This window comes from Crinia signifera, chromosome 9, assembly GCF_055691185.1.
Source record: "Crinia signifera chromosome 9, ASM5569118v1, whole genome shotgun sequence".
NCBI lineage: Eukaryota > Metazoa > Chordata > Amphibia > Anura > Myobatrachidae > Crinia > Crinia signifera.
Window position 1 is genome coordinate 150,276,037 of NC_139225.1, and position 72,089 is coordinate 150,348,125.

Below are 72,089 nucleotides of genomic sequence, written 5' to 3' on the forward strand. Positions count from 1 at the left end.
AGTGTGACCAGCTGTGTGTGTCCGATGGACCCGGCCAGTGTGATCAGCTGTGTGTGTCCGATGGACCAGGCCAGTGTGATCAGCTGTGTGTGTAACTGATGGAATTGGCCAGTTCGATCAGCTGTGTGTGTCTGATGGACCCGGCCAGTGTGATCAGCTGTGTGTGTCCAATGGACCCGGCCAGTGTGATCAGCTGTGTGTGTCCGATGGACCCGGCCAGTGTGATCAGCTGTGTGTGTCCGATGGACCAGGCCAGTGTGATCAGCTGTGTGTCCGATGGACCCGCCCACTGTGATCAGCTCTGTGTGTGTCCAATGGACCTGGCTAGTGTGATCAGCTATGTGTGTCTGATGGACCCGGCCAGTGTGATCAGCTGTGTGTTTCCAATGGACCCGGCCAGTGTGATCAGCTGTGTGTGTCCAATGGACCCGGCCAGTGTGATCAGCTGTGTGTGTCCAATGGACCCGGCCAGTGTGATCAGCTGTGTGTGTCCAATGGACCCGGCCAGTGTGATCAGCTGTGTGTGTCCAATGGACCCAGCCAGTGTGTGTCCGATGGACCCTGCCAGTGTGATCAGCTGTGTGTGTCCAATGGACCCAGCCAGTGTGTTTCTGATGGACCCTGCCAGTGTGATCAGCTGTGTGTGTCCGATGGACCCGGCCAGTGTGATCAGCTGTGTGTGTCCGATGGACCTTGCCAGTGTGATCAGCTGTGTCTGTCCGATGGACCCGGCCAGTGTGATCAGCTGTGTGTGTCCGATGGACCCGGCCAGTGTGATCAGCTGTGTGTGTCCGATGGACCCGGCCAGTGTGATCAGCTGTGTGTGTCCGATGGACCCTGCCAGTGTGATCAGCTGTGTGTGTCCGATGGACCCCGCCAGTGTGATCAGCTGTGTGTGTCCAATGGACCCGGCCAGTGTGATCAGCTGTGTGTCTGATGGACCCCGCCAGTTTGATCAGCTGTGTGTGTCTGATGGACCCCGCCAGTGTGATCAGCTGTGTGTGTGTCCGATGAGTTGACACTGACTTTTATTTGCGAAGGCAGAACAAACCATTCCATGGTCGGTGACCATCAAATGACTTCTCATGCTAGCGGCTCATGGGAGGGGATGTCTTCTAGTACACATCCCCTCGCACGGTACTCAGGGTATTCGGCAGTATGAAGGGGCGGGACAGTAGGGCGGCATCTCCGCTGCTCTGTAAGCTGTGATGTTTGCCGCTATCTGAACAGACCCGAATCAGGCCTCTATTGGAGTCGCATTTACAATTATTATTAGTGCTGCTTTACGTATTGAGATCAACCCCACCAGAACTGCCAGCATAGTAAATCTAACCCATATTCAAGATATAGCCTAGTGACAATTGTTATATTTTGCTTATATGACATTACATCAGCGGCGTAACTATAGCACTGCAGCCCCCGCCACCGCGCGGGGGGGGGGGGCGCTGTGCATGTGGGGGCGCCGGGGGCTGCGGTGCTATAGTTAACCCCCCCCCAATCCCCCGCAGACTGTCACTTACCTATCGCGCTGGTCCCGGCGGCTCCGTTCTTCTGCTGAGGACCACCACAAAATGGCCGCCCCCATATAGCACACAGTTCTCTGAAACTGTCTGCTGTATGGGGGCGGCCATTTTGTGGTGGTCCTCAGCAGAAGAACGGAGCCGCCCGGACCAGCGCGATAGGTAAGGCTGTGGGGGATTGGGGGGGGGGGTGTTTGCATAGGCGGCGAGGCGGCGGGGCAGCAGGGCAGGGGGGTAGGGGTGCTTGGCGGGGCGGCAGCGAGGGGGGGCGCCCAAAACGTAGCTACGCCACTGCATTACATACTTCCTAATTTTGCATGCACCCCAGAAATCCATTTGCTTTTGTGGTTGTTGCCTGACACTACTCTACGCTTGGAGGGGGGAATGCTTTTTTCAATTGACATTTTTATTTATATAATAATTTTGAATGACAGGACACTGGAAGGAGGGGTTCACAGTAATTCATCTCCAGATCAATAAGTTAGCTGGATCTCAATCACACTATTCTGCTTCCCATCATCGGATCCTTTGTTTCTGAAATGCTTTTCTCAGAGCCTTCTCTACCTCTTTGTTCCTCAGACAGTAGATCATGGGATTCATGAGCGGAGTCACCACACAGTAGAATATCGATACCACCTTATCAAGTGTGAATCTGACGTGAGCATTTGGACGTATGTACATAAATATTATGCTTCCATTAAAGATCAGAACTACTGTGAGATGGGAGGCGCAAGTACTAAATGCTTTCCTCTGGCCTTCAATGGACGGAATCTTTAGGACAGATGAAATGATGAAGGCGTAAGAGATCAAGATGAGAAAAAAGCAGCTGAGCGTCAAGCTCCATGATATCACGGAGAAGGTGAATTCTCCTCTCGATGTGTCCTCACAGGAGAGCACCAAGAGTGGGGAATAGTCACAGAAGAAGTGGTCAATGTTATTGGGAAAGCAGAACTTGAGGGTAGAGATCCATAGAGTGGGGCAAGCAGCGGTTATGAAGCCTACTGTCCACGGAGCCAAGGACAGGCCTAGAATGGTCCATTTAGTCATCACTGTAGTGTATTGGAGGGGTCGGCAGATTGCTACATATCGGTCACAGCCCATAACAACCAAAAAACAATTCTCCGCCGCCCCAAAGGCAAAGAAAAAATAGAACTGGGCAACACAGCCAGAGTAGGAAATCTCCTTGTTCCTGGTCAGTAGGGCTTCCAGCATCTTGGGCATAGTCACCGTGGTGTAGAGAATCTCCACCAAGGAGAAGTTGGCTAACAGTAGGTACATTGGCTTGTGAAGGTGGCTGTCCATGAGGACTAGGCTGATGATGAGAAAATGAGCCCCCAGAGTGAGCAGGTACATGGTAAAGAAAATCAAGAATAGAAATATTTCCGTATGCCGTAGTGTCTCAAACCCCACAATGACGAATACGCTGGCTTCGGTTTGGTTGGCACTGCCAGCTGTTAGCATGGTTTCTGGAATACAGAAATGGCAGTTATTTTTAAGTCAGTTATTTTTAAGTCACATCTGCCTGCTCCAGTGTAGACTGGGATCTTATATTGTCTATTGTAGGCTTGCACAAACTATGGTTCTCCAGGCTCTGAATGTTATTCCTGAGAGATTGCTAACCAACGTATGATTTACTACCCACCTGCCAATATCCCTTGTAATAATGGTAACATACAACACACCACACTAATATCATAAAACTAACATCCGCGGATTTTAGGATTATTCAGAGTGTTCAATCACCAGTTACATGTATCCATATAATAATGAAGTAATGCAAAACGTCAGCCTATAAACTGGATCTACCGCACTTTATAGTAATGGTCAGCGTAATGTTATTAACATGTAACTGTTTCATTTGTACATACTGTATAATTATATAAGCTTCATGTGTTCACACAGACCACGAATTCCCAACCTTGGTCCTCAAAGCACACTTAGGGGGGGTATTCAATCCTAGGTTACGAACAGTGGCAAACGCAGAATTTTTTGAGGGGGGTTTCCAAATGTAATACAATATCTCCCATTGTGCAGTGCATTGGAGTAAGGATGGGAGTCTGGGGGAGCGGTAAGAGCCCTGAAAATTGGTCTTTTTATACTCTGGACACTGTATGGAATACAGTATTGATATTTAACAGTACAGATGGTCTATAGTATAGGTTGTTTCAAACATTTAAATAAGATAAGTGGTCAGGAAAAGGTAAAACATATAATAAATAAATACACAAATATAATAGAACCAGTGCTGCAATTTGTAAGCTCACAATCTCTCACTTCATGGTAAGGCTCCTGTCTCTTCCTCCTGGCAGCTGCTCTCTGGTCCAGTGCGATGTTTGAGGGCTCATATCCACACATAGGTTTACCAGCTTCTTCTACCACACTTACTGTATGGGCCTTATTCTGGTTCACTCGCAGAGGCAAATTCCTTCTCAAATGGACAAAACCATGTGCACTGCAGGTGGGGCAGATGTAACATGTGCAGATGGAATTAGATTTGGGTGGGGTTTTTACTTCACAGTGAGATCTATATTGCAGTGTAGAAATAAAGCAGTCAGTATTTTCCCTGCACAGAAACAAAATAACTCACCCAAATCTAATTCTCTCTGCACATGTTACATCTGCCCCCCCCCCCCCCCCCCTGCAGTGCACATGGTTTTGGCCATTTGAGAAGGAATTTGCCTCTGCGAGTGAACCAGAATAAGGCCCATACAGTAAGTGTGGTAGAAGAAGCTGGTACACTGGGCATGTGCAGCAGCTCTGCTCTGTCCCTTACACTGCATGATGTGGCAGAAGCTATACTGATCATTTTCTATACTATTGCTATGGTTGTCATAATTTAAGGCACTTGCAAAGAGGAGGGGGGTTTCCGGGCAACCAGAATCCCCCCTTGCGTTTGCCTATGACGACTGTCGATCCATCCCGACAGCTGTGACCATGCACCGCTTTCGTTTTGCTTGACCGCATATCGCCAGGCGGGATTCAATGTACTACTTGGTGATTGGCAAAAAGAGGGCATGTCCACGTAAACGGGCGTGGATTGTTGAGATTCGCCTGTGATCGGGACAATTCACGGCCAAAACCGACCCGTTCTGTCAATCTGCCTCTTCAATGCTGTCGGGCAAGACAGCTTTGAATAGGTGCCCGCCACTATTTTCCCCATCGTACAGCGGCAGGGATTGAATACCCCCCTTAAGGTGTGTACACAAGGTGGGATTCTCTTTCTCTTTAATCCCGTTTCGATCGGGACCGAATCACAAAGCAAGCAAAACACTTTCCATTCTGACTCTATAGTACAGATTTGTACTATATACAGGGCCGCCAAGAGAAATCCTGGGTCCCGGTACAACAACTTCCTGTGGTCCCCACGGACATAACTCCCCGCACACTCTGCGGACCCGTTGTTTCGCCACTACACCCATTATACCACATGCCATAATGCTCATTACATATTATGCCACACATCATAGTGGGAAGTACACATTATACCATACACCGTAATACCTATTACATATTTTACCACATGCCATAATGCCCATTACACGTTATTCCACACACCGTAATGCTCATTGCAAATTAGTGGATTTACCTGCTCTGCCAGGTGTTACATGCTCTGCCAGGGGTTAACATGCTCATTGCCATGGAGTTACATGCTCTGACATGGGTTACATGCTTTACCAGGGGTTAACATGCTCGTTGCCATGGAGTTACAGTACATGCTCTGCCAGGGGTTACATGCTGACTTCCAGAGTCGGATCTCAGCCCCAGCAGCATGCAGGGAGGCAGCAGACACAGAGCAACCAGCCACCCACCTTCCACCTTGGAACACAGTGACCTGGACATGGGTGGGGAACCAGGTCTGGGACTGCTGGAAAAAAGAACCAGTGGGCGCCTTCTGTACGCTAAAACAATTTATTACACGAATATCACAAAAACACACAATATACACACACAAAATTATAATAAAAGACAATAGTTTGCATGCATGCAATACTTTAATAAAAAGATAATAAAAAAGCCATTTCACTGCATTTGCATGAGGTGTAACCAATAGTTACCAGTTCCTGATTGGATGGATAAATTGCCAGGTGTGGACAGATGTTTCAGTCTCGCACAAATTAGCTGTGGGCAAGATTTTATAAATCCTTCCAAGTGGGATCAGGGCTTCCAGGACGGATACACACCGTATGTGTAGCAAAAACCTCCTTATTGATGCTTGGTATTGTCTCCTCCGATCATGAAGGCATGTGTGGATTGGCCTGCTGGATGTACCGAGCCAAATGCCTGGTGTTGTTAAAACCCTTTCTCCGGGTGCTGCGCCAGCCGTCGGCCCGACTTAGGGCTAGGATGTACGGTGCTCCACTGGGTTAGGACCAGCCCAGCACTTCCATGTGCTGGCGGGTGCAGCGCAGTCCTCTGATACACACAGTGGCTTCTGGATTCACTTCCCAGCCGGCTGTCCGTATGCGCAGTGGGGACCTGGTTGCCGCAGATAAATGTCAGTCAGACGGCGGGCTAATAGTGTTAGTAGGGTGCCCTGCAGGTCCTCAACTGCTAATCCTCCTCTGTGGACTCTGGGACTGCTGGGCTGGAGATATGGCACTGGCACCTGCTGCTGGTGGTGGCGGCTGGGGTGGGGAGCGGGGCGGGCTGGATTCTGCGGAGTGGGTGGTACTCCCACAGGAGGTGGCCTCTCTCTGACCCAGTTCCTTCCGGCACCCAGGAACTACCTACCCTAAGTATCCTCCTGTCGCCAAGCCACGGTAAACTCCCAAGTCACGCCCTGGAGTCAAAGAGTGGAACGACACTCAGGACCTCTGTGATGCTGCTGCCCCAGCGCCAGCCCACGTCCGCTCACATCCGCATTCTCAATGCCGCAGTCAGACCCAGCACACTCGCCACCAAATAAAGACCAGGGCCCCCCTGAGAGGCCCGGGTAAACTGTACCCCCCCCCCCCCCTCTTGGCACCCCTGACTATATAGTCTTACTTGCACAGTCTATTTGTTTTTGATCATTTGGCTATCGGGCATCATTATTCCATTGAGGTTTGTTAATACTGCAGTAACAATATGCCCCAGGATTGATGCTTCCTTCAGTTTTGCGATATTTTTGGGGATTTCAGACAAAAAAAAATGTTCTATGTCCAAAGCATCGAAAAATATTTGTAGCATTTTATAACATTGAGCTTTTCTCTTTATATTGTATTTCTATCCAAAACTTATGGACAATTCAGTAAGATATTCTGTATTATAAAATACACATTTTACTTACCTTTGGTCTCCTAGCCAGTGGGTATCCCCTGTAAAAAAAAAGGCTCACCAGGGCCAGGCCCTTGAAAATAGGGGTTTATCCTTCCTGACACTCCCTCGTCCAAACTGTGTTTCACAGTGCTTGCACTGTATTGTATTAATAATTGTATGTATATATTTGGGGCGAGATGAAGTAGGTTGTGATTTTTAGTCATGGTTTAAAATCGCATGTGAACAAATAGCACTGTTTTTAAAAAACTTGCAAATGTAATAGGGTGCGAGTTTTAGACAAAGTCGGAATTCGCATGTGATTTAGTGCGATTTTTCGTAAAGAAAATGGGTGTCAGAAAGTAAGAGATTTGGTAAGAAATCTCAATTTGTGGCAATCATTTACACTGCAAAATCAAACTGGTTGTGCGATTTTCGCAGCAAAAGTGTGATTTTTACCACAATTCGCAATCTATAAAATGTCCGATTTTTGGAAAACGTGCAAATTTTTTTTGCGAAGAAATCTACAAAAGTCTAAAATTCACACTCTATTACATCTCGCCTTTGATGTCCATTAAACAATTGACTTGTGTGTCTGAATTCACTGTCACTATTTGTGTAAACATACCTTTCTTTGTAAGAGGTTTCCTGGCCATTGAGAATATTTGTACACAGAAGGAATCCTACCAGGGCCGGCTCTACCACTAGGCAGCTTTAGGCAGCTGCCTAGGGCGCCGGGATCTGGGGGGCGCCACCAAGTCTGCAAATCAAAAAAACAAGGCTGTCTATGAGGATCCTTGCTGTACTTAAAGCAGGTGGTGGCTGTGGAACTTCTAAGACCTCACCTCTATACTTTCCCTTACTTCCTACATTGCTGCCCCCTCTTCCTTGTACCCTATTGTGGGTGGCAAAGGGGAGGGTGCAGAGAACCTCCAGAAAAAACCAAGGGACTTGGCCACCTTCCCAGGGCGTGGGAGAGGGGGTCACAGGGATTGGATGACCACATAATCTAAAAAAAAATTTTTTTGGGGGGGGGGGTTGAAGTTTTGCCTAGGGTGCTGAGAAGCCTTGCACCGGCCCTGAATCCTACAGAGTTGCATTCTTCTTTAGCAGGCATGCTGGAGCCACACACTGCGGGTGGTCTGTATAATCAGACCCTGGGAGATTTTAAAAAGTCACTGATGGTACAGTAGTAGCTTCAAACAAAACCGTTAAGCGGCGGGGACAGACGGGGAGATGCCTCTGAGCGTTCTAAGCTATGCTAGAGCACTCAGAACAGTCAGCATCGCTCAGCTGAGACATCCCTGTGTGCTGAGCAATCTGTCAGGGCCAGTATTTTCCGGTCAGAACACTGGCCCTGACTGATTAATAACCAGCGTGCTTAGCTATCTAGTGAGATCGCTTAGAAAATGCCAAAGGCCCCATAAGGCTGGGTACACACCAGAATGACCACGATCCTACGACGATCCTAAAATTATTTCCCTTGAACTTCCCAGGAAGTCCCAGACTCACCATTTGTTAAAACCGGTGCATTTGTGTCGAACGTTCGCGATCCAATTACCACCCGATAGACCGCCAGATCCGGAGCATCATGTGTTGCACAGTACACCATGCGGCTGTCACTGCTGCGCTTATTGCCTACATGATGCTGAAGAACATGGTGGTGGGTGGGAGCGTCCAGGAAATGACACTCAAATAGGCGGGTCACATGATGGTCACACGATGGATTGGAGATACAAACACACACACAATCTGCACGCAATCGGAACCCAATCGGAGGTCGGATTGACAAATCTTTGCTGCAGTAGGTAAAATCCCCATTCCAACATATGAGTGGCGGGGGGGGGGGGGGGCACATTGGATCAGTTGTGAAAATAGTTACAATTCTGCACTTTTCTCATAAAATCAGTCAAAAGACACATCGAAACCGGGGGATTGGAGGCCAAATTGTTCTTGTGTGTAGGGGTACTAACACTCACATTTGATCTGCAGATCTCTGTCCATGTGTTAAAATAACAATAGATACAATACATGTTTATAGATACAGTGATCACAGTTGCAAATGTTATCTTACTGTATGTATAGGTGGAATGGAGAGGTATATGAGGGGATCCTGAGGAATCTGATACCTGAACAAAGGCACAACAGCTTACAGCCTATAATAACTATCTCACAACAACTACTACACACATCGCCACACACACACACACACACACACACACACACACACACACACACACACACACAGGGATCGTCGCCTCAGTAATAACGAGTTTAGCCATAAGATTATTATCAGCAACATCTTTACAAAATGAAATCACACAATCTAACAGATGCCCAGGTGCAGTCTACGGGTTACAATTAATGACATATATTGTGATAAGTTTTCTTTTTTTTTTTTTTATGAATTTAAGCACAAATTAATTGACAGCTATACAGAGAGATGCCAGCTGGTGACCCTGTCTGCTCATTCATCGAGATCACTTATACAGTAAGAACATAGGTAAATACTGGTTCTGTGCAAACAGACATTTATGCATGAGTGAGTGTAATTAATTACCAGGATGTAATGGGAGACGATTTTGGTCAGATTTTGTGAAATGTTTTACAAAGATGGGCATCCAAGTTCATTATAAGTCCGATGCTTTCAATTCTAAATAAGACCGGCCGGTAAAACGTTGAATCCAGATATTTTGCCCATGATCGGCTACCGATGCAACGGTAGCCGAGATAGAAAGTCGGACACAAAACAGATCTACTGTATAAAGTTGGATAAAATTATAGCTTTTTTTGCCGGTGAGTTGTATGCGGTAATGTTTAATATCAAGTCCAAGTACATAATTACAGCATATTTGCCACAAATAATTACTTTTAAAATGATTTCTAACTTTAAAAATGCTGAATAAACTGTCAAAAAAGTTCACCGTCAAATGTATCTTAATCACAATGGAATGCATCAACAGCTTTTGCTGATTAAAATGATATGCAGCATACCTATATTCTGTATGTAATTGCAACTGCATCCGCAGTAAATTATTTTATGCTACAGTGTTCTCAGCCAAACAGTGTAATAAAACTTAGTATACAGGTAGAGTCGTAATTAACACAAAACATAGGCATGCTGCATATCATTGTATGAAACCGTATTTGCATAACAAAAAAAATGTTACACTGTCTGTCTTTACATCCTGCCCAATATTTTGTTCTAGATCCTTTTGACCTGTGGCTCCAATCTATAGAGATATTTGAACAGCTGACAGCATTAATGCATTTTTCTAAATGATAAATACAAACCTGGTGCATGACTGGGCACCTAGCTCCTCTCTGTTGTAATGAAAGCAGAGCAGATTTTTATTATGCTGCACAAATAAATTCTACTCTGGAGGATTAACCACTAGAGGGCAACATGTCTCCTTACAGAACATTTAGTGGTGGTGTTGTTATGATTCCGAGAATAACCTGGCCTAGTAGGGATAAAAAGTCATTTATATTGTAGGAAAACAGTTTATCCTCTGAGAATATTCCTAGAAATCTCAGTGACATCGATACATCTCTCACCCTTATATGTGACTCTACCATTAGGCAGCCTATGGGTTCAAGAAACTGGGGGCACCACTGAGTCTATCACAAAATTAAGGATGACTTTAAAAGACGCCACCTTCAGACGTTCATCCGAGGTCCTGAAAAGTTGGTATTGGGCGGGCACCCGCACACCCACCGGGTGTGGACATGCCTCCCCGGTGACAATGCCCCCTTGTGGAGGCCCCCTAATTTTGCCGGGTCATGGGTGTGTAGACAGAGTTCTGCGTTTTTCGGAGTCATGCATAAGAAGAAGGGTAGGTCTAGCCCGGGGCTAGTGCAAATGGCGGTTGCAGCTGTAGGCGGACATCTTGAGGCCATGCAGAGTCTACAGAAATTTGAATTAGTTCAAGGTAGAAAATTTGGTTTCTGTAGCCAGTAAATGCAAGATATATAATAAGGGCCCACATCTAACTTGTTTATTCATTAAAACAGAAGTTACAATACGAAACTCCGTTCAAGTAAGACACCAATGGACAGGCGATCTGGGGGAAAAACAAATTTGAACGTTTAGTGGTAGATGTACTAATCTTGTAGAGCAGCGGTTCTCAAACTGTGGGTCCTGACCCCAAAGTGGGTCCCGGCCTTCTCAACATGGGGTCGCGACTCCATGTTGCTGACCATCAGGCTGAGGACTTTTCTAATATCAGTCAGTGATTCAAGGAGTCTGAAAGATCTGTTGAATTGTCTGTTATTTTAGACTCCTCCCATCAGTTTGTGCCTCCACAATGCTGCCATGTGTGTGCTGTCTGCTGACTACACGTGTGATGTGATGGGTTATGGTATATCAGACTCCTCCCATCACTCTGTGCCTCCACAATGCTGCCATGTGTGTGCTGTCTGCTGACTACACATGTGATGTGATGGGTTATGGTATATTAGACTCCTCCCATCAGTTTGTGCCTCCACAATGCTGCCATGTGTGTGCTGTCTGCTGACTACACGTGTGATGTGATGGGTTATGGTATATCAGACTCCTCCCATCACTCTGTGCCTCCACAATGCTGCCATGTGTGTGCTGCCTGCTGACTACACATGTGATGACCTTCTGAAGTAACTTGCCGGGGTCCCGTAGCTATTTTGATTGTCTAATGGGGTCCCAGAGCAAAATACTTTGAGGACCCCTGTTGTAGAGAGATAAAGTACCAACCAATCAGCTCCTAAATGTAATTTTTCAAGCACAGCCTGTAACATGGCGGAATACATAGCTCCCAACATTTGATAAGTCCGATTCGGGGCGTGACCTCCACTCGAATGGGATGTAGTCTCCAGTGTGTGGGTGTGGCCTCACATCACATCCCCCATTTTCCTCAATCTATACAGTATTGGAATAGCAGTTCAGAAGCCCCCTGGATGTAATTAGGGATCACTCGCTGGTTTGCTGTGCAGTGCCGCGGTGATAAAAGGCTCCCCTAAGTGACGATGCTCGCTTTCCTTTTTCTGGCTATGTTAACAAGCAGAAGGGTCATTACTGGGTGGAAAACAATCCTCATCAGCTTCCCGAAAGGCCTCTACTCAGGCAAGGTGTCACTGTTTCTGCGCGGTTGCAAATTTGGGCATTTATAGCACTTACTTTTTTAAGGAGGAAGGTCAAACGGTTACAGTAACTACCCATCAATATATGGAGATGCTACAGAACGTCCTGGAACCAAAGCTCGCAGGACTTGGAAATCTGGAGTTGTGGTTTTAAGCGAATGGAGCCACGCAGTGAGGAGATCAATGGAAGTTGTGTGGTAACTGTTTCCAGGGCACTTGTTATGTGGCGACATTAGGTGGCCAGCACATTTCCCCGACCTCCCCTTGTGAGTTTTTTTCCTTGAGGTCTTCTGGAATCTGAGGTCTACAAACATCAATCAAGAACCATTTATGAACTGAAGGCTACTATACAGGGGGGTAACTAGACTTATCTGGACCCCATAGCAAATTTTTGAAAGGGCACCATGAGTGTGTGTGGTGGGGGGGGGGGGTCGGGACAAAATAGTAAGACAGGGAGGGAAATGACACAGTAGAAAGCAAGACCAGACAGGAAAGAGACTAGCTAAGCTTACGCAGAGGGTTTAGGTTATGCGGGAGGGAGTGTTAAGGTTACTCTAGGGGAGAGTATACTTACTGTCGAGATTGCATCCATTGGGATGCCGGTGTTGGTATTCTGCCTACCGGCATCCCAAATAGGATGGCTAGATGGGGGGGACTGGGTTGGGGATGGCTAGATGGGGGGGGGGGGCACTGGGCTGAGGATGGTTGGTTAGATGGGGGCACTGGGCTAGGGATGGGGGATGGCAGCACTAACCTTTGGATTGCTTGTCAGGGTCACGCACATTGGATCATCTCAGCTTTGGCTGCTGCTGCTTGAACATCACAATCTACTCTGGAGCCGGCACTGGAGAGGGACGGAGTGGGGAGCCGCCAATCCTGTTGCCACTGCTGGCTGGGTCTCATCGCGATCAGCGGTTTGGGAGGGAGGGGGAAGCTGCCAGGTCCTCCTGATCCTGTGCTGGGTATCATCACGGCCGGCGGCGTGGGAGGGAGGAACAGTCAGGTCCTGATTCCCCGCTGGGTATAATCATGGCTGGGGTGGGCCGCCATGTCCTGACCCCCTCTGGGTGTCATTGCGAGAGGTGCTGGGGGAGAAGGAAGACACCAAGTACTGTTCCCTTGGCTTGAACAACACGATTTGCTGGGGGACTCGAGAGGGTGTAATGAGTAATTTAAAACCTCAGAGATTAACTAGCAAGGTATAATGGGAATGAAGCCCATTATCTAGATGATATCAACCTTATTGACCTTGATATTGACCTTTGTCAAGTTGACAGTTTGAACCCATTGACCTTTTGTATCTAATGTCCTTGAGCACTGTCGACCTCTTCTACCTGTCAACCGATGTTGACCATGTTGACTGTACACTAATATACTGTATCGTCAACCTATCATCTGGATACTGTCTGTGTACACTGCAGTGACAAGTCTGTGACACCACCACTGGGTGTGGGTTTTTTGTGTGTGGAGGGGTGGGGGGGTGTGCGGCAGAACCTGGGAGACGATTTGCCTGGGGCATCACGGCCATTCTGGGAGAGTAGGCAGTATTGTGTAAGAAGAGGTGAGCAGGTAAGAAGGGCTGGGAGTCTCCTCGGTATTGTTGCTGGAGAAGAGGAAGGATCACCACATATTGCACCTCGGTCCCTAGCACAGACAAATTCTATATTCTTTGCAAATACAAACCTACATGAACCAATATAACATCTTATTCCAACATAATATAAAAAATGTTGCAATTACTTAGGCTGTCTCCATCATGCTACATGTAAAGTATTATTTTAACCTAGGTCAGATTGCCGGTTTGCGGGACCCGGAATTTTATAAAAGGCCATTTCACGCTGCAGAGTGACCCGGGTTATCTGTGCAGTGTGAAAGGGGTATTAGAGGCACTACTTACAGCCTTTACTGACAGCAGCACATCCCGGTCTCACTGACAGTAGCACATCCCTGCCTCACTGACAGTGGCAGATCTCTGCTCCACTAACAGCAGCACATACTACCTAGCTGACAGCAGCACATCACCAACTCGCTGACAGCAGCACATTCCAGCCTCACTGACAGCAGCACATCCTGCCTCACTGACAGCAGCACATCACCGCCTTACTGACAGTATCACATCACTGCCTCTCTGACAGCAGCACATCCACACCTCACTGACAGCAGCACATCCACACCTCACTGACAGCATCACATACCTGCCTCACTGACAGCAGCACATTACTGCCTCACTGACAGCAGCACATCCACACCTCAATGACAGCGGAACATCCCTGCCTCACTGACAGTAGCACATCCCTGCCTCACTGACAGCAGCACATCCACACCTCACTGACAGCAGCACATTACTGCCTCACTGACAGCAGCACATCCACACCTCAATGACAGCGGAACATCCCTGCCTCACTGACAGTAGCACATCCCTGCCTCACTGACAGCAGCACATCCCGCCTCACTGACATCAGCACATCACTGCCTTACTGACAGAAGCACATCCCCAACTCACTGACAGCAGCACATCCCCAACTCACTGACAGCAGCACATCCACACCTCACTGACAGCAGCACATTACTGCCACACTGACAGCAGCACATCCACACCTCACTGACAGCAGCACATCCCTGCCTCACTGACAGCAGCACATCCCCTCCTCACTGACAGCAGCACATCACTGCCTCACTGACAGCAGCACATCCACACCTCACTGACAGCAGAAAATCCCTGCCTCACTGACAGCAGCACTGACAGTAGAATGTACCTGCCTCACTGAAAGCAGCACATCCCTGCCTCACTGACAGCAGGATATCCACACCTCACTGACAGCAGCACATCCCCACCTCACTGAGAGTAGCACATTCCTGCCTCACTGACAGCATCACATCCACACCTCACTGACAGTAGCACATCCCTGCCTCACTGACAGTAGCACATCCCTGCCTCACTGACAGTAGCACATCCCTGCCTCACTGACAGCATCACATCCACACCTCACTGACAGTAGCACATCCTTGCCTCACTGACAGTAGCACATCCCTGCCTCACTGACAGTAGCACATCCCTGCATCGCCACGCCCCCCTTCCGATGGCCCAGCCCTGCCATTTTACAGGGGCTGGCCGACCTGTTGGTGCCCCTGCGTGCACAGAATGCTACGGTATGCTGCCCTACTTAGTAAATACGTATACATAATTAAAAATAAAATAAATGTCATATTTAGTGGCTTTATTATTCTATTAAATTGGCTATCATCAAATGAGGGCTTATCATTCATACAGGAAAATAATAAAATGGGGAGGCGGCCGTTACTGTTGTGCCCATTACTGGCAGCCGTTACTGTTGTGCTTAAGTGCACCTTCACCACTAAATTCGCCCTGGATGCAGTACAGTATAATGTGCAGCATCCTGTATATACGCAGTACTAGGATTATATACCCCCTGTCAGATGACATACTGTACACAAGGAGACTATATAAGCCTTGGGAAGCCAATCCTTGGCACTGACAGGTAACACAATACCTGGCGTGTGACACATCAGCTCCGAGCTGTCACACAGACACTAATGATTCCCACCAGGAACTGCCTGTGCGACGCCACCGCAGTCCCCAGGTAATTCCTCAGCATTATCAGTGCGACTTCACAGCACTAATCATTAGCAAATTAACAAGTCCCACGGGGGGGGGGTAATTAATGAGGTGTTTACAGACACTTTCATGTTTAAGTAATATTTTCCCTAAATAGAGAAAATGTCGCTAATTGTGACAACACTGAATACTCTGCTCTCTGCCGGGCTCAGTCCCAATCCTCTAATCACATAGCTACATACCGGTGTATCCGTTCCTCAGCCGGCAATCATGCAGAACATCCTTTATTTCTTATATAAGTTTCTATTGTTTATAGAAATGTCATATACATCTAGATATACTGCAATATTGTAATATTACAGTATGTGATATATATATATATATATATATATCTATATATATATATATATATATATATATATAGCGGTCTGGGTCTCCCCTCCAGGAAATGAAGTAGAGACAGCACGTCACTGCAGCAAAAAATTCTTTATTCCAGCCTCAACGGCTCGTTTCGGGGCATCAGCCCCTTTCTCAAGAAGCGGAATGTAACAGGAAGCAGATGGATAACACACTCCTACACAGATGCCCTTTTTAAAGCTCACCAATTCGCGCCATCTCCGCCTCCCAGCGTCTCTGTACACTCAGCTGTTGTGAGTCACGTCCAGAGCATGACGTGACGCGACTCCCACTCGCGTCTCCGTCTCTCCGGCAACCAGACGCACACCCCCAGCCGTCATTGACAAGCGCTACGTGAGTAGCGCTTGTCAATGACGGCTGGGGGTGTGCGTCTGGTTGCCGGAGAGACGGAGACGCGAGTGGGAGTCGCGTCACGTCATGCTCTGGATGTGACTCACAACAGCTGAGTGTACAGAGACGCTGGGAGGCGGAGATGGCGCGAATTGGTGAGCTTTAAAAAGGGCATCTGTGTAGGAGTGTGTTATCCATCTGCTTCCTGTTACATTCCGCTTCTTGAGAAAGGGGCTGATGCCCCGAAACGAGCCGTTGAGGCTGGAATAAAGAATTTTTTGCTGCAGTGACGTGCTGTCTCTACTTCATTTCCTGGAGGGGAGACCCAGACCGCTATACATTCTAGCAAAGGCACGCAGCTTCACTACAGATCTCGAGGAGAGTGCTGGTCCGAATACGTGTATATATATATATATATATATATATATGGTTCTAGATTAGATCTAATATACAGTTAAATTGTGAGCTCCATGCACAAGTTCTCCCATTTTGGGCATGATTTAAGATCAATCGTTCCCCAGCGTATTCCCTCCGGGGACCGATTGTGCAGCTCTGCGCATGTGCAGGGATGTTGTACGAACTATTACAGTCACCAAGGCGTGCAGGGGGTGGCATCAGAGGAACGTCTGGTGTTTTATGTTCATCCCCATGAAAATGCCGGGCCTTCCCCTGGGAATGTAGGGGGCAATGCCTGGTTGATGTCACAGGGCATCAGCGCCCACCCTCTCTTTGGCAGACACCTAAGGAAATAAATGTCAGTTCAGACCCCCTTTATTCCAAAGGTGAAAGAAAGTGAGGTACTTGTTTCCTAGCAGGGCACCCACTGAGCGATTTGCTTAGTGGGCTATTCTGCGTAGTGAAATCGCATCGCACATCGCATGGCTTTTTGTGCCTTGCGATGTGTGCGATGCGATCTCAGTAGTTCATTTAGTTAATTTATTCACTGCACCCTGAGTGAAATCGCATCACAGATGAGATGAGATCAGATGAGATGAGATCTCAGTAGTTCATATGGTAAAACACCTAAAACAGCAGCACTCTCCACGTCACCCCGAAGCGTGGCGGGCGCAGCGAGCCTCACGAGGGGCGGGGGAACGCATACTCCGACCTTTTCATACCCCCACTATCCACGTCGGAGTTGAGTCGATTTTACATAGTGTGGCGAGGGCAGCAAGCCACCGAGCCCGAAGCGTGGCGAGCGCAGCGAGCCCCACGAAGGTATGCAAATTACTTTACATGTATTCTGCCTGCGCTGCGCTCGCCACACTATATAAAATCAACTACACGCCGATGTGGATAGTGGGGGTATGAAAAGGTCGGAGGATGCGTTCCGCCGCCCCTTGCGGGACTCGCCACGCTACAGGGTGACGTGGAGAGTGCTGCTGTTTTAGGTGTTTTACTATATGAACTACTGAGATCTCATCTCATCTCACATCTTACGCCCCAAAAAATGGCCATGCGATGCGATTTCACTCAGGGTGCAGTGAATAAATTAACTAAATTAACTATTGAGCGTACGTAAGAAATCTGGGCGCCCTGCTAGGAAACAAGTACCGAAAGCGGTCATCCAATGATTTCTCTCCCCTATGGCTGCATGCGAGGGATGTGTTCAGGTACATCCCCTTGCATGTTACCGAGGGGATTTGGCGGCACGGGGCGGGGTGTGTGTGTGTGTGGGGGGGGGGGGGGGGCGTTGGGCCGACCAGCAGGCGACATCTATGGGCTTGCTAAGCAGCGAACGACCACTGGTCAGCGAGTTTTACTGAATCACCCCCTTTATCTCTGACCTCTCTGTAACCATTTGCGTTGTAGAGTACAACAGTAAGTTCCAGAGTCGTAACTGTAAACATACGTGGCCTAGCGAACCGATCTGAATCAGGCCCATAGTGCTGCAGGGTAGGGGGAGCTGTGGGCTGAACTTGTCAATTATCTTTTTTAATTACTTTCACTTGTGGATTCCCTCCTCCGTAAGACTTCATCAAAAAGTTATCAGCTTTCTAGCTGAGCAGATCTATGTAGTGTGTGGCTAAACGTGATTGGATGTGTCACTTCACACGACATAGATCTGCTCAATAGCAATTGATGAAGACGGGGGGATCTGACGTCCTGTGATGTCAGCCGCCGACCCCCAGCAGGCACCGGCACACCCGCGTACACATGGGAAAACCCAGAATTTTCATGGGGATGTACATAAGACGCAGGGAGTTCCCATGGATGAGCCCCATTCCCGCTGCCGTCCGCCCCTGGCCCGCCCTCATGCGTGCATACGGCTCAGTGACTATGCAAGTCGCCTAAGCCATTCACAAAGGGTGGCTGCACAGACCATGCACACGTGCAGTCCGCAAAACATCGGGATGGGGCCGAACTCGCTATTTTATTATTATTATAATTTTATTTATAAGGCGCCACAAGTGTTTCGCAGCGCCGTACAAAGGAACAATACAGGGAGACAAAGCTTGGCATAACATTGAATAAATAACAAAAATACAGTACAAATAAAGAGAGCCACAGATCAATACACATTACAGCTTAAATGTAAACTAGAGGCTTGAGGCCAATGATGGAGACGAGTATGCAGACGAAGATGGTCACTGAGTGTTGGAGTATAGGAGAGCTGTGAGTGACATGTGAAGAGAAGTGGGCTTTGACAACAGGAGGGAAGAGGGCCCTGCTCGGAGGAGCTTACAATCTATATATATTGCGAGTCAACCAGAATCACCCCCATTGTGCTGCACCAATACTTTAGGAGGTGCATAAGTAATTGCAAAGTTTTCAACAAATGAGTAATTTATTAATAGAAAGTACGGTTTTGGGGTGGTCATACGCACAGGACACACAGTTGTATTCTCATGAACAGATGGCCCCCCGTCAGGATATATAGTCAACAGTTGAAATAAACTGCCTGGGGGTGTAATTTATTATTAGATCACTCAATTAAAAACATAATTGACATTTTCTGAAGTGCACTTCATCATTTAAATTTAAACAAACATATAACATACAGAGGCTGCCACTATTTTACTTGATACTATGAGGCTACAAATGTCTCAATCACTTAGGCCCTTATTCTGATCGGGTCGGTAACGGCCGCATGCGGCCGTTCCGCCGATGTTTTCGCTCTGCGCATGTGCAGAGGGCACTCTGCGCATGTGCAGGCGAATTCGCCGCACACTTTTTTTGACCGCCGCAAAGGGGGCGGATAGGGGCGTGAGGGGCTACTTAGCCTCATTTCCCTATGCATACGCCCCGCGTTTCATGGGCGTTCCCATGCAAACGCGGGGCGTATGCATGGTAATGAGGCCGTGACGCGCGTGTAGGGGGCGGGCAGCTGACATCGCCGGATGTCAGCTGCCCGCCCCAATACAAGATTTCACACGGACAAGTGTCCGTGTGGTCTTGTGTTGCGGGACCTGGTGGAGCGTGCGGCCCTGCATTCGATGGTCTGCGACCATCGAATGCAGGGGCTGCTCCCAAGGTGGAGGAGGCGTATCCCCGTCCACTTTCATACGGATCGCCACATATCCGCGTACGGACGGAGGTGGCGATCCATATGCAAGGCGGGGATTCGTCTGTGCGGTCGGAGCCGCATATGCGGCTCCGGCCGCACCGATCAGAATAAGGGCCTAAGGCTTCAGATCTTATATAGTTCTTGTGTATTTGAGGCAAAGATTCTCATATTTACCAGTCCCACATTTAGGATAATGGCCCTTATTCTAAATTGAGTCGGATGGCTGCGTGTGTGGACGGCCAGCCGATGTTTTGCGTGTGCGCATGTGCAGACGCCCTGCGTGTCCGAACACGGCGTGAATTCCGTGCGGAAAACAATCGTACGGGACCATCCGAGCAGGGGGTGGAGAGGGGCGTGAAAGGCTGTTTGGGCTAATTACCATATGTGTACACCCCGCATTTCATGGGCGTTCCCATGAAAATGCTGGACGGGCGTATGGAATTGCGGTCCTGAGGCACGTGTGGGGGGTGGACAGCTGACATAGCCGGATGCCATCTGCCTGCCTATAGCCCTGCCTTCACACGGTCCATCACTTGATGGTTGGTGACCATCGAAGGATGGGGGAGGTTCCCACAGGCCAGCGAGTGGGTGTTCACATGAAACATCCACTCACGCTCCATCAGGGCTGCCAAGAGAAATCATGGGCCCGGGTACAACAAATTTCCGGGGCCCCCATGGAGGGCGCTCCCAGCAGACTCTGCCGGCGCGGACTCCCCCAAGCCACCGCAGAGTCTGCGGACCCTTCACTATGCCAATGCTTCCAAGGTGGGTGCTTACTGAGTGGCAGCTAATATATATATATATATATATATATATATATATATATATACTGCCTGATTAAATTTATATGACTTTGCTACAAGACTGGTGAGTGTCTCCTATACAGTATATATATATATATATATATATATATATATATATTAGTGCAGCGTTGGGGTAGGTGGCACTCAGAAATAAATACCAACCGACGTTTCAAAGGAACATTCTTGCCAGCACCTTGATAAAAAAGCCCACAGGCTTTGAAGCGTCGGTAACTCACACCGCCTGCAGTCTTGTATTTATTTCTGAGTGCCACCGCCCCCAACGCTGCATAGTATATCACTGCTAACCCTGCACCCTCTCCCCATGCACACCATCCTATCACCGCTAACCCTGCACCTGCGCCCCATGCACACTATACTATCACTGCTAACCTTGCACCTGCTCCCCACACACACACTATACTGCCGCTAACCCTGCACCTGCTCCCCACACACACACTATACTGCCGCTAACCCTGCACCTGCTCCCCACACACACACTATACTGCCGCTAACCCTGCACCTGCTCCCCCACACTGTAGGGATACGGTCATCTGTCAGACCAGACTTAGGTCGACAGTCATTAGATCGACCACGGAAGGTCGACTGTCCCCAAGGTCGACAGGGTTAAAGGTCGACATGGCTCAAGGTCGACATGACTTAAGGTCGACATGGGCCAAGGTCGACAGTCATTAGGTCGACGAGTTTTTCACTGTTTTTTGAGCCGACATGTGCCGACAGGCGGTATTTCATGCCCTACCATCCACTAGGGCGTGCTGGGAGAATAAAATAGTGTGCCGAGCGTAGCGATGCGTGCGAGGGGCTGCGGTTCGACTCCAACTGTGTCCATGTCGACTGTGTCGACATTCGGGTAAAAAAGAACAGTGAAAAACTCATGTTGACCTAATGACTGTCGACCTTGGACCATGTCGACCTTGGACCATGTCGACCTTGAGCCATGTCGACCTTTAACCCCCCCCCCCCCCAGCAGAGTTAGACACACAATCATCAATATAGGTACATACGTTTTTTGTGTATGCAAGAGTAGCAGGCAGGCACTCCCCTCCTCTCTCTCTACCTTTCTGTCTCTCTGCTCCAGTCCATGGGTCTCTCTTCATGACCAGGATGCAGCTTCTCTTCTTCTTTCTTCATTTGCAGCAGACTCCGTTAAGCCCCGCCCCCTATTTCACTCTTGTGCTGGAAAGGAAACCTGGCTCCCCATTGGTCAATGGCGGCCATCTTTTTGGAGCCTGGCATGTAGGCAGTCATTTTCTGTTAGCCCCGCCTGCCACATCTTAGCTGAGCTGCGCAGAGGAGTCAAGAGTCGGAGAGCAGGAGAATTCTCCTACACTGAAGCTGCCGCTGTACACACTGTAAGTGACAGCTGACCCCGCCGCTCTCCTATTCCTCCAGTATACATTCAGCGCCCGCCACGCTCTCCCATCTGCGCGCCTGCCACTACACACAGGCAAAATCATAAAAAAAAAATATGTGTGTTCCCAGCCCGGGACCAGGGCCCCCCTGCCAAGCCCGGGCCCAGGTAAAATGTACCTGCTCCCCTCCCCTCTCGGCGGCCCTGCGCTCGGCGTCCTACCACATTCGGACGGCGTGAGCGATCCATATGATAGGCGGGGCTAAGAACACTCGGTGCCCGTCCGAAATACGCAACCGTCCGATTCAATCAGAATAATGGCCAATGTTTCTCCAGTGGCCGTATTCATACCAGTATTTCCCTGGATAATTTTTCAGGTAGAGATTTTATGTCCTCCTTTTTACTAGAGATGCGCTCCGGATGATATAGATGATGGTCCTTTGGCCGCAAAGTTTAGGAGCAGGTGAGCCGTTAAGCAATTATGGTCTCAGTGGTATTTCTCAGCAACTGGCGGTGACTGGACTGCGGGGCTCACAATACGCGTTTCTCCGCCTGTATATAGGAATCAGTGGCTTCCTCAGGTGAACCGCAACCGGTGTCTGCCTCTTACTTTTATATCCATACCATTTGCGGGGTTATTTCCACCGCACTTCCGGGTTCTGCGTTTCAAGCCTCGTTTTAATTTCCCTTTAATTTACTCTCCAAGCCTCGTTTTCATTTATCATAATGCCGCGGCCATTTTTAGAATGTAAAGCCAAGCCTCTTTCTGAGCTCCTGAATATATACAGGATAGCTATAATCCAAGCCTCCGTGTCATAGACATTTTTTTAGAAAATAAATAAAACCAAGCCTCTTTTTGAGATCCTGAAAACATACAGTATATTTATAATCCAAGCCTCTATTCCAGTTCCGGTCAACATTTTGGAGGAATCTGCCTTTATATTATAGAGCCATAGATGGATCCATATCTAGCTAGTGCCAGTCCACACACATACAATTTGTAATTATAATTAAACCAATATTAACCATAAATATAAAATGATAAAATAACCATGTATATAACATAAGACATTGTATATGTGCAGATGTGGGCAAACAGATAACGGGGGGTATTCAAACCGGGATCCCGGCAGTCAATCCCTCCCGACTGGCCCGTTTGTGGTCTGATCAACAGCTGAACAACAGGCGGGATTCAATGTCCCGCCTGCCAATCGGCGCAAAGGGGGCGTGGCTGTGAAAACAGCTGTGGATTGTTGATCTGCAGCCGGGTTCGCGACAATCCACGGCCGTTATCAGCAGAACGGGCGCAACAGCTTCTAAAGTCTGTCCCGTTCTGCCGTGATCCCGCTTCAGTGCTGTCACTAAAGACAGCATTGAATAAGGAGCCACCACTATTTCCCCTGTCGGGAATAGCGGTGGCACATCGAATACCCCCCAAAATATCTATTCCCATATTTTCTTTCATATATATATTTTGCACTTTTAATTACGACTTTACCACTCTATCCAGTAAATAAGGAATACTCCCATCTAAATACTATATTCTAGTGAAGAGATCATGACCAATTTTCCTAAATAACCCCACCCACATTTACTAATTAACCCCTTCAGTGGCGAGTTTTTTATGGGGAGCACTTCCTTAAAAAAAAACCACCACTGCCTCCCTGTTTCCGGGCAGCGCCGCTGAACTGTCAATCAGCGGCTGCCCGGACCTGCATACATGCACCTCGTCCCTGGCAGAAGGCTTTATTGAAGTCCCTGTCCCCGGCAGCCGGCACCGGGGACTTCAATACAAAACCCAGGGGGGAGGAGGAGGGAGGAGGGGGGGGAGGCGCCACAGAGGGGAGGGAGCTGGGCAGCGCTGAAGCTGCCTGAGTTCAGTGATTGAACTCAGCAGCGCTGCCCGGCTGTAAACAGTGGCAATCCCAAGAATTTTCCAGGCTTGCCAGACTGGGCACTGAGGCAAATTCTCAGGATTGCCACTGAAGGGGTTAAGTAATGGACCCCCCCTTTCCCTTTACAGATACTGGGTGATATTCTATGCTATGCGGTAAAATCGAGAAAGTCGGCTCCTGATTGGCCGCTAGGCGGCCAATAGAATCATTCAGGGGAAAGACGCGGAAGATGAAACATCTCTGCGCCTCTCCAGTCCGTGAGCGGGTACCAGCTGGGAGCAGCGCGTCTGCCGGAGAGGATGCCGAGGTCGTCGCCGTGGACCAGGTGAGTAGGATTTCCTTCCTTAGGAACCCCTTTTGGACTACTTCGAATCCTGGACCCCGGAGACATCAGCCCTGGAGCCCAGGACCCCGGACCAGCCCCGGAACCAGGACCAAGGCCCCGGAACCGGACTCTTCTGTCCAGGAGCACCGGACCCCGGACCCAGGATCCAGGGACAGACCTACGGGCTCAAGGTAGGTAAGTATCAGTGTGTGTGTGTTATGTGTGTATTAAACTTTTATTTTTCAGGGTGTCAGTGTGTTTTATTTAACTATTTTTTGTACTGTAGAACTACAAGTGCCAGCGGGCCCTTTAATGCCCCGCATGCTGGGACTTGTGGTTCTCCAAGTCCCAGCATGCGGGGTAGGCTTGCTGGGACTCATAGTTCTACAGTAGAAAACAATAGTTTTTAATCTTTTTTTTACACTTTGTATCAGCCCGATGCCCACCGCCCAGGGGCATCGGGGACAGCCCGGACTTTCAGCATGGGCTGGTAAGTCCTGGAGGGGGACCCCTTCATTGGGGGAGTCCCCACTTCCCCAAGACCCCTGCCCATGCTGACCAGCCAGGGGGATAATGCTTTGGCCGCGGGACCTTATATATTAAGTGTCCCCCGGCTGTGGCATTTCCCTGCTGGCTGGTTGGGTCTGGTGCTGGTTCTTAAAATACGGGGGACCCCTAGTCATTTTGTCCCCCATATTTCGGGAACCAGCGCCGGACCTTGAGCCTGGTGCTGGTTTCATTAAATCAAGGGGACCCCTATTTGTCGGGGACCCTGATTTTATGTCACCAGCACCGGCTCAATGAGCCCAGGGCTGGTTATGCTCTGGCGGGGAACCCCGCGCTGTTTTTTTTTTATTTTAACTGTTTAAACTTTTTTTTACACCAGAACCCTGCACAGATCGCAATGATCTGTGCAGGGTTCTGGCTAATTCGCCCATCAGAACCTGGTCTGATTTTTGGGCGAATTATAGACACAGTTTATACAAATCGCATACCATTAAATATGCGATTTGTATACTTTTTAATGTGAAAACATCTGGATGCGATGTGCTACGAAAAGCAGCCATCGCATTTCCAGTGTGTCCAACTTGTTGGCCAAAATCACACTTTTTTCACATTTTCGCAGCTCACTAAATATGCGAAAATGGAAAAACATGCGATTTCGGCCGTTTTTGCGAAAAAAATCGCAAAAAAAAAAAACCTCGCAAATCATAGAATGTCACACCATATGTTATTAATTACTATAGTGTCGTTGAGGCCCATCCGAGCACGTGTCCTAAGGCAAAATATCCAATAAGCCTCCCTTCTACATAAACGGATGTACCTATCTCCCGGTTGACAAAATCAGTAGAAATAAGACTATTATTTCTACAGATTTTTAGAATATTCTGTTTATGTATACCATATCATAAATCTAACACAGGGTTGCCGACTTTCTTATTCTCCTCTCCGGGAGAAGCCCGGAGAGGAGAGATTCAGTAGCCGCTCAGGGGGCGGGGCTAAAGCGTGACATCACTATGCTGTTAAACCAGCGAATTCAGGGATCTCCGTGGAGGGGGCGGGGCTAAAATGACGTGATTGTGTCATTTTAGCTCCGCCCCCTCCTCTGAGACCCGAGGATTGCGGCATTTTAATGCCGCGATCCGGGGGACAGTGGGGGTCCCCCCTGAATCCGGGAGGGTTGCCCACCCTTCCGGGGGCCGGGAGGGGGCCCCGATTTTCGGGAGACTCCCAGAAATTCCGGGAGGGTCGGCAACCCTGATCTAACATGTATATTCCTAATAATTCCACATACTGCAGGCCACACCCACATGTTAATAGATAAATAATGTATTTAGTCTTACAATTGATGAATCCCTTTATGAGAAAACTTCCCCCTGACGCATAGGATACAATCTTTGCAGTCTTCATTTCTGCCTATTTACATGATGTGCAATGCCCACCCCTACATACATGGAAGCCCTCTGGTTTTTCCGGTAACCAAGTCGGTTTCACCGTAATCTTCCCTTTTTCTTTAAAGAACCTTGGGGCCAATTTTTAATATAAATTCCCAAATTTTCTAAACGCTCCTGTTTTACAATATCTGCTTCTTTATTGAGAATCTCATCAGACTTTGAAAGGTACATGTTCTTTTTCACAATTTGGCTTTCACATTATCTTGAGTTACAAAGACACCTTTTTTCCCTCTTCCTTTAATTTTATTTTGTGCTTGCTCTCCTTTGCTGCACAGTTAAACCCCTTTCACACTGCACTTTTAAAACGGTATATTGCCGTTTTTTTTCCATTTTAAAACGTTTAAGGCTGCAATGTGAAAGTGCCAGAGTTGATTTACCGGTTAAAGTTAACCGGTATTTCAACACGGTTAAAAAGCAGAGTCCTACATGGTTTAAAGCCGTTTTTTTGGCAGTTTGAACAGCTCTATTTCAATGGCTTGAAACATGTCCCTTGGGGGTTAAACGGGTTGAATGTTTGAATGGTATTAAATGATTTTTAAAACGGTTTTCACCTGCAATGTGAAAGGTCTCAAGGCTCAGACCCGTTTTAAAGTCCCATTTAAGAATACCGTGTCATTACCCATTTCTGCAATGTGAAAGCAGTATAATTCTTCTCTATTCATTCTCTTCACTATTGACAGGGATTCGAGTGGAATCTTCATGGGGTAGCCCTGTTCTAAAAAAGCTTGATATAAGGTTATACTTTGTTTCTGAAATGCGGCTTCTGATGAAAAAAGAAATTTTATACGCATAAGCTGGCTCTTGGGAATATTATTTTTCCATTTGTTGTAATGGTTACTTTGATAGTTAAAATATCTGTTCTGGTCGACACTTTTTATGTAGGTTTCGGATTGAATCACACCTTCTTCTACTGCAAGACCAGTATCCAGAAAATTAACACCCCCCCTTGTGAAAAATACTTATGAACTATTGTATTCAGCCCTGCAGTCCGGTCACCGCCAGTTGCTGAGAAACACTGCTGAGACCATTATTGTTTGGCAGCTCACCTGCTCTGAAGCTTTGTGGCCAAAGGACCATCATCTATATCATTCGGCCCCCCCATTCTGCCCACCGCAGCACCACAGAAGCTGCCGATGCAGAGTAGGGATGGCAAAAAAGCACCCACTATGTGTCATTGATGTATCTGATCCGATAGATCATATGTGCTGCACATATGATCTGTGGGCTCCGATCTGATGTGCATGGGAACGTGCATCGGATCAGATATCAAACACATGACGCCCTTCCTGGGCCAGAAGGGCGTCATGGTAGTCGCCGGGGAGGAGTTGGCCCATGGCCCTGTCATCCTGGGCATGAATATCCTACGCTGCATGGACAAGGCCATCGCCCAGGAAAAGGGCCCTTGCTACTGGAAGCACCTCCACGTTCAGAAGCCGGTCCAACAAGCCCTCCAGAGAGTGGTACAGCTGTGTGAAGAGCCTGGGATCACCGGGAACACGGGCCCGATTGGCCAGGTCAAGACGCAGCACAAACAGAAATTGAAAATTCCCGCCCGGCAGGAGGTGATCCTGGACTTGCCGGTGAGGTCGCAGCGCCGGTTGGAAGGAAAGGAAGTACTCATGGAGCCGTGTTGGTTTAGGCAGGCCGTGGCCGGCCTCGTAGTGGCCCGTGCCCTAGCCATGGTCAGGGGTGGGACAGTGCCGGTCCGGATCTGTCATCTCGGGAGCTGCCCGGCTCCGATCCCCGCCAGGACCACCATGGCCCAAATTCACCCGATCCCCGCGACCCGCATCATACCCCAACAGGGTGTCACGCACCACTCCGATGATGAGATGCCCTGGACGCTTTTCGTGGCAGTTGACGAATACGAGGCCCCCACCGACAGCTGGAACGGCCGTGTCATTCTGGACCAAGCGGACGTGACTCTGGACCAAATTCATCCGACAGATGCCAAGTGTCTGGAGCGGCTGTTGTGGAAGAGACAGAAGGCATTCTCCCGCAGTGAGGAGGACTTTGGCTACACCAGTGGACATGAGATCAACACGGGGCCCACTCCTCATGTCCGTGAATGCTACCGACCCATCCCACCCCGGTTATACCAGGAGGTGAAGACCATGATTTGGCAGATGTTAGAAAACCGCCTGTCCATCCTTCAACCAATACACCAGGGAAACCCTTTCACTAAGCCTAGTGCTGAAGAACACTCTTGTCCCTCTATGGGGGGTGGCAGTACTGATCAACAGCTGATCCCTGCGCTGGCTGGAGCTGTGTCCTCCTCCCCCTCCTTCCGCCGCTGCTCCGGCGCTGGGAACAGAGAATCCATCCTAGCACCTGGGCACATCTCAACAGCCCCATAATTCAAAAATGTGTGGGAACCACGGCCGTACACGTTATTGATACTACAAAACATCGCTCTGCAAATGGATTTTAATTCACTAACCTGTTCTGCTGAAGTAAAGCATCTAAAATTGAAAAGCGATGGTGTAGCCAATAGCAACCAATCAGATTCCATCATTTCCTGTGATGCTTATGTGATTGGGCAACACCTTCACTGTCCAATTTTAGACTTTCCAAGCTTGTGGCATCGGCCGTCTGGCCAGAGTTTCGCTTGTTTGCAAATCCTGTCATCTTACTACACAGGCCCCAGCATTTCTGCACTACAGCGCAGCCATGCGCACATTGGGCCTAATTCAGCAGGCCCCGTACGTGGACAAATTTTGCAAACAACGCACATGCGCAAGGATTCAAACTGCTGTCACATTATGGACCCTTCGACCACATTCTGAGCGACGAAGGGGAGTGGGGATGTGCCATTGGGTGGGCGGCAACGCGGCATTGGGTGGAGGTAACGCGGACAATTTTGCCGTTTTGAAGATGGTTCATGGCATCTGCCTGACATCACACGCAGCTGCTGCGAGACGGAAAATGGCGGCCCTGCGTCTGCTTTTACAGCTAGACTGTTCAGGCAGGGGGCTAACATAGGGCCTTATTCAGATCTGAGCTCAGTACAAATTTGTTTGGAAAATGGGCAAAACCATGTGCACTGCAGGTGGGGCAGATGTAACGTGCAGAGAGAGTTAGATTTGTGTGAGTTATTTTGTTTCTGTGCAGGGTAAATACTGGCTGCATTACACTGCAATTTAGATTTCAGTTTCAACACACCCCACCCAAATTTAACTCTCTCTGCACATGTTACATCTGCCCCACCTGCAGTGCACATGGTTTTGCCCACTTTGGGAACAAATTTGTACTGCAATCAGCTCAGATCTTAATAAGGGCCATAGTTCGCATTCGCATTCCTGCAGTTTCGCTTTTTTAGCAAAAACACGACCGATACTGAATCAGACCCAAAGTATCACTTTGCATGTGTAACACTACACTGTGACACTGATCTGCTGCTACTGTGTTGTGTTGGAAAGAGGCGGTGACATCACAACAGACAGTGTACACAGCAACAGTATCCAGAGAGACAGACACAGAGACAGGGAGAGGCTGCAGACTGGATGGGGAGACATACAGGGGTGATGAGAGATATCACACATAGGAGGAAATAACCCCTTCTAGGTAAGAAGTGCTGCTTGGCATATATATGTGTGTGTGTGTGTGTGTGTGTGTGTGTGTGTGTGTGTGTGTGTGTGTGTGTGTGTGTGTGTTGTGTGTGTGAATGCATATATATCTATATCTATATATCTAGATATATATATATTGGAATGGGTCATATTGAGAAGTATGTACTGTGTATATACTGTGGCATACATACTGTATATATGGGGGTACTAGGGGTTCAGTAAGTTAAAGCGTCAACACCTCCTGCACAAGTTCAACATTGACAAAAGGTTGACACATGAAAAGGTCGACATAAGTTTTTCATGATTTTTTTCCCCCCATTTTCTGGGGGACTTTTTGACACTTTACCATCCACGTGGACTCCAATCGGTACCGGTAATGTATGCAAGCACAGCAAAGGTGCTGGCCCCAAGCATGGTGGGCGAAGCCAGCCATGTGGGGGTACATACTACACTAATTCGGGGTCCAGGTGCTTAGGTGTCGACATTGACACCAAATAAAGTTTTGTCACTGTCGACGGTCTGCATGTCGACAATTTAGTGTTGCCCCATTGACTGCCTATATAGACACTGTAGATCTTTTTATCTGGATCCCAATATATAGGATGCTGTCGGCAGGTCGACAGTCAATAGGTTGACAGATAATAGGTCGACCACTATTGGTCGACAGGGTCGGAAGGTCGACACAAGCAGTGCATTCCCTCCCCCAACCTTCCCTCACCACCAACTGAGACTCAACTGTTAGGTCATTTAGGGCCAGATGCACTAAGCTTGAAAAGTGATAAAACGGAGAATGATAAACCACCAGCCAATCAGCTCCTACCTGTCATGTCACAGGCTGTGTTTAAAAAATGACAGGCAGGAGCTGATTGGTTGGTGGCTTATCACTGTCCACATTATCACTTTTCAGGGATTAGTACATCTAGCCCTTAAAAAGGAAATATAGCCGCCTACGTTATATTAATTAGCATGTCCTGCTCTTCAATGGACATGGGGCGGAATACAGCATAGATCGCTAATCACCAATCATTGCAAATCGAGCAACTGCGCAGGCGTAACATTCGCATTGCACAGGTGTGAGTAGAATCAGCATCTGAAAATGCGTATGAATCATACACGCAATGTAGACGCAGTTTGATTGACAGGAAGCCGCCGTTTCTGGGATGAAACCTGATGTGTTCTGAGTTTGTCAGAAAAACCGCAGATGCGCCCAGGTGTTTTTGGGGAGGGTCTGTGACGTCAGTGGCAGCCGCAGACTTACTCACATGTGTTCAGACGCAAAAACTCTCCGATGTTCCGGGATTTGCGCATGGAACTGCGAGTGGATAGTGATCTGTGATACATTTGCTCGGGGTATGTTCTCTTTCTGTCCGGGCGGCGGCTTACTGCTCGCAGTCATCTGCAATTTGTCAGATTAGCGATCCAAGCTGAATTAGCTCCAAAGTGTGCTGATCATACCCAAGACCTCTACATGACATTGGGCCTGATTCAAACCTGTTGGCTAGACTGCATAGGTCCGCAGCCTAGCGAACAGCTAAAAGCCTCCCGCCTGCCGCCCGGCCGAACGCCAGACCCCCGGTGCCCGAATCCTGTCACCAACATGAGGGGATGTTTACACAAACATATCCTCTCGTATATACGGCCGCGGTGGCCTCCTCTAGCATCCTCAAAAACTGTCCTTCGTATGGGGGCAGCCATTTTCCGATTTTTCACTTTTTTTTTATAAGCAGCAGGAGCCAAGAGAGCCGGGACCTGCAAGACAGCCAGGATCCGCAAGGCAGGAGGTACCGTCCGCACGGGGGTGGGGGTGTTCTTAACCACATAGGGGGGAGTGGGTGTTAACTTATTAGTTACGCCACTGTCCCTGCGGCGTATGTGAAGTGAGCGGCGTAGTCCCTGCTGCAGATGGGAACTAGTAACTAGTTCCCATCTGCTGCAGGGACCCCGCCGCTCACTTCACATACACCGCAGGGACCCCCTGCACACCAGCGCTACCCACCCTGCACTGCCAGACCGCGCTGCCTGCCATCCGTGACCTGCCACCGCAGCAGTGGGGTGTGGGGGCCCCCAGATGTGTGGGGGCCCCGGGGCGACCGCCCCTATCGCCCCGTGGCTAATCCGTCACTGTTGCTTTGTAAGTTACCTCCGGAATACGAATTTGCATACGGCTATAACAGCCGTATACATTCGTATGCATTCATATTAAGAATACGAATACGATTTTTCGTATTCGAATTCTTAGTAAATTTCCCCCATTGTATTTCATGCTGAATTCCAATAATATAACACACGTCACACATTAAAGTATAAGAATGGGAGCGCTGAAATATGTGAATAAAATGATGCTTGTGCTTTGCCTGTTAAAAAGAAGGTTGTTGAAACAAAAAGTACATTTAATAATGTTTACACTCTTTTCAGTAATTGTTGTTAGTGGGGGAGCGAAGTTATGGTAGCAGTGCTGAGGAACACGCTAGGACAGCTGACTACACTTTCCCTACAATACTTTGGGTGCGGGTCTATGTGGCGCTGTTAGTTGTTTGGCGTCTCTGACTCTCAGCCATTCCGTGTCTCGTGCTCCGGCTGGCTTTGACCGGAAGTTTGGGCAGCGTCTGTCGAGCTTAGGGTATCGGCGCTCCCGGCTGTAGTCATCCAACGCGTTTCAAGATTCAATCTTTGTCAAGGATGCTACCCCAGACACATCACACATTAGCTGGGCTATACCATTTCTATTGTAGCATAAGCAGTAATAGCTTGAATTGGAGGGAACTTCCTCTGCTACCTGTATGCAAATATAATTATAATTATAATGAAACCATTGTCTCTCTGCATTCTCCAGGCCTCTCTGTCGCCCCCATGGCGGTCCCTCCCGTGGGCTCTGCCACCTGGCGAGATGCATCTTATAAGACTGTCCGATTGGCACATGATCTTAGGCTGTCCCCCAGATCGGCTTTGACCCTCACTGGAACCAGCGGCCAAGGAGGGATGAGGACACAGGATGAGAACGTCCAAATGAAGAGTGTTCGAAAGCAGCAGCCAACGCCTCCCCCTTATAACCGAGACTTAATTATCAACACTTGCAACAATTATGCCCACGGATACATGAGGGAAACACGGAGCACTATGTACACACTGAGACAGGCCTTGTGGGAGATAGATCGACATATCCTCAGACTGCAGAAAGACAGGGATGCATTGGAGCAATCTCACGCCAATACCAGAAGAGACATTCTGTTAAATAATGAGACCGCCCAATTACGTACAACAAGACCGATTAGTGAGAGGGTAAGAGACAGAGTTTAATTTATATGATGTAATTTGCTAGAAAAGGATGCAATAACTGGGAAAATTAGTATACATAATACGTTTTAAGGCAAGTTTTTAGTAGGGTCAGAACAATGTGATCGATTTCCTCTTAATTTCCTGCTTCTCAGAGGATTCATTGATAAAACACCCTGTAGTCAATCAGCAGCACAGAGTATATCAGAGGATTATGGGCCTTATTTTGGTTAATTCTTTCTGACAAAATCCTTCTTAGATGGACAAAACCATGTGCACTGCAGGGGGGGCAGATGTAACATGTGCAGAGAGAATTAGATTTGGGTGAGTAATTTTGTTTCTGTGCAGGGAAAATACTGACTGCTTTATTTTTACACTGCAATATAGATCTCACTTTGAAGTAAAACCCCACCCAAATCTAATTCTCTCTGCACATGTTACATCTGCCCCACCTGCAGTGCACATGGTTTTGCCCATCTAAGAAGGATTTTGTCAGAAAGAATGAACCAAAATAAGGCCCTATGTGTCAGTGAGGACAGGGCTGCAGGTGACAGGGGCAGTGACATGATGTGAGGAGGGGAATGGAGGCACCAGGCAGCCACAGACTGAGAGTTATAAAGTGGGAGGAGCAGGGTCCCCATCAGCACAGAGTATATCAGGAGATGAGTGATGTGTCAGTGAGGACAGGGCTGCATGTGACAGGGGCAGTGACATGATGTGAGGAGGGGAATGGAGGTAGCAGGAAGCCACAGACTGAGAGTTATATAGTGGGAGGAGCAGGGTCCCCAGCAGCACAGAGTATATCAGGAGATAAGTGATGTGTCAGTGAGGACAGGGCTGCATGTGACAGGGGCAGTGACATGATGTGAGGAGGGGAATGGAGGCACCAGGCAGACACAGACTGAGAGTTATATAGTGGGCGGAGCAGGGTCCCCAGTAACAGAGAGTATATCAGGAGATGAGTGATGTGTCAGTGAGGACAGGGCTGCATGTGACAGAGGCAGTGATATGATTTGAGGAGGGGAATGGAGGCAGCAGGAAGCCACAGACTGAGATTTATATAGTGGGAGGAGCAGGGTCCCCAGCAGCACAGAGTTTATCAGGAGATGAGTGATGTGTCAGTGAGGACAGGGCTGCATGTGACAGAGGCAGTGATATGATTTGAGGAGGGGAATGGAGGCAGTAGGAAGCCACAGCCTGAGAGTTATATAGTGGGGGGAGCAGGGTCCCCAGCAGCACAGAGAAGATCAGGAGATGAGTGATGTGTCAGTGAGGAAAGGGCTACATGTGACAGTGGCAGTGCTTTGAGGAGGGGAATGGAGGCAGCAAGAAGCCACAAGACATTGGTATAGATTAAGAGAACACTTGTCAAGGAATACAAAAATCTCCTTATACCAACCATTCTCTCACTTTGTTCCCAGCACCTGGATAAAGTGGATTTTCTCCTGCAAGATGAGAAGAAAAGTCTCATGGACATAAAGAGAAATTCTGAGCGGCGGCTGCAGGAGATATCGCGGCAGCTACAAGTCAGTATATATAGTCAGCAGAGCCGGCCCTAGCCTAAATGACGCCCTAGGCAAGATTTTGAATGTTGCCCCCTAGCACCGCCACTAGTTCCGTCTCTGACCCTGCTCCCCTTTCCCAAGATCATCAACCCTCATCATAGCAGTCATCATTTTGGTGCTCCTACCCGCAATATTTTAAATAGAAACAGCGCACCCATTCGGTGCGGAGCCCAAAAAGGGGTGTGTTCTTGCTGGGAAGGGGCATGGCCATACAATAGTACCCCCAATTCAAATTATGCCACACAGTAGTGCAACTTTATTCACATTATATCATGCGATGGTGTCCCTTATTTACGTTACATCACACAGTAGTACCACTTTACCTTATGTACATTACTCCTCATATTATTCACATTATACCATTAGAAAAAAATCCTGAGAAAATATTGTATTTTAAGCACCTCCATGGCCACACTGCAACCCAGCATAAAGCAGGGTGTGCTGGGCAGAGGAGAAGAGCTGCAGCTGCTGCTGTCACTTAAGGGGACGGGGCCTGGGGCCCCCATTTGGGCCCTTCCATCAGACTTTGGTCTGGGTAATTTGTACCCCCTACCCCTTTTTCTCGGCACCCCTGATAATACCACACAGTAATGCCCCTTACACATGACACACCTTATTAATGTCCTTATAACCATAATGCCCCTTACACATTATGCCAACCTTTATTAATGCCATTCATACACATAATGACACACATAATGCCCCTTACACATATGTCACACATTATTAATGCCCTTATACACATGACACACATTATGCCCCTTACACATATGCCGAACACTATTGCACAACCAACCCACCCACAGACAGGACTCGCACAGCCGCTAACAGCCTCACTCACACACACAAAATAGGCATGCTGCATATCATTTTAATCAGCAGAAGCTGCTGATGCCCCTAGGTATTCCAAATGCCCTAGGCAATTGCCTAGTTGGCCTATGCCTAAGGCCGGCTCTGACAGTCAGCGTACAGCTCTCATATGCGTAACGCAGCTTGTGGTGTGTGCCGACCACTCCAGGGTAGCAGAAGCAGTGGCTTCTGCTGCTCATGGAGTTGTCCTTGGCCACTCTCTGTCTGCAGAACTGACCATTGATTGCGCTACTGTACGGCCCATTGCAGTCTCTGGCCTTTTCCTAGTCTTCTGTGGTCCTGCAGGAACTTTACTCGCACCGCCAGAAGCTATCGGAGTTTTGCAAAGAAAAGGGACGGGTGTTAGACTTTATCGGTGAGGACGGCCGCCCCCATCAAATAGAAGTGGACACCACTGGGAGCAGCAAACCTCTAAGTTCAGAAAATGCAGGTACCCAGAAACCCAAACACAGGAAGATATATTAATCCTTGGAGAGAGGTAAAGTGGAGAGATATAAACTACCAACCAATCAGCTTATGTAACATGGCTATGGATGAGTGCACACAGTACAGATAAGGATGTGTTGCCATCTATCTCTATCTCTCCTGTCAGGGGTTCCCACAAGGGGGAATAATGAGAGCCTCCAGCATGGACAGCAAATCACTGTCCTTGCAAAGAAACTCCTTAGTGGCACCCCTGACAGAAAGTGAAGAATATGGAAGAATAGGGCCCTTATTCTGGTTCACTCGCATAGGCAAATTCCTTCTCAAATGGACAAAACCATGTGCACTGCAGGTGGGGCAGATGTAACATGTGCAGAGAGAGTTAGATTTGGGTGAGTTATTTTGTTTCTGTGCAGGGTAAATACTGACTGCTTTATTTTTACACTGCAATATAGATCTCTCTGTGAAGTAAAACCCCACCCAAATCTAATTCTCTCTGCTCAAGTTACATCTGCCCCACCTGCAGTGCACATGGTTTTGTCCATTTGAGAAGGAATTTGCCTTTGCGAGTGGACCAGAATAAGGGCCTAGGAGTACTATGCAGGGCAGCAGGAGATTTATGGTAAAAACGGGAGCCTCCTGCAGGATGTAGGATGGTAGGCAACTATGACTTTACCTCTCTCCAAGCTTTAACACATCTCTCCCTAGTTTTTTTATTTTTTGAAGTAATACTGTTTCTCTTTATTTCACGTCTAGACTGTCGGTCAGCTATCGCTGGCGCTCGTGCAACATGTGCGAGGCTGAAATCCGCGCAGCCTTCGCAGAAGTCAACAGACCGCAGAGAACTAAGAGAAATTGTGACGAAAGGGCTTCGCAGTAAAGCAGAGGAGAGCAGCCACATCCGGGTACTTCCATACAGACCAGGATAAAATGAGACTTCTATGTTTTCTGTGAAACTACAGGTTTTCAGACACTTTGGGCGAGATTTACTAAGGGAAGTTGCTATGCTGTAGTTACATTACAGCATGGTGCTGCGACTGTGTGACCTCATGCTGCAATAAACGTTATTAATGCGAGTCCGATCACAGTTATTAATAATTAGGCCCCCATGTGGTTTACGGTTGAATTATAGAAGCAGAAATCTGTTATTGAAAGAAATCTGTCTCCCTAAATATAATGTTTGGTCGACATGGACAAAAGGTTGACATAATAATGACCGACACAGAATGGTCGACGTGTTTTTACAAATTCTTTCATTTTTGTTTTACTTTTTCATGCTTCTCAGTCCCACTGCGCATGCATCTCAGTCGTGCTGCATATGCATCTCAGTCCCACTGCGCATGCATCTCAGTCCCACCGCGCATGCATCTCAGTCCCACCGTGCTTGCTTCTCAGTCCCACTGCGCATGCATCTCAGTCCCGCTGCATATGCATCTCAGTCCCACTGCGCATGCATCTCAGTCCCACTGCGCATGCTTCTCAGTCCCACTGCGCATGCATCTCAGTCCCACTGCGCATGCATCTCAGTCCCGCTGCATATGCATCTCAGTCCCACTGCGCATGCATCTCAGTCCCACTGCGCATGCTTCTCAGTCCCACTGCGCATGCATCTCAGTCCCACTGCCCATGCATCTCAGTCCCGCTGCGCATGCATCTTAGTCCCGCTGCGCAGGCATCTCAGTCCCACTGCGTATGAATTTCTATCCCACGGCGGTCATCTCACCATGTGACGACGTGCTGTGGGTTACTGGTTTTTCTTCCAGTGAATTTGTTTTTGTAGGAACGTCCCTTTTTCTGTATTTTAGGAGGATGTGACACTGGCTATGGGCTGGGTGAGGAACGCCATTCAAAGAGAGCAGAGAATTCGCAATGAGATAGAAAGCAGTTACCAACAGCAACTGGTGAGTACGAGTCATACACGGAGCTGTCACTGGTATATTATGTGTGTATTAGAAGCAGAGGCCATTACTTCACTGTCTGAGAGGCTTATACGAATGCCACACTCTTTGAACCAGTTACATATAAGTGGTGCCCGTCCATTAGATCTGTGCCAGGAGAGTTCTCCTGTGGGTGCCACTGAAAAGACGTCTGCAAACACTGTAGGATTTCAAATATAATACAGAATACAATAATACAATCAGTGGCGCTGATAAGGGCAGCAACAACCTACCCAGGAGTTATCTTTCCTGGGATAAGAGCAACACAGTAATACAACAAGTAAATAGGGTACTTGTGAGTTATCCGGGCGCCCGATTTTTTGATTGTATGCCTTAAGTTAAGGCATACAATCAGATGCGATGCGATGCGATATCGCATCGCATCGCATCGCATGCGACCATCGGATGCGATGACCCGATTTTTCCATAGGAATCAATGTTAAAATGATTCCTACGGAAAAAGGGGTCCTTTTCATACCCCTACTATCCAAGTGGGCATGGAGTTGGATATAAACCTGTGGCGAGCGTAGCGAGCCACCGAGCCCGAAGCGTGGCGAGCGAAGCGAGCCCCGCGAGGGGACGGTATTCCGTGTCCCCTCGCGGGGCTCGCTACGCTCGCCACGCTTCGGGCTCGGTGGCTCGCTACGCTCGCCACAGGTTTATATCCAACTCCATGCCCACTTGGATAGTAGGGGTATGAAAAGGACCCCTTTTTCCCATTGAATTCCATGTTAAAATGGACTCAGTCCATTTTAACATTGATTCCTATGGAAAAATCGGGTCATCGCATCGCATCGCATCCGATGGTCGCATGCGATTCGATGCGATGTCCCGATCCGACCCGATTTTGAAATCGGGCGCCCGGATAACTCACAAGTACCGTAAAGAGGTATAGCGCCCAACAGTCAGGATAAAAAAGAAAGAACAATTTCTAATTCTTACGGTTTCAAAAAAGTTTTCCGAAATCTCTGTTTTCATGAAGTGATCTCTACAGCGAACATACAAATAAAAAACACAATAAAACAAACAATGTGTAGTCCTGTTTTGTAATCTGATGAAAGTTCATGGGGATCCCGGAGGGAAAACCAATTAATTTAATCCCTTTGTTATATTGGATTCAGTATTGAATCCCGGCGGTCGGGATCCCGGCGTTCAGAATCCCGACGCCGGAATCCCGACCGCCGAAATCCCGACAAGGGGGGGACGTGGATCGCCCCCCCCCTTGCGGGCTCGCTGCGCTCGCCACGCAGCGGGCCCGGTGCCTCGCTACGCTCGGCACACTAATTTATTCTCCCTCCAGGGGTGTCGTGGACACCCCCGAAGGGAGAAAGTGTCGGGATTTCGGAGGTCGGGATTCCGGCGTCGGGATTCTGAACGCCGGGATCCCGACCGCCGGGATCTTAACTGCATCCCGTTATATTGTCCTTCTCTCCCCTTATGTGATCAGTCTGGTAGGTAGGTTTTTAGGGGGTTCACCACATGTCACCTAAGTGTTCGTACATGTATGCTTATGCGGGGTACACACCAGGACGACCCGCTCACGATGCACATCGTGAGCGGGTCGTCAGTGTCTCGTCCGACCCGCTCACGGTGACGCGGGGGGGCACGACCCGCTCACGATGTGCACCGTGAGCGGGTCCGATCCGATGGCGACCCGCACCTGGCTGTATGGTCGTCATTGAGATCCTACCTGCAGCAGGTAGGATCTCAATAACGACCGACCGACCCGCGGGACCGCGCATCGGATCGGTATCGGTCCACACCAGGACAGAAAAGGGCCCAATCAGCACACAATCTACATCCAATTGATCGGAATTGGATCTAGATTGAGGGGATCGGGCCCTAGTCGTCCTGGTGTGTACCCAGCATAACATGTGAATACTGACGATCAAACACATCAAGGTTTCTTTAGATAAAATATGCTTACTTGTATGCTTACATCAGAAAGCGTGTGACTCTCCATTTCAGGTTTATCCCAATGCACTATTCATTGTAGCCTGCAATGACCATTGCCGAGTATTGCCAGATTCACGACAGATATTTAAAGCATCGCTTGCCAGATCATAAGTCACGAAAGCATGCCTCCCCTAGAGGTATACCTATAAAAGCGCCATCTTGTGGTGATAAAATATACTGCAATATTTATAGAACTGATGCAATAATTAACTTTTTTCCCCTGGCCGTAGACGTTAAGGGCCTTAGAAGTTAGTGGATACCGCGTCTCTGGTTACAAGATACTATACATAGTTTAATAGAAGATTGCTTTGTTCCATCAGTACATAGCGAATGTCAACAGACAATTTATTTACTTCTGTACATGTCGACAAACTAAATGTCGGAATTCAGCACGCGTCAACATTCTGGTGTTGATGTCCTGAATGACAACATCCCTAATGTATCACACCCGCCCCAGTACAGGAGGAGAGGTACTGTACATTAGGGTTAGTATGCTGACATTGTCGCCTTTTTATATTACGGTTCACAGGGCCCAGTGTCCAACCGGGATCTGTGTACTCGTGAACGGCTAGACCGCCCATTACTGAGGATCCTCCAGAGACATCCAGTAACACAGGTCCCAGAGTGCGGAGTCATCTTACAGGTACCGTAACAGCGACACTGCCTTCCGGAGGCTCCCACTGCCACCAATACTACCTACATAGTGACGTATAGTAACGGGAGTGCTTGCAGTAGAACTAGACCCCAAATACATGTCCATTGTACCGTGCAGATGGTGGTGTAAATGGGTTCGCCGGGTCAGCTCCTATTTAAATAAATGGGGGAAGCCCAGCCTGCAGACCGCAGCGTCCGCAGGTTGGACGGGGGAGGGGGGGCCACACACAGTCTCCGCTGCTGTCTGCTATACCCTGTAGACAGCAGTGGTGGCAGTGGAGGAGGTGAATGGATGCCTGTGTGCAGCATACAGTCACCTCCCGGACAACGGCTGGGGGGGGGTGCACAGGGGCTGGGGGCAGCCCAGCAGCTTACCTTGGTGCTGGGCTGCCCCCAGCACGGTGATCAGCGGTCCCGGTGGGGATGACCACGGTACCGGCACTTGGAGGTGATGTCATCTCCAACCGCCGCCTCTGTCTACACTGCGGGTAGGCACTGCATTGTAAACGGTGTAAATCCCGCATCCGAACTGGCTTGGATCCAGGTCGGATCCGGAATTTTTGGTGTAAAAGGGGTATTAGTTAACCCAAGCTGCTGCCTAAGGCCCAATGGGCAATGAACAGTCTGGGTTGCCCTAACTGGTTTTAAAAGTAAACAGTGAGGACAACTACATTGCAGCTGAATCCCAGCAATGTCCCCCAATGTTCTCCGGTGAAGAAATGAGCGGCGGCTTCAGTCATTTAAGTACCATGATAAAAGTGCATTTATCAGAGAGCTGTCACTAGTACAGGACAGTGCTGAACGCTGCAGCCTTTTGTCACCTGCCATCAGTAACAATTTGCACTGTTCCCCCAGGACTCAGTCTCCTTGCAGCGGTCTCTCAGTAGAGCTACGGAAAGATCCGGTGACCTGCATAACACACTGCACAAATTACAGGACGACCAGCGGAACAAACTCTGGGGAGAGCGTCTGGATCGAGCCGCAGTGAGACTGCGGATGAGGAGCGCCCGGTGCCGGAGCGAGAGGCTGTGTCTCTGAGAGGACAGAGAGTTGGGACAATGGGGCAGATGTATTAAGCACGGTAAAGCATACCTCCCAACATGTGAGGGACGGGAGCAGTACATTGAGCGCCCGAAATGTTGGGGATGTTGCCTAGTGGTAAGAGGGCGTGGCCTATACTTGTGAAGCTCTGTGAGGCCATGCCCCATTTTGGCCGCTGTGGGGCGTGCCCCCAGCCCCACTGTCTCTGTAAATAGAGGCTGTGCACAGCGTCTATTCACCGGAGAGTGGTGCCGGGCATGGGGGACTTCCAACTGCCCCCCCCCCCCCCCACCACCACCACCACCATGGGACAGTGCCAGCCTCGGACGGGACGCTCCCAGCCTCGGACGGGACGCTCCCAAAAACTGGAACGGTCTTGCAAAAATCAGGACAGTTGGGAGGTATGGGTAAAGTGATAAAGGGAAGGTGATAATGCCCCAGACAATCAACGGTGTTTGAAAAATGGCAGTTAGTAGTTGATTGGCTGGTGCATTATCACCTTCTACTTTATGACCGCTTTACCAGGCTTAATACATCTTCCCCATCGTTCTTTCAACACCCCATTCACCCATGTTCATTATTGTTATCGCAAAGGTGCGAGACGAATATGGGTGTACAGTATATATTGTCTTACAGCACTTTTTAAGTGTAGAGTGAGGGATCTGGTTTGGGAACGAAAATCTGGTGAAAAAACTACTACAAAGTCTACTATGGCCTGTCATATACTGGGTCTTACCATACTGTCCCTTTAAACCAGGAAAACTCATGAATTACACAGGTTCTGGGGCTGGCTGACTTCACACCTGCGTGTCACCTCGTTTTGTTCTGCCACAGAACCTGTGTAATCCATATGTGTCTCGGTTTAAAGGGACAGTATGGCAAAGCCTACATTTACCCATGTCCTATAGATTGTAAGCTCTGAGCCAGGCCCTCTTACCTTTCTGTTTGGTAATGCTTAGTATTCTATTACTGTGTTTGGTCCAGAGTTTGATGGTGCTATATAAATATATATTAACAACAAAAACTGCAGGTTTAACCTATCTTTGAATAAATGACAGAAAATAAATGTGCGTTACATTTATTCTGCATCACACATATTCTTCTAAATCCATGTCTGTTTATATATGTCAGTATGAAGCATACTTTCCTACATTGGTGTCCTCCTCTCTGAGAGAAGCCGGTATAGGAAACACTGATCTGCAGTCCGACGGGTGGAGCAGACGCTGATGTCATTAATCTCCGCCCCCATTGCAGCTAAATGCTGTGATTCGCAGAAATGGCTATAGAATATTATTTTAAAAACATACATTAATTTTATATACAGAGTTTTGGGTGAATTTTTTAATTTAAATACCTGCCCCACAAACAGAGGAATATCTAGGTGACATGGTGCCTGGAGCAAGGGTATATTCCCCCCCAGTAATTTTTCCTTCTTATTGTAATGCCCCTTACACATGCCACACACTGTTATGCCCATTACACATTATGCGCAAACTGTAACGCTTATTTCACTTTATACCACATAATGTTATACCTACTACATATGCCACAAGCCATAATGCCTGTTAAATATTATACTCCAAACAGTAATGCCCATTACATATTATACCACACACCGTAATGACCATTTCATATTATTCCACACACGGTTATGCCACTGACACCATTTTATGTCCCACATATAAAAATGTCCCTTACACACATTATGCCCCCTAAAGTGCCACCTACACACATAGGGCCCTATTCTAGTTCACGCTTTCTGACAAAATCCTTCTTACATGGACAAAACCATGTGCACTGCAGGTGGGGCAGATGTTACTTGTGAAGAGAGAATTAGATTTGGGAGGGGTTTTACTTCAAAGTGAGATCTATATTGCAGTGTAAAAATAAAGCAGCCAGTATCTAATTCTCTGCACATTTTACATCTGCCCCCCTTCAGTTCACATGGTTTTGTCCATATAAGAAGGATTTTGTCAGAAAGAGTGAACTAGAATAAGGCCCATATTGCCGCTTGAAATGCTGCTTACCTACATGCTCATTGCCAGGAGATACATGCTCATTGCTAGTGGTTACTTGCTCCCTGTCTGGGGTTTCTTGCTCATTGCAATAGGGGGGGGGGGGGTAACATGGTTGTTGCCAGGGGGGAATTACAGGTTCCCTGCCCGGGATATCAAGCTTGATGCCAAAGGGATTTCCATGGTTGTTGCCAAGAGCAATTACATGCTTTATGCCAGCAGGGATTAGATGCTCATTGTCAGTGGGGGTTAGACTCACATTGTCAGCTGGGGTTAGATGCTTGTTGCCAGTGGGGGGATACATTCTTGTTGTCCAGGAGAGGACTACATGCTCATTGCCCAGGGGAAGGATTACATGCTCGTTGCCCAGGGGAAGGATTACATGCTTGTTACCCTGAGGAAGTTGTAGAGTGTGCCAGCTCTCCCGGAACCCACACTCCTCACCAGTCTGAACAACTACCTTCGATCATCAGTCAGAGTATTTACTGCAATCAGCCATCTGGAGTTCCGAAATGAAGAGACGTGGTGTCTGGATATGCTCAACTCAACAGAACTTTCTGATCTGAAGAGCGGCGTTGGTCCAGCTTTATTTATACCCAAAAAGCAGACTATAAAAAGATATGATTGATTGCAGATAGCAATAAAAAGACAATGATCCAAACAGTCCATTCATACAAGAACTCAATAAGTCAGTTATTCTCCTAAATAAAAAGAATATTCTTATTGTATTTCTTATCAAAGGACAGTCTGACAAGGCCAACATCGGCTGGTCAAGAGGTCTAGTCTGGTTCCTTCTATCCTTTAGGCATAACGTGGTGTTTTGCCAAGGAATGCCCGTTTCTTGGTGTTCTGCCTAGGAATGTCCATTTCTTCATGTTCCGCCGTGGAATGTTTAAGATGACTTCCTGGTGTCTTTGTCCTCATCCTCAGACCCTCTGAATATGCTTCTTGTACTCAAACTGTATTTGAGCTTATAACCATTTTAAGGATATAGTAACACTAATATATGGGTTAAAAGTTAGAATTAATATATGATTCTTACCTATACCCTATCAGCTGCGCTCCCTGACAGATGCTAGAGGTACAGGAGAACCTCTAAGGCGGCGGCCATTTTTTAAGCTGAGCAGGGTCTCTGTCTGTATGCGGACATACACTCTGCGCCCCTTCGGCCGTGCTCCATTCCGCCAGTGTGTCCTAGCTCCTTTCTCACTTTGGGCAGAGGAGGAGGGAGGAGAGGGGGCTGGAGGCTCGCCCTCTCTCCTCCTCCTCCTCGGCTCCACCGGAGCCACCCTCTTTACACCCCTGCCAATAAAAATGCCCATATTCAATCAGTGTATTCAGATTACCACAAAACATATTTAGGTAATTGTGGATTATAAAAAAAAAGTCCCAATAATGCCCTGGAATAGGGAAAACGAAATAATTAATAAGGAGTGCTCTCTGTATACTACTTGGTTTCTCTGTGACTTAAATGAGTGATACATGACTATGGGATCCAGTGGCATAACTAAACATTTTGCATCCCCCCAGCCAAAAAGATTTCTGGTGCCCCATACATTAACTATAATTTTTAATTACCTATATGGTCATTGCTAGGGGTTTCATGCTCGTTGCCAGAGGTTTCTGGCTGCCGGCGGAGGGGGGCGCGGAAGCCAGGCAGCTTTGCGGGAGGGTTGCCCTTCTTTCCGGGGGGCCGGGAGAGGACCCGATTTCCGGGACCCTCCCGGCCATTCCGGGAGGGTAGTCAACCCTGGGTAACATGCTTGTTGGCAGAGGGTTCCATTCTCACAGCTGCCCTGGAATCTAGCCCTTCCAGGTAGCACCGTACTCGCTGCACTCCTCTGACAGATGCAAGCATTTGTCTCCTCCAAAGCGGTGGCCATTTTTGGAGGAAAATTTTTAAAAATTCTATATGGTCGGCCAGACCGCATTGAATCGGCAGAGGCCCTGCATCCCTGCAGCACTAGAGCTATGGGGCCCTAGTTATGTCACTGATGGGAACTGTCTTAGACTCTTTAGTGTAGGTGTAAATGTTCAAAGATTTTTATTACAATGCACAGTCTGGAAGCTGTCCCATACAGGAGTACCGGGGTTACGGGCAGTGGGGCCCACCAGAGATTTTCCCTGTTGCGTAGCTACATTCCTGGCTAAAAAAATGCAGTTGGAAGGTGTGCCATCTCCCCTTCTACACTGGGAGGGGTGGGGGGGATTGGTCAGATGTGTTGGCACGATCTAAAAGGTGGGGGCGGAGCTGACTGAAATTCTGTTTGGCGTCGTGACCAGAACAATCGCATCATCGTGGCCACGCCCCCACCGTGCAATTCTGGTATTACAAGCATTGCACAGTGGTGGGCGTGGCTACAATGCCGCAATCCGCATCATTTGGTCCCACGGAGTCTTACAGGAGACTGGCAGCAATGTGGGGGACTTGCCCCCCTCTATGGGAGGGTAGGCAACCCTGAAGTTGCCTCATTGACATGCAGCCCTTGGCTTCCAAGATGTTGTGGAACTACAAGTCACAGCATGCCTTGGAGCATGCACTGCTGAGACATGTAACTGACTGTTCCCATTTTCCTCCATCAATTACAAAATACTTTTTATTCACAGTGAATAACACTGCGTGTCTGTTAAAAGCAACCAATGTAACGTACTAATAAAGTTGATTCTCAATCAAGTTAAGGTGGCGCTAACACCCCCTATCCCATGCCTTCCTGCCATCAGTAATCATGGCGGACGGCGATGTTACTACACAGCTTTGCCCTGACCCTCCATGGCGGCGCGGAAGTGACGTCCACTATTGTTTACCATAAGAAACATGGCGCCTCCAGCGCAGCGCATATCCGTAACCTGGGCTGCACGCGATCAGCAGGTGAGGGCAGAAGTGGCGTCTCAGGCCTAGGCGGAAGTGTGGGCCCCTGTATATCTGGGTAGGAGACCCCGCCCCGGCCTCTTTCCGCTCCGAGCTGCAACCGGTCAGCACATAGGCGAGCAGACACGTGAGTGATAGTATAGCTCTGCCGCCTGTCCGGGCGCTCGGTTACACCGGGGCTCTGGCGGGCGGGTGCTGGGCACGGCTGGGGTGCCGCTGGGTGACTGAGTGGCGTGTGCTCGCTGAGTGGGGCTGACACGAGTGCGGCCCGGGGCCATAGTACTCCATAGTGCAGGCCCCACGCGTGTTCTGTGAACTTCTTGGGTGTATTGCTGTGTGTCAACCCCACAGCTCATCCACTCAGGGGCTTCCTATGGCTGTGCCACTACATTATTACCAGATACATGCTGGGACCTGACCAGTCCTGTAGGGAACCATGTGTGACCCTAAGCTTGATGATTATTCCTATTTCTTCTAATTATTATAAAATAAAATCTTTATTTGTAACTAGTAATCTGTTATTACACATCTGATGCCCACATTGCACCTCCCTTGCCCTGGGAAGCAGTGTAGCTGGCATCATCTTCTTAGAAACTCTGCCATGTTGCGTGAGGGCTAATACAGTTACGTGGTAGTCCGGTGTATAGAACACCCGCCAAACACCTACTAGCTGGGTATTTGGTGCCTGTGATATAGCCTTGGCTGATATAATGCACAGTGAGTGCTGGAGGGGTGTTCCTTGTGCCAACAACCCCCCCACTACCGTGATGGGTGTCAGGACAACATACACAAGGCTAGGTGCCCGTGGTGGGAGGATGGCGACCCAGCAAATGATGGGTCAAATAAAAAAAGTATTAAAATCGACTTTATAGTTTAAAAAACTGTTTGGTAGTTCCATATTTAGAACTGTATTTGTTGGGGTGGGCTCAACACTTGGTGCAACAATGTCATGGCTTGATCTGAAGGTGGGGTAGACTTATTGTAGAACAGGGGTGGGCAAGAGATGTGGCCCTCTAGCTGTTGAGGAACTACACATCCCAGTATGCCTTGCAGCAGTTTCAGCATGTCTAAATTAAGGCACAACATGCTGGGCTGTAGTTCATCTTTCTGTTGCTCTGAATGTTATATCCACTTGTTGGTTCGCTGATAGTCTGATCAGGTCAGTGTTTGTGGAGGACTATATCAGACACCCATACTGTGTAATATAATTGTGTAACTGGCGCTGTCTGCAGTACATAATTAGAATGTGGGACTTTGGCGATGGATTTGCCCTCAGACTCGCTGTAATCGAATGCATTTTTTGTTTTATTTGCAGTATGGCCGACTGGGAAACTGTTCCTGTTGGGGCCGAGACCCCTGAAATTAAGCTGTTCGGGAAGTGGAGTACAGATGACGTCCAGATCAATGACATCTCGCTGCAGGTGATGACTCTGATAATGTGATTGTCTTAAGCCATTTTTTCGTAGTTTATTTATCTTTCCCAACGGTGGCTCTGTTTGGCTGTTTTGAATAATGGCCGTTGACATTTACTGTGAGACAGCTTTCTGACCTGGGTATCATTACCTAACTATATGGTGTGATCCGCTACATCCCTTCCTGGAGGGGCAAGGATCACGTGGGGTTTGTAGTACCCCACACAGCGCACATCCATAGTGCATGGCACTGATATTCATATACCCGTTTTCAGCCCCCACACCTGAACCCAGCTGAGAGGTTACAGAATATCCATAAACAAACTGCCATGGTGTAAGAAGGGTGATGTAACCACTGTACAGTGACAGACATTAGGGGATTCCATGCTACAGTATTCTCCAGCTTTGCTGTCCGCAGGAGGTGACGCAGCACCCAGTTACATGACCTTATATTTAATGGTTTTACGTTTGTCTACATGTATCATGAGCCATGACTGAGTGTACCCTAGGGTGCAGATATTTAGGTGTTAAGCTAATTTGGTATGTGTGTCTTTCAGGATTACATTGCAGTGAAAGAGAAATATGCCAAGTTTCTTCCACACAGCGGTGGGCGTTATGCTGCAAAGCGCTTCCGCAAGGCCCAGTGCCCCATTGTGGAACGTCTCACAAACTCTCTCATGATGCACGGGAGGAACAATGGCAAGAAGCTCATGACTGTTAGAATTGTGAAGCACGCCTTTGAGATCATCCACCTACTGACTGGGGAGGTAAGCCATGGAAAGAGAAAAAGAGTTCTTAGTTGGGGCACTCGCCCTACCCAAATGATGCCAACTTATCTTTTAAGAATATTTACTACACATCCGCAGTAGACTGTTGTAGCAAAAACGGGCAGGAGACATTTGGAACCTTGAAACTTTGTGGTTCAGATGCTGAGAGGATTATGGGAAATATTTTGGTGTTATTACTAATTTGTCTCATTGTACCAGTGAATCCCAAGCGCACTCCAGCAGTACAGGTTTCTGGATATCGCTGCTTGTGCACAGATGGTTTAATCAAACTCTGCTATGAAATAAGTCACCTGTGCCCAAGCATGAATATTCCTCATATCTGCACTGTTAGGTGCGTTGAGGACAGTTTGGGAACCACGATACACCTGTAATCTCATCCAGCTTCATGTTACCATGACTGGGTGTGAGAAGCCCAATGTTTGCAGGGCTTCTGAAATAAAATCCCAAAAATCCATATGAAGGGATCCAGGGAACAATTTCCATGTGGAATGTTTGCACCTGTATAGAGTACGGTTGCATAAAAATCTTATTTAAAAAAAAAAAAAAGCTGATTTTTGGGATTTACCTAGGATTTTCTTAAATTCATTAAGTAAATGGTTTAATTCTAGATATTTACACCATGTTAACTTAATACATGAACCATTTTTTGAAGTGACACCAGTATCAAAATGAACACCGTAATAGTGAATCAATGACCCCAAAGTGTCAAGACCATCTCAGCCAGTGATCCAAGGAGTCTAAGTCAGTTGGCCTGGCACTCCAGACTCCTCGCATCACTGGCTTAGAGATTTGAGGAGCCATCGGGCAGCTCGGCCTCTGTTATGTGACTCAGGAGTGCTGCGGTGTATGTGCGGACGTTGTGTCAACTTTCTGGGGACCAGTACTTTTTTTTTTTTTTTTTGTGGATGGGGTTCTGGAGCAAAATAGTTTGAGGGCCGCTTCTCTAAATAAAAGATGTTCTATTTGGGGTATGTAGAATGATGGGCATCCCTGTATTTTATTACTGTAGCTACAACAGTTAATCATTCCGGTGATGGTAATTGGATTGGTAGATCATAGACGAGCACGCATATCCTATGTATGCTTTGCTTGTTTGTTTTTTTTGCTTCTTGGCCTCACCGGTTCGGGAGCTGGTAACTTTCTACCAGACTGTGCTTTGCTAAGGTAGCTTTGTGTGTTTTACTGGTCGGGTGTCTAGGAGGTGCGGTGATTATGGGAATTGCTGTGGTTTCAGAATTGCTGTTCTAATGTTAGGTTAGAAAACGCAGCTGCATTGGATTTGGTAAAACAATTTCCATGTGGCATTGATAAAGCATGTACAATGGGTATCTCTGCCTTTATCCTCGGTCTGTGGGCAGCATTTGCACCCCGTCATGTCACAACGATCAGCACCTTCTCCCAGCCTAAACAGTGAGGCTCACTTCCTGGGAACGCCGATCCTCGCCACTTATACATTAACTGTATGTGACTACAGATAGTTCTACTAAAGCCCATACACACCAGATGACTTCCTAAAGATATTGCACTTTTTGGCCCTTCTGAGAGTTTTAAAAATAGTTTTTTAATCTGGTTACCGCATGCCATAGAGTATAGCCACTGGGGCGGGTGACATCACTGACTATCTTATCTATACTGTTCAGTGTAGGAATGCCAATACCAGAGCATCTTTTTAAGATTGGGATTTGGGATTAAAAAATGCTCAATCCCAGGGTTGGTTTCCCTTATAAACAAAAAATAACTGAGGTGTTTTGGGATGGACGATGGACTGTTGCATTTATTTTATTCTTGTCTAAAATATCCTAATACCACTAATATTTCTTCTCACTTCAAGAACCCTCTGCAAGTCCTGGTGAACGCCATCATTAACAGCGGTCCCCGTGAAGACTCCACCCGTATCGGCAGAGCTGGAACAGTGAGGAGACAGGCTGTGGACGTGTCCCCTCTCCGAAGGGTTAACCAGGTGAATGGCGACAGAAGGCGATAATGACAGTTGTTAGAGGTTTCAGAGAACGGTTTTTAAATAGTTTTCACCAGATGTCAATTGCCCCTCCTTCCACTCATTATGTGGAGCTGCAGATGCCCCATTTCACCACTGGTGTCAGCAGCTTTCAAGGTTTCAAGCCTTCTCCTGTATGTACCTTGGTGATGGTCTGATTGGACGCACGCAGCTCCCCTGTCTGTTTAATTAAAAGCTACAGATTACGGAGATTGAAAGCTTAACCAGGCTACTGACTCACTGATGTGAGAGCGTGTGGTTTGTGTATTAGATAATGTTGGGGAACGCACATCTGTCTGGTAACAGATTATAGAGGGATTTATTGAAGGTGGAGAACAGCGGACATCTCTGCTTATGTGGCAGAAATACTGATGGTACGAATGCCTTGCAAGGGCACTGACCACACAGGGGTCTGGCTGCGAGCGTTCACCTCCCAGCAGAAGTGTGGAATCCAGTAACCGGAAAGCATTCTGGCCACATTTATCAGTGTAGTCTATAATTGTAGTAGTAGTAGTGGACCCTTAGCGCTGGGTGATTGTACCCGTGAGGCAAGTGTAATATCACATACTGAATGTACCTCTTGTACCCGCAGGCTATCTGGCTCCTCTGCACCGGTGCTCGTGAAGCTGCTTTCAGGAACATTAAGACCATTGCAGAATGTGTAGCCGATGAGCTCATCAATGCAGCCAAGGTAACAACTATGGCCAGCAGCATTGTATAGCCAGGTAACGTACGGTAAGCCATTGGGGACAATAATATAACTATTGCTTTCCCTTGTTCCAGGGCTCCTCTAACTCCTACGCCATCAAGAAGAAGGATGAACTGGAGAGAGTAGCCAAGTCCAACCGTTAACGTGTCGGCAGCCTCATGTCTCAATTCATCCAATAAAAATATTTCCGTCATTCCACGTCTTGTTCACCTGTGTTATGGGGTAGAGGTGTGTTACTGCCAGAACAGGCCTTACTGCTAGGGGGGTGCATATATATAGTATTAACTATTGGTGCTCTCGTGGGGGTTAGGGACTAATTTCTAGAGACCACAACACAGCTGGTACAATTTATGAAGCCGTATACACACTATAAGATTCTTTCCAACCTGGTTAATTGAAACAAAAATCTGAGAACAAATCGCAATCATTTTCTCCCAAAGGCTGGCAAATGGACAAAGTGCAATTTGCATAAATTGTTAAATCAAAAGGCTTTAATCATTTTTGTCTGACATGTTTTGGGAGCAAACGGTCAATTGTCATTTGGTCCCAGAAATTACTACATTTTCATTCCAGCCAGATTGGAAAGATAATCTTATAGTGTGTATCCAGCTTTACTCAGGTAAAATTATATTAAACAGCTAAACCATCGATTGGGCAGAGATCCAGTCTGTTTTGTATCTCTACACATTGATAATTTGGTACTTGTGTAATATCTGGGCGCCCGATTTTGTGATCGTATGCCTTAAAGTAAGCCATACAATCAGATGCCATGCAAGGATTCAATGTTATCATGGTCCTGTTCATTTCCCCACTATCCAAGTGGGCATAGAGTGGATTTTATATAGCGTGGCGAGCGGACGCGGAATACATTTTAAGTAATCCGCGGCACTCGCCACGCTTCGGGCTCGGTGGCTCACCACGCTATATACAATCAACCCCATGCCCACTTGGATAGTGGGTAAATGAACAGGACCATGATAACATTGAATCCAATTTTGATGAATTTTTGAAACTGGCAATGTCCCCTTTGGAGCTTTAGTCTACATTCCTTAAGGATGTATTGTTGAAAGATTATTAAAGATTTTCTAAGCATGAAAAATATGCCAAAGCCACAATATTTGTTTGCAACCCTGTGTAGGACTTAATACATGAAACGAGCTTATTGCAAGAAGTGAAATAACTATTCCCCCCCCCCCCCCCTCCAAAAAAAAAAAAGGATGGGGAGTCAGATCCCTTGTTGAAAAGGGAGAAGAATCAGCAGCAGAAAGAATGTCACTGTAATGGTCACTGGTGAAGCCTCTACTAGAATGTGCCTAATTCTGTATAGGTCACTGGTGCTGCCTCATCTAGATACTGTGCCCAGTTCTGTAAAGGTCACTGGTGCGGCCTCATCTAGATACTGTGTCCAGTTCTGTGTAGGTCACTGGTGCTGCCTCATCTAGATACTGTGTCCAGTTCTGTATAGGTCATTGGTACGGCCTCATCTAGATACTGTGTCCAGTTCTGTATAGGTCACTGGTGCTGCCTCATCTAGATACTGTGTCCAGTTCTGTATAGGTCACTGGTACGGCCTCATCTAGATACTGTGTCCAGTTCTGTATAGGTCATTGGTACGGCCTCATCTAGATACTGTGTCCAGTTCTGTATAGGTCACTGGTGCTGCCTCATCTAGATACTGTGTCCAGTTCTGTATAGGTCACTGGTGAAGCCTCTACTAGAATGTGCCTAATTCTGTATAGGTCACTGGTGCTGCCTCATCTAGATACTGTGTCCAGTTCTGTATAGGTCACTGGTGCGGCCTCATCTAGATACTGTGCCCAGTTCTGTATAGGTCACTGGTGCGGCCTCATCTAGATACTGTGTCCAGTTCTGTATAGGTCATTGGTACAAGCTCAGCTAGATATGGTGTCCAATTCTGTATAGGTCACTGGTACAGCCTCATCTATATACTGTGTCCAATTCTGTATAGGTCACTGGTACGTCCCCATCTAGATACTGTGCCCAGTTCTGTGTAGATAAGGCCGTACCAGTGACCTATACAGAACTGGGCACAGTATCTAGATGAGGCCATACCAGTGACCTATACAGAACTGGGCACAGTATCCTAGATAGGTCACTGGTGTGGCCTCATCTAGATACTGTGTCCAGTTCTGTATAGGCCACTGGTGCGGCCTCATCTAGGTACTGTACCCAGTTCTGTATAGGTCACTGGTACATCCTCATCTAGATACTGTGCCCGGTTCTGTATAGGTCACTCGTACGGCCTTATCTAGATACTGTGCCCTGTTCTGTATAGGTCACTGGTACATCCTCATCTAGATACTGTACCCAGTTCTGTATAGGTCACTCGTACGGCCTCATCTAGATACTGTGCCCAGTTCTGTATAGGTCACTGGTACGGCCTCATCTACATACTGTGCCCGGTTCTGTATAGGTCACTGGTACATCCTCATCTAGATACTGTGCCCGGTTCTGTATAGGTCACTCGTACGGCCTTATCTAGATACTGTGCCCTGTTCTGTATAGGTCACTGGTACATCCTCATCTAGATACTGTACCCAGTTCTGTATAGGTCACTCGTACGGCCTCATCTAGATACTGTGCCCAGTTCTGTATAGGTCACTGGTACATCCTCATCTAGATACTGTGCCCGGTTCTGTATAGGTCACTGGTACATCCTCATCTAGATACTGTGCCCGCTTCTGTATAGGTCACTGGTGCGGCCTTATCTAGATACTGTGCCCAGTTCTGTATAGGTCACTGGTACGGCCTCATCTAGATACTGTGTCCAGTTCTGTATAGGTCACTGGTACGGCCTCATCTAGATACTGTGTCCAGTTCTGTATAGGTCACTGGTACATCCTCATCTAGATACTGTGTCCAGTTCTGTATAGGTCACTGGTACGTCCTCATCTAGATACTGTGCCCAGTTCTGTATAGGTCACTGGTGCGGCCTCATCTAGATACTGTGCCCAGTTCTGTATAGGTCACTGGTACATCCTCATCTAGATACTGTGTCCAGTTCTGTATAGGTCACTGGTACGTCCTCATCTAGATACTGTGTCCAGTTCTGTATAGGTCACTGGTACGTCCTCCTCTAGATACTGTGCCCAGTTCTGTATAGGTCACTGGTGCGGCCTCATCTAGATACTGTGCCCAGTTCCTAGATACTGTGCCCAGTTCTGTATAGGTCACTGGTACGGCCTCATCTAGATACTGTGCCCAGTTCTGTTTAGGTCACTGGTACATCCTCATCTAGATACTGTGTCCAGTTCTGTATAGGTCACTGGTACGTCCTCATCTAGATACTGTGCCCAGTTCTGTATAGGTCACTGGTGCGGCCTCATCTAGATACTGTGCCCAGTTCTGTATAGGTCACTGGTGCGGCCTCATCTAGATACTGTGCCCAGTTCTGTATAGGTCACTGGTACATCCTCATCTAGATACTGTGCCAAGTTCTGTATAGGTCACTGGTGCGGCCTCATCTAGATACTGTGTCCAGTTCTGTATAGGTCACTGGTGCGGCCTCATCTAGATACTGTGTCCAGTTCTGTGTAGGTCACTGGTACGGCCTCATCTAGATACTGTGTCCAGTTCTGTGTAGGTCACTGGTATGACCTTATCTAGATACTGTGCCCAGTTCTGTATAGGTCACTGGTGCGGCCTCATCTAGATACTGTGTCCAGTTCTGTATAGGTCATTGGTACGGCCTCATCTAGATACTGTGCCCAGTTCTGTATAGGTCACTGGTACATCCTCATCTAGATACTGTGCCCGGTTCTGTATAGGTCACTCGTACGGCCTTATCTAGATACTGTGCCCTGTTCTGTATAGGTCACTGGTACATCCTCATCTAGATACTGTACCCAGTTCTGTATAGGTCACTCGTACGGCCTCATCTAGATACTGTGCCCAGTTCTGTATAGGTCACTGGTACGGCCTCATCTAGATACTGTGCCCGTTTCTGTATAGGTCACTGGTGCGGCCTCATCTAGATACTGTGTCCAGTTCGGTATAGGTCACTCGTACGGCCTCATCTAGATACTGTGTCCAGTTCTGTATAGGTCACTGGTGCGGCCTCATCTAGATACTGTGTCCAGTTCTGTATAGGTCACTGGTGCTGCCTCATCTAGGATACTGTGCCCAGTTCTGTATAGGTCACTGGTGCTGCCTCATGTAGATACTGTGCCCAGTTCTGTATAGGTCACTGGTACGGCCTCATCTAGATACTGTGCCCGGTTCTGTATAGGTCACTGGTGCGGCCTCATCTAGATACTGTGTCCGGTTCTGTATAGGTCACTGGTGCGTCCTCATCTAGATACTGTGCCCGGTTCTGTATAGGTCACTGGTACGGCCTCATCTAGATACTGTGCCCAGTTCTGTTTAGGTCACTGGTACATCCTCATCTAGATACTGTGTCCAGTTCTGTATAGGTCACTGGTACGGCCTCATCTAGATACTGTGCCCAGTTCTGTATAGGTCACTGGTGCGGCCTCATCTAGATACTGTGCCCAGTTCTGTATAGGTCACTGGTGCGGCCTCATCTAGATACTGTGCCCAGTTCTGTATAGGTCACTGGTACATCCTCATCTAGATACTGTGCCAAGTTCTGTATAGGTCACTGGTGCGGCCTCATCTAGATACTGTGTCCAGTTCTGTATAGGTCACTGGTGCGGCCTCATCTAGATACTGTGCCCAGTTCTGTATAGGTCACTGGTACGGCCTCATCTAGATACTGTGTCCAGTTCTGTGTAGGTCACTGGTACGGCCTCATCTAGATACTGTGTCCAGTTCTGTGTAGGTCACTGGTATGACCTTATCTAGATACTGTGCCCAGTTCTGTATAGGTCACTGGTGCGGCCTCATCTAGATACTGTGTCCAGTTCTGTATAGGTCATTGGTACATCCTCATCTAGATACTGTGCCCGGTTCTGTATAGGTCACTCGTACGGCCTTATCTAGATACTGTGCCCTGTTCTGTATAGGTCACTGGTACATCCTCATCTAGATACTGTACCCAGTTCTGTATAGGTCACTGGTACGGCCTCATCTAGATACTGTGCCCAGTTCTGTATAGGTCACTGGTACGGCCTCATCTAGATACTGTGTCCAGTTCTGTATAGGTCACTGGTACGTCCTCATCTAGATACTGTGCCCAGTTCTGTATAGGTCACTGGTGCGGCCTCATCTAGATACTGTGCCCAGTTCTGTATAGGTCACTGGTGCGGCCTCATCTAGATACTGTGCCCAGTTCTGTATAGGTCACTGGTACATCCTCATCTAGATACTGTGCCAAGTTCTGTATAGGTCACTGGTGCGGCCTCATCTAGATACTGTGTCCAGTTCTGTATAGGTCACTGGTGCGGCCTCATCTAGATACTGTGCCCAGTTCTGTATAGGTCACTGGTACGGCCTCATCTAGATACTGTGCCCAGTTCTGTATAGGTCACTGGTACGGCCTCATCTAGATACTGTGCCCGGTTCTGTATAGGTCACTGGTACATCCTCATCTAGATACTGTGCCCGGTTCTGTATAGGTCACTCGTACGGCCTTATCTAGATACTGTGCCCTGTTCTGTATAGGTCACTGGTACATCCTCATCTAGATACTGTACCCAGTTCTGTATAGGTCACTCGTACGGCCTCATCTAGATACTGTGCCCAGTTCTGTATAGGTCACTGGTACGGCCTCATCTAGATACTGTGCCCGGTTCTGTATAGGTCACTGGTGCGGCCTCATCTAGATACTGTGCCCAGTTCTGTATAGGTCACTGGTGCGGCCTCATCTAGATACTGTGTCCAGTTCTGTGTAGGTCACTGGTGCGGCCTCATCTAGATACTGTGCCCAGTTCTGTATAGGTCACTCGTACGGCCTCATCTAGATACTGTGCCCAGTTCTGTATAGGTCACTGGTGCTGCCTCATCTAGATACTGTGCCCAGTTCTGTATAGGTCACTGGTACGCCCTCATCTACAATACTGTGCCCAGTTCTGTATAGGTCACTGGTACATCCTCATCTAGATACTGTGCCCGGTTCTGTATAGGTCACTGGTACGGCCTCATCTAGATACTGTGTCCAGTTCTGTATAGGTCACTGGTGCAGCCTCATCTAGATACTGTGTCCAGTTCTGTATAGGTCACTGGTGCGGCCTCATCTAGATACTGTGTCCAGTTCTGTATAGGTCACTCGTACGGCCTCATCTAGATACTGTGTCCAGTTCTGTATAGGTCACTGGTGCTGCCTCATCTAGGATACTGTGCCCAGTTCTGTATAGGTCACTGGTGCTGCCTCATCTAGATACTGTGCCCAGTTCTGTATAGGTCACTGGTACGCCCTCATCTACAATACTGTGCCCAGTTCTGTATAGGTCACTGGTACGGCCTCATCTAGATACTGTGCCCAGTTCTGTATAGGTCACTGGTGCGGCCTCATCTAGATACTGTGCCCAGTTCTGTATAGGTCACTGGTGCGGCCTCATCTAGATACTGTGCCCAGTTCTGTATAGGTCACTGGTACATCCTCATCTAGATACTGTGCCAAGTTCTGTATAGGTCACTGGTGCGGCCTCATCTAGATACTGTGTCCAGTTCTGTATAGGACACTGGTGTGGCCTCATCTAGATACTGTGCCCAGTTCTGTATAGGTCACTGGTACGGCCTCATCTAGATACTGTGTCCAGTTCTGTGTAGGTCACTGGTATGACCTCATCTAGATACTGTGTCCAGTTCTGTGTAGGTCACTGGTATGACCTCATCTAGATACTGTGTCCAGTTCTGTATAGGTCACTGGTGCGGCCTCATCTAGATACTGTGTCCAGTTCTGTATAGGTTACTGGTGCGGCCTCATCTAGATACTGTGCCCAGTTCTGTATAGGTCACTGGTACGGCCTCATCTAGATACTGTGTCCAGTTCTGTATAGGTCACTGGTGCGGCCTCATCTAGATACTGTGCCCGGTTCTGTATAGGTCACTGGTACATCCTCATCTAGATACTGTACCCAGTTCTGTATAGGTCACTCGTACGGCCTCATCTAGATACTGTGCCCAGTTCTGTATAGGTCACTGGTACTGCCTCATCTAGATACTGTGCCCGGTTCTGTATAGGTCATTGGTACATCCTCATCTAGACACTGTGCCCAGTTCTGTATAGGTCACTGGTGCGGCCTCATCTAGATTCTGTGCCCTGTTCTGTATAGGTCACTGGTACATCCTCATCTAGAACACTGTCCAGTTCTGTAGGCCATATTGCTACATAAATACATTAGAGACGTTACAAAGTAGGGCAACTAAGATTGAACATAGCCTACATCACACAACTTACCTGGAAAGACCAAAAAAAACTCTATGTATAGTTGGGGGAAAGAAGGGACATGATAGAGACTATTACATATCAGGGGTATTAGCAAGTTCCAGGAGACATTCTTCAAGGGGAAAGCAGTATTAGAGCATGAGCTGAGATTGGAGGATTCAGGAGACATGTAAGGAAACATTATTTCACAGAAAGGGTAGTGTACAAGTGGAATAGCCTCCCATCGACTTTTGTAATCTTCTCTCTGAGAGGAGACTCTCAGCAGGAGTTCGAAGGCGGGGCCTAAGTGTGCCATCATTAAGCCCCGCCCTGATGATGGAAACTTACCCGTTTTGCTGATTTCCTTGGAGGGGCGTGGCTAAAATGACATGATTATGCCACTATTGCTGTGATAACATGGCAGCAGATCAGTGGAAAAGAGGTAACCTGGGTCCAGTGACCCAGGAATTCTCCCCGACACGTTTGGTGCCGGTTCAGTGTATACAGGTAAGCTGGATTGATGGGAGCTGCAAACAGCAGCACACAACAGAGGCGGCACTGGAATCTCCAAGTGCCAATGCTGCAGCAAGGTGGTTGGACCCTTCTATACAAAATCCCAGGTGCAGCCCAGCATTGTAATATAAAAAGAAGTCCGTCCAGTCTGCTCTCTGCCCTCTCCTCAAACCACGGCCTTTCCCCAGTGTCCACGCATCTCCACAAGGTCTCTGGCTGTATTACATCAGCAGCCAGTACTCTGGGAGGACCAATCAGTGGTGTCTGGACGTACCCATGTTCAGAGGCCCGGTAAGAGCCATTTCAGGTAAAAGTGAATACAAACGAAGATAAAGTGGAGAAATAAAATGGAAACCAGTAGAGATCCATTTATACCATTTTAAAGCCGTTAATATGAACTAGGTGATTCATCGCGCCCTACGGGCGCTCTTCACACCGTCGTAAGGGGCTGCGCCCCCTTAATTTGTGAACATTTGCATATGAGAAAGATGGTTAGAATTGTATGAAAGATGGCCTGTATTGCAACTTGAGTTATAGGTGAAATGTGTTAAATAGAGAGCCTATGATGTGGAAGGGGGTGTGTATTGTTTTGTTTAATTAAAAAGCAGTTACAGAGTAAGATGTACATTGATAGTGTGGATGGTACAGTGACATTTGTGGGTGGGGTGGGGGGGCTTTGTGTGCGTGTTGTTTAGGTGTGTGTGTGCAATAGTATAGTAGGGTGTTTCTGAGTCAGCGGCTCCCCACTGGCGGAGGTCACGACACAGGAAAACAGGAGTCTGGGTAGTGATAGGGGTGTGTGGGCATAAGGGGGACTAAAGAGGAGGGTGGGAGATACTGTGCAGCTTCTGCCAGTGGGTGAGGGTCCAGCGTGGCAGTACAGGAGTACAGGATGGTGGCCCTTAGTCAGTGTCTCCTCCTACTGGGTGAGAATTCGGGTGCATGAGAGCAGGAGGCTGGGCAATGAGGCATGTGGGCAAAACAGCGTCAGCGACTCCCCAGTGGTGGAAGTTACGGTTCAGGAGAGCAGGAAGCTGGGTAGTGATAGGGGTGTGTGAGTATACGGGGGACTAAAGAGGGGCTTAGGGGTGCTGCCGTGGGTGGATGCCGTGAATTGCGGGAGGGGTGGGTCGCGGGGGGGGGGTGTGGGCACCGCGAATTGTGGGAGGGGGGGGCCGCGGGGGGTTGCAGTGAATCGCGGGAGGGTGGGTCGCGGGGGCTTGCCGCAATGACAGGAGGGGGGGTCAGGGGTGGGGAATCGCGGTAGGGGGGTCGTGGAGGGCACCGTGAACAGCAGGAGGGGGGGCCCGGGGGGTTGGCGCGAATCGTAGGAGGGGGGGTCGCGGGGTGCCGCAATCGCAGGAGGGGGGGTGTCACGGGGTGGGGCCGCGAATCGCGGGAGTCACTGGGGGTGCCGCGAATTGCAGGGGGTGTGCTGCAAATCACGGGAGGGGAGTCGCGGGGGGTGCCGCGAATAGCCACAAGAAAAAATCAACACAGAAAGTTCAACACATGTAAATGTTGACATAAGTGTGGCACTTCATCGGTGTCCATGTCGACACATGAGAATGAATATGAAAACATAAAAAAAAAGAAAAATAAATCTTCAAAAACTCATGTCAACCTTTTTCATTGTCGACCATAGCCGTGCCAGTATTTTGCATGTGCCATTTAATCCTGGGGTTGCCGTGAATCGCGCGCGGGGGTGGGGGGGAGGGAGGAGGTGAGGGGTGTCCGCGAATCACGGGAGGAGGGGTCGTGGGTGGATGCCGTGAATTGCGGGAGGAGGGGTCGCGGGGGGGGGTTGTGGGTGCCGCGAATTGTGGGAGGGGGGGGCGCGGGGGGTTGCAGTGAATCGCGGGAGGGTGGGTGGTCGCGGGGGCGGGGGGTTGCCGCAATGACAGGAGGGGGGGTCAGGGGTGGGGAATCGCGGTAGGGGGGTCGTGGGGGGCACCGTGAACCGCGGGAGGGGGGGCCCGGCGCGAATCGTGGGAGGGGGGGTCGCGGGGTGCCGCGAATCGCAGGAGGGGGGGTGTCACGGGGTGGGGCCACGAATCGCGGGAGTCACCGGGGGTGCCGCGAATTGCGGGGGGTGTGCTGCAAATCGCGAGAGGGGTGTCGCGGGGGGTGCCGCGAATTGCCACAAGAAAAAATCAACACAGAAAGGTCAACACATGTAAATGTTGACATAAGTGTGGCACTTCATTGGTGTCCATGTCGACACATGAGAATGAATATGAAAACATTGAAAAAGTAAAAAATAAATCTTGTCAACCTTTTTCATTGTCGACCATAGCCATGTCAGTGTTTTGCATGTGCCATTTAATCGTGCATACCTCCCAACATGACCCTCTCCAGGAGGGACACATTGCTCTGTTTCTGGACTTTCTTCTTAATTTATGGATTACCATCACCTGTGCTTAAACACCTTTCTTATCAATTACCCTGTTTAAAAGAGGTGATGACAATCATAAATTAAGATGGAAGTCCACAACCCAGCGTTACAGCTCCAGACACACTTTGAGTGACAGATGTAGCCAAATATATAAGAGATGGCACTGACAATAAACATTTTATTTATTAACAGTTTCTTATATAGCGCATACATATTCCGCAGCGCTTTACAGAGGATAGTTGAACATTCACATCAGTCCCTGCCCCAGTGGAGCTTACAATCTATATTCCCTACCACATGTACATGCACAAAAAGACATTCTAGGGTTAATTTTTGTTGGAAGCCAATTAGCTTACCAGTATATTTTTGGATTGTGGGAGGAAACCGGAGTAAACCCACGCAAGTACGGGGAGAATATACAAACTCCAGGTGGAGGTCGGAATTAGCGGGTCCCATGTTATCCCACGGGGAAAACGTTCCAGGTTTGCCTGTCGGTGTCTCCGGTTCCCGGTGGGCTAGAGATGCAGGGCTGGGCTCGTTGGAAAGCCATGGCCCTCAGCTACAAAATGGGCCTATTTGGAGAGTGAGCTGTAGCTCCTTCAGGCCCATTGTTAATCCGGCCCTGGGGATAGAACCCATGACCTCAGTGCTGTGAGGCAGTAATGCTAACCATTACACCGTCCGTACTGCCCCGTATATATAACACATGGTGGGGATAGAACCCATGACCTCAGTGCTGTGAGGCAGTAATGCTAACCATTACACCATCCGTACTGCCCTGTATATATAACACATGGTGGGGATAGAACCCATGACCTCAGTGCTGTGAGGCAATGCTAACCATTACACTGTCCGTACTGCCCCGTATATATAACACATGGTGGGGATAGAACCCATGACATCAGCGCTGTGAGGCAGTAATGTAACCATTACACCATCCGTACTGCCCTGTATATATAACACATGGTGGGGGATAGAACCCATGACCTCAGCGCTGTGAGGCAGTAATGCTAACCATTACACCATCCGTACTGCCCTGTATATATAACACATGGTGGGGATAGAACCCATGACCTCAGCGCTGTGAGGCAGTAATGCTAACCATTACACCATCCGTACTGCCCTGTATATATAACACATGGTGGGGATAGAACCCATGACCTCAGCGCTGTGAGGCAGTAATGCTAACCATTACACCATCCGTACTGCCCCGTATATATAACACATGGTGGGAATAGAACCCATGACCTCAGCGCTGTGAGGCAGTAATGTAACCATTACACCATCCGTACTGCCCCGTATATATAACACATGGTGGGGATAGAACCCATGACCTCAGCGCTGTGAGGCAGTAATGTAACCATTACACCCTCCGTACTGCCCCGTATATATAACACAAGGTGGGGATAGTACCCATGACCTCCGTGCTGTGAGGCAGTAATGTAACCATTACACCATTCGTACTGCCCCGTATATATAACACATGGTGGGGATAGAACCCATGACCTCAGCGCTCTGAGGCAGTAATGCTAACCGTTACACCATCCGTACTGCCCCATATATATATATAACACATGGTGGGAATAGAACCCATGACCTCAGTGCTGTGAGGCAGTAATGCTAACCATTGGGATGCGGTCATCTGTCAGAATGAACTTAGGTCTACAGTCATTAGGTCGACCCCACTAGGTCGACTGGCAGGAAGGTCGACCTGACTTAAGGTCGACATGACTTAAGGTCGAATTTGCATAAAGGTTGACATGAGGAAGGTCGACTGGTCATAAGGTCGACATGGGTTTTTCACTGTTTTTTGAGCCGACATGTGCCGACAGGCGGTATTTCATGCCCTACCATCCACTAGGGCGTGGTGGGAGAATAAAATAGTGTGCCGAGCGCAGCGAGGCACCGTGCCCGAAGCATCGCGAGCGAAGCGAGCGATGCGAGGGTCCGATTCTCATTGCCAACTGTGTCCATGTCGACTGTGTCGACATTCGGATAAAAAAACAGTGAAAAACCCATGTCGACCTTATGACTAGTCGACCTTCCTCATGTCGACCTTTATGCAAATTCGACCTTAAGTACCGCTTCCTAACCATTACACCGTCCGTACTGCCCCGTATATATAACACATGGTGGGGATAGAACCCATGACCTCAGTGCTGTGAGGCAGTAATGTAACCATTACACCATCCGTACTACCCCGTATATATAACACATGGTGGGAATAGAACCCATGACCTCAGCGCTGTGAGGCAGTAATGTAACCATTACACCATCCGTACTGCCCCGTATATATAACACATGGTGGGAATAGAACCCATGACCTCAGCACTGTGAGGCAGTAATGTAACCATTGCACCATCCGTACTGCCCCGTATATATAACACATGGTGGGAATAGAACCCATGACCTCAGCGCTGTGAGGCAGTAATGTAACCATTACACCATCTGTACTTCCCCGTATATATAACACATGGTGGGAATAGAACCCATGACCTCAGCGCTGTGAGGCAGTAATGCTAACCATTACTTTGTCCTTAACAATGAGCAAACATGTAATTAATCACCAGTCTGTCAGATATTCCTATAAGTGTCTGCTTTAGTCCTATGGCATGTAAATGTTATATCCACACCTGCAGCAGTCAGTAATGAAAGCCGCCATTGCTTCCTTCACGGACTGCAATATGTAGATTTACCGTTTGTGACCACAGGCTAAGGACACTGGTTTCCGGGACTTCTTATGGCAATATCTGGGCACCTCACAGTGGTGGATTAGTAATTAGTTACATGCTTGTTCATTGTTGTTGGGACATTCTGTCAGGAAAATATTAATGCATTCTTTAGTTTTGATCAATTTAAAGCCAGAATGATCTACACTGACCTACAAACCAATACCTCAACAGTAATATTAACTAAAGCCACGGACTCCTGGCGGTATGATGTACCTTTTATTGACTCACAGATTTTGTGCAGCAACTATGAAAACTCTTCAATCCTCGGTATTGCAGCAAATACATATTAAACAGTACACAGAGCCTGTGTCCCAGAAAGATCGTAGCTATTATGATCCAAATGAATCTGGCCGGTGTCTTAATTGCAATCAAATTTTTATTTTAATTGTTTTATATTTCTGTATAAGTTCTCTCTACACTATAAACATTAATGTATGGTGTGTGAACTAATAAACAATTTGCAAGCTCTTTTGGAACAAATATATCCCACTTCCGGGTTTCTCCTATGGACCGCATACGCGTGCGTGTCAAATAACGTACATGGTAGTTCTAGATAGGCACCCTATATTGATGCCTTAATTTCCCAACATAGGGGAACCAAATAACAGCCGCACGCGGCTATATCCGCAGATACTGCAATGTACCTTATTAAATACTCAGCTTTACTCAGCGGTATCTTAAACCAACTGCCGCTCAATATCTACACACTTTATCCAATCTAATAGATCTCCAAATACACTTATTTTCAGTGTCAATAACGCCGTATGAGACAGCGTCATGCGTCTCACGTGCGTTCCACTGGAGATCCCGGAAGTACACAGCCGGAAGTCGGAAGACGCCGGCTGTGCGAGCATAAAATTAAACTAGTTTTTATGGTAAAGTACTACTCGTTTTTTAATGATATAACCACATTGTAAATGAATTCTGTCTCCTGCTCTTACTAAGGTCCGTATATAATTATTTTGTCCTATTAGAGAGATAATTGTGGTTGTACAGGTGCACATGTTTTACTAATTGATATGGGTATATATACCCCCACCCTCAGCCTGATAAAGCTACCTTGAAAAAGCTGCTCCTAAGCAGTGAAACGCGTTGGAACAGGCAACCCAGCCACCCCCCCCCTCTTCATTGCTGCTGCTCCAGACACCACCTGGCAAAAGAAATTTACAAGATTTCATCTAATAGTGGAGAACCAGACCGGGACATCCACCTACCAAACCACTGCATTATGGTACCAACATCTGAAGGAATGCCACCTATCTAAAGGTGCCCATACACTAGTAAAGGTGCCCACAGACGCTACAATTGTACTGTGCTATGTGTTTTTGACTGTACAATGGTTCTATACAATTTTTTTTCCAGCTTGCTATGAGATGTGAACTTGGATGCATGTGATGAACCCATGTTTGTAATGTTAAATTTCAGATGTAGTCTAAAAAGTACGTGCAGCACGTACTTTTTTAGACATACAATATCGGGCTCCCGGGAACATAAACACCATCCAATAATTGTACATAAGATGCAATTTGTGCTTAAAAAGTACAAAACGCATTCGATAATTGATGCGTCTGTGGGCACCTTAAGATTTATCTTCAGATCTGGCTGGTTGGAACAAAAACCTGGTAATATCTGAATGACAGTTTGTCAGTTTTCCTGCATTTCCAAGCAAATGGTCAACTGTCATTTGCTCTCATCCATAACCAGGTTTTTGCTCCAACCAGACAGATCTGCAGATAAATCTGCGTGTGTATGGCCACCTTAAGGTACCCACACATGGTCTCAAGTGGAACTTAACAACACAGAGAATCCAATTCAGGACATTTACCATCACAGTTCAGATTTGGAGGACACTCTGTAAAGGAATCCCTGTCCCAGGGTCTGGAGGACAATTCCACCGTCCCCTTCTCCCACTTCTACTTGCCAGAGATTAAGGTGACACTATCCATTACTGGACTCAGCTTTTTTCAATTATTTGCATTTTTACCCCATGATGCAATTGCACCTCTTTTTAAATATATCAAATGTTTAAATAAATTGTTATTGTTACATTTTTACAAATCCTTGTTCTGTCCTCAATTGCGCAATCTCCCCCCCACTTTCTCCTTTGGTGTCTTAATTGTGGCTTCTCGGCAACGTGCTTTTGTTGCTTCCGGTCCTGAGGACACGTTAACAAATATTGGCATAAAATAATGAATTATGTTAATGTAACCTTTCTCCTAATGTCACAATCAACCCAATACCTATACTATTTGCGAATTTTGATGATTGGGAATTGGTCGACAGGGACACAGTTTAAAGTGCACCGCATCCCCTCACATCACTCGCTGCACTCGCAATGTGTCGGGCACTATTTTATTCTCCCACCACGTCCTAGTGGATGGTAGGGCATGAAATACCGCCCGTTGGCAGATGTAGGCTCAAAAAACAGTGAAAAACCCCATGTCGACCTTTTGTCTGTCGACCTAGACACTGTCGAACTTATGACCTGTTGAACTAATGACCTTTTGACCTAGAACCATGTCGACCTAGACCTGGGGTGGGGAACTTTTTTTGGGCCAAGGGCCAATTGTATGGTGGAAAAATCCTTCGGGGGCCATATGTAAAAATTTCTTATACAAAATGTCCTGCTGCAGCCGTCCCACGCTCCGGCAGCTGCACCTGATTAGGACTGACAGTCTCCGGCAGCTGCACCTGATTAGGACTGACAGTCTCCAGCTGCTGTTGATTAAGAGGAATCTCGCAAGAACTACCGACCTCTCGCAAGAAGTCCCCTGTACTTGACTCCCGGCAAAGCCGCTGGGTGGGTAGGAGGGCCACTCAGACCGGCTACGGGGGCCGCATACGGCCCCCGGGTCTGAGGTTCCCCACCACTGACATAGACCTTGGTTAGCCTTTTCCCATGTCGACCTAATGGTGTCGCCCTAATGACTGTCTACCATCATGCTGTAGACCAAATGACCGCATCGCATTGTTGACACCAGAGTACCAATTTATCATAGGGGAGGTTATGATATTTATAAAGGTTACATTAAAATGACATACCTCCCAACTGTCCCGATTTTTTGCCAGACAGTCCTGATTCACAAGGGCAGAGGGACGCTCTGGCCATATCCCCACATTAATGTCAGTGGGAGGCGTGGTTTACGGGAGCATCATCCCCACAAAGCCACACCCCCTTTCAGCTAGGTCATGCCCCCTTAGTGGGACTCGGGAGTGGGCTGCTTTGAGGTGGAGTGGAGTCCCACTCAATATATTTCGAAAGGTGGGGATTGGTATGAATTGAGACTGGAGATATTTATGGCCCAAATTTTAGTCAATCAATATTGTGGCAGCATGGAAGATCTAAGTGATAAATGTCCAATGTTTTTATTTGTTTTACACATTAGGTTAGATTAATACCAGGAAACTGGATTCAGACCTGAAAGGAAACTGCAAATTACACAGTCCAATCAGAGTTCTCTTTGTCTGCCAATCAGAAAGCTCCAGGGCGCCACACAAAACCAATGCTTGTAGCTGTTCAGTATACGTGGCTAGCTAGGTGGACTTAAAAGGAGACTGTGTTTTTCATCGGCCAATCATGGACAACTCTGTATACCAATGGAAAAGTTACCCATCTACTTAGAATGTAGATATGCCCAAATGACAGGGCTATTACACAGGGGTAAAAAATAAACATTGGGTATGCCGGACAATAGGTATCAGTGTGGTGATAGGTTGTTCACTCCTAGAAAATCCAACCTGTCTGACTGCTGGGTTCATCGTGATCAGCGTTTTCTGTACAAGGAGCATTATACCGGGGATCTGGTATTAAGTGCAATCAGCCATTCCCTGTGGTTTTATTCTGTGAAGACTGGATTTGGGGACTAATAAAACCTGTATTTTATATATTGCACTATATACATTTATTTCTCCTCTGTGTACACAGACAGTTTTCATCAAAATGAAAGAAGCCTTTATGTACCATCATATATGGGGATTTATGCTCCATCTTTTCAGCTTTCTATGCCGGTACCTATCATGGCAGGGAAGTTTTTCAGGACCATATCATCCTTCTTTACCTGGGGGATCGTTTATTTTACTGAATACACCATGCATGGATCAGTGAATCAGCAAACCAAGCAACCATCGAACAACCGTGCATGCGTACCATACGCATTGTGCATGCATGATGGGAAACAGCGCCAGAAAATGCACGTGGATTGTAAATGCGACCCTCTCACAGATTGACTGACGGGAAGTAGATGTTTGGGGGTAGAAACTTGCCATTTCTGGGTGTGGCAGAAAAAAAGCAGTCGTGCCCAGGCGTTTTCAGGGTGGGTCTGTGACGTCATTGCTGCCCACTTCCAGTCTGTCTCAGTCGCAGATTAGTGGAAGCCTCAGAGCTACCCAGATTTGCGCAGACAGCAAAGTTATTTCGATATTTCGGGAATTGCGTTTGGATTTGCGGATGGATCGCGATTAATGATTTATTCGCAATTCTCTTGCCATTTAGCATGGGGCGTTTTTTCCTTTCTGACTGGGTGACTGTTGACTCCTCGCTGAAAACTGCAACTGCGAATATCCAATGATTAATACACCCTGAGGAAGATCCTTTATTTGAAACGCGTTGGTGTTGTCTTGGAGGACTCTTTCTGATGACGGGTGAGCGGGGGATCACGATGCAGCTGTGGTGCCTAACTTACCTGTGCTGTTGAAGAGGTCCAGTTGGTGATCATCAAACTTGCTGTATTTATGGAATAACTCATTTTAAAGTAAAGGAACCGTTTTTATGGTATTTGGAGACAACGTGCCCATTAAAGAAACCTTTTGGTGAACTTGTAACAGAATATTCTGGTGAGTGTCGTTTTATATGTGCCTAAAGTAGAGGACAAAATGTCCATATAGGAATTACCAAAGAAACCTTTACGTGAACACATATCACTGTATTTAGGGGAGTTATGTTGGAGTCACAGATTGATAGTGTGGTTTAGGACTGTAAATACTGTTAATTATTGGATATCTTCACTTCCTATCTCTCTGAGATCCAGTGGTGCCAAACAAGGGGCGAAAGACTCAAAAGCAAAGTTGAAAAGAACAGCGCCTGGGAGCAATATATCTTCTTTTATCTACCTGTGCGATTTGTCTTTCCTGACATGGGGCCTGATTCAGACCCCATTGCTGATCTCCATAAATTGCTCCTGGGTGATTTCCAGGGATCTGGGCATTCTGGTGCCTGCAAAAGCACTTAAACTATGGTCCTGCTGTGAAGTATTGATGGGTGGTGGCAGCAGACCATTGCAAGGGCAGCAATGTGGTGGTATGTGGGAGAACGCTTTGGGGGAGGGCTGCAGCTGTGTAACTTTATACGCGGGCACTGTGGCTCCAAACATGGCGGACCTGCATCTGGCTTTGCAGCCTGGGAGCAGCTGGTGATGTGCAAAAGCTTCCCTGTGTAGCAAAGTGCTTGCACTATTGAGATGTGCCCATTAAAATTTTGCGGGCACATTGTGGGGTGTGATTCAGCATACGGGCGGGCGGCCTTGCCCTTTTCTCGATGGCCCCCACACAGCCTAAAGCTGGTGGCTGTAGTTTGATGAACTTATGAACCATTGTGGGCCATTATCCAGGCACCACTGTGTACATTTATTGTCAGAGACAGAACTCTGGGAGGCAATGGAGTCATCTGCCGCCGGGCTCCTGCTCTCAAGGGGGCACTTCTCCTCTCCTGCATCTTAAATCCATTAATTGAAAGCCATTGATATCACTTCGGAGTTCTGAAATATGTAATCTATCTCTGTCTCCCTCTATAGATATACTGTATACATACTGTATATAAGCCTGTTATATTTCATAACAGACATACACTATATACTTTATATAAGGTTTTGTGTGTGTTGGGGGCAATACACATTGTGCCTCCGGGCAACTGGGACAAACTTATGCCACTGTTTATTGTATTATATATTACCCAGCACTAGATCAACAAATAACACAATCAATCATTTTTTTTAATTCAACTGCAGATGTTATTTTATTGATGTTACATAAGAGTAGATGGTACTTGATGCTTTTGATGTTCATAATACGCCGTTGGTATAAGTGCGCGCTGGGGAATATACAGAATATGAAGTGCTACGGCTCTACAAGTAAGGGATTGCTGTAAGAAAGGGTTCCTGCGACAACTACAGCTAATAGCTAATACAGGAGCAATTTCTTACAGTAATACCTCACAACTAGAACCTCAGATGAAGCAGCACTCTAGGTATACTGTAAGGAACTGCGGTGAGAAAGGGTTCATGTATTGGCTACAGCTAATAGCCAGTACAAGAACACTCTCTTACAACAGTACCTCACACCTAGAACCTCAGATGAAGCAGCACTCTAGGTATACTGTAAGGAACTGCGGTGAGAAAGGGTTCATGTACTAGCTACAGCTAATAGCCAGTACAAGAACACTCTCTTACAGCAGTACCTCACACCTAGAACCAGCCAGCGCACACAGGGCCTGCATCCTCTTAGTTGGCAGTTGAATCATCCGAGCCACGACACGCTAGATAGAAAGATAAATAAAGGACATTATATTTCTGGATATGGGCAGTTTGTGCAATTGTACGACACATATAGATAATTGTAGGTTTTCTCACCTTCTACGTCGATGTCGCTTTCCTCAGATCTGTTAATAAATAAAGAGATAAATGAAGTTTCAGCTTGAACATTAATAAACGGACAATAAAAGAAATAACACAATCCCTACCTTCTGAAAATCCAGTAACATACGAGGAATAATAACGAGAAGAAGCTCAGCAGGGACACAGCACCGATAACAGCGTAGCTGATGACCAGGTTTAATTTAGTCTGCTTCTTTACTGCCTTTTCTATGGCGGCGATCCTCTTTTCCAAGGCTTTGATAGCTGAATTGGTAAAAAAAAAAGATTACTCTCGTTAATTCAAGGGATCATAGTGTCGACAGTACCTGGGTTTATAGTCAATAGGTCGACAAAAGGTTGACACTGGAAAATGGAGGACTCAAACAAAAGGTCGACATGAGTTTATCCTGGCATGGATCCCTTCGCTCACCATGCTCCGAGCCGGGTACCCTGCTCCATTACCGCTGCACTCGGAATACTTAACATTCCCAATTGGAGATGGTAAAGTATCCAAAAAATTCCAAAAAAGGTAAAAAAATCATGAAAACGGATGACAACCTTTTGCTTGTGTCGTCCTTTTGTATCTTTTGACCTTGTGACAGAATATGTCTTCACCGCGATGAAAGCTTGGAATGGCATTTTATTACCCATAAAAATAATGTAATAGGATGAGAGATTCAGAAAGTGAGAGACTTGGTAAGAAATCTCCAGGTTTTTTAAAGCGGCAATCATTTACACTTCAAAATCAAAACTGGTGTTGCCGTGTAAATGATTGCCGCTTTAAAAAAACCTGGAGATTTCTTACCAAATCTCTCACTTTCTGAATCTCTCATCCTATTACATTTCCCCCATAGAGAGTGATAATGTTTTTATTGAGCAAATGTTAAGCCATAGGGGGAATAATGATAGATTTTCCATGGATCTAATACTTCAGCAGAACTAAGATACATACAGTAATATATGCTGGGCCCCAGCGGTCACTTGTAACACTGTGGGGTAAATATAATAGGGCGCGTGAAACAGGAGATGCAGACCTTCATGCGGCAATGTCCGTATTTTAAAGCGGCGCTCTTTTACAATACAAAAACTAAATTGGTTTCACCTGACAAATGATTTGCTGCTTTAAAAAACACAGGCTCTCTCACACCCTAGTACAGGTACTGGAGGCGGGAACAATCTGTGATTTCTCTAGGTTACAAGGGCATAACTACCATAGGTGCATGGGGTGCAGCTGCTATGGGGCTCAGAGCTGAGAGGGGTCCACATTGCCTGTCACAGTATCATGTGCTGTATACATTTTTCAGCATTAGGTGATTAATAGGGGCCCTTACAGACTTTTGCTATGGGGCCCACATGTATCTAATTACGCCACTGCTGGGTTAACTCTTTTATATTATGTGAAGCAGATT

General features: G+C 47.6%; 4 protein-coding genes across 6 annotated transcripts in view; 2 read left to right on the forward strand and 2 right to left on the reverse strand.

Moving 5' to 3' along the window:
• Window positions 1–1,976: 1,976 nt before the first annotated feature.
• LOC146036766 (olfactory receptor 6B1-like) lies at window positions 1,977–21,637 on the reverse strand. Its single transcript, XM_083160661.1, has 2 exons — window positions 21,528–21,637; window positions 1,977–2,986 (listed from the first exon to the last, which is right to left on the reverse strand). The coding sequence occupies exon 2, from the start codon at window positions 2,979–2,981 to the stop codon at window positions 2,037–2,039; it is 945 nt and encodes a 314-aa protein (XP_083016787.1). The 5' UTR covers window positions 2,982–2,986; window positions 21,528–21,637; the 3' UTR covers window positions 1,977–2,036.
• A 123-nt stretch (window positions 21,638–21,760) lies between these two features.
• On the forward strand, window positions 21,761–42,403 carry TEKTL1 (tektin like 1). 2 transcript variants are annotated; one of them, XM_083160261.1, is made up of 8 exons: window positions 21,761–21,875; window positions 32,452–32,897; window positions 34,313–34,417; window positions 35,612–35,756; window positions 36,506–36,654; window positions 37,555–37,650; window positions 40,172–40,285; window positions 41,152–42,403. In XM_083160261.1, the coding sequence occupies exons 2-8, from the start codon at window positions 32,469–32,471 to the stop codon at window positions 41,332–41,334; spliced, it is 1,221 nt and encodes a 406-aa protein (XP_083016387.1). In that variant the 5' UTR covers window positions 21,761–21,875; window positions 32,452–32,468; the 3' UTR covers window positions 41,335–42,403. The 2 variants fall into 2 exon arrangements, with proteins under 2 accessions (XP_083016387.1, XP_083016386.1); XM_083160260.1 differs by lacking the exon at window positions 21,761–21,875 and adding an exon at window positions 29,509–29,613.
• Window positions 42,404–46,194: 3,791 nt separating this feature from the next.
• RPS5 (ribosomal protein S5) lies at window positions 46,195–51,319 on the forward strand. The gene is made up of 6 exons (XM_083160262.1): window positions 46,195–46,348; window positions 47,537–47,642; window positions 48,191–48,400; window positions 50,253–50,381; window positions 51,010–51,108; window positions 51,201–51,319. Exons 2-6 carry the CDS (start codon window positions 47,538–47,540, stop codon window positions 51,267–51,269), a joined length of 612 nt encoding a protein of 203 aa, XP_083016388.1. The 5' UTR covers window positions 46,195–46,348; window position 47,537; the 3' UTR covers window positions 51,270–51,319.
• An 18,638-nt stretch (window positions 51,320–69,957) lies between these two features.
• LOC146036320 (uncharacterized) overlaps window positions 69,958–72,089 on the reverse strand; it is a 20,144-nt gene continuing 18,012 nt past the window's right edge. Inside the window, exons 6-8 of one of the 2 annotated variants that reach the window (XM_083160266.1) lie at window positions 70,788–70,944; window positions 70,678–70,706; window positions 69,958–70,583 (exon numbers count right to left, since the gene is read on the reverse strand). In XM_083160266.1, the coding sequence (XP_083016392.1) occupies window positions 70,549–70,583; window positions 70,678–70,706; window positions 70,788–70,944 (221 nt within the window). In that variant the 3' untranslated portion in view covers window positions 69,958–70,548. Of the gene's footprint in view, window positions 70,707–70,787; window positions 70,945–72,089 lie in introns of both variants that reach the window. The other variant, XM_083160265.1, reaches the window with a different exon arrangement.

Bases quoted from the DNA above. Each gene is read 5' to 3' on its own strand.
- LOC146036766 (XM_083160661.1), bottom strand. From the start codon at position 2,981: ATGCTAACAGCTGGCAGTGCCAACCAAACCGAAGCCAGCGTATTCGTC.
- TEKTL1 (XM_083160261.1), top strand. From the start codon at position 32,469: ATGGCGGTCCCTCCCGTGGGCTCTGCCACCTGGCGAGATGCATCTTAT. The intron at 34,418-35,611 runs GTCAGTATATAT...GTGGTCCTGCAG, and splicing joins AGATATCGCGGCAGCTACAA to GAACTTTACTCGCACCGCCA. The intron at 37,651-40,171 runs GTGAGTACGAGT...TACGGTTCACAG, and splicing joins GCAGTTACCAACAGCAACTG to GGCCCAGTGTCCAACCGGGA.
- RPS5 (XM_083160262.1), top strand. From the start codon at position 47,538: ATGGCCGACTGGGAAACTGTTCCTGTTGGGGCCGAGACCCCTGAAATT. The intron at 47,643-48,190 runs GTGATGACTCTG...TGTGTCTTTCAG, and splicing joins TCAATGACATCTCGCTGCAG to GATTACATTGCAGTGAAAGA. The intron at 48,401-50,252 runs GTAAGCCATGGA...TCTCACTTCAAG, and splicing joins TCCACCTACTGACTGGGGAG to AACCCTCTGCAAGTCCTGGT.